Raw genomic sequence first — 54,361 nt, 5'->3', positions numbered from 1 at the left:
GGAGAGAGAGCTGACTCCCCAAGGCTGTCCTCCTGGCATTGCTGTGTTTCCGGGGACCCGATGTTTACCTAGCACTCCATTCCCGTCTCAGTCGCTCTCCTGCTGGATTGATGGACTGATTGAGTTTTGCCACTTCGGCTCCCTGATTAGCGTTTGCCGGGAGTCACCTGCCATTCTGTGTGTCTGCGTTCACTCATTACTCCTGCTGTGCACTACCGTTTAGCGCTGTTTCCATCACTAAAGAACAATCACTACGAGTGGAGATTCCAGGAAAGACTCATTCATGGTTTCAGTCAATATCGAGTAAGAATCTCCAGTGTTTTAGGCACCATGCAAAGAGCTAATGAATTGTAGCTAGTGGTTCCTGTATCACAGCAGCAAAGGGCGTACAGCTAGGCAGAATAAGGGAAACAAACCGGCAGTGATGGCGTGGGAGTGGGCCAGCGGAGGTCCCTGTCCTGGGAGTGGGCCAGCGGAGGTCCCTGTCCTGGGAGTGGGCCAGTGGAGGTCCCTGTCCTGGGAGTGGGCCAGTGGAGGTCCTATGTCCTGGGAGTGGGACAGTGGAGGTCCCTGTCCTGGGAGTGGGACAGTGGAGGTCCCTGTCCTGGGAGTGGGCCAGTGGAGGTGTCTGTCCTGGGAGTGGGCCAGTGGAGGTCCCTGTCCTGGGAGTGGACCAACGGAGGTGTCTGTCCTGGGAGTGGGCCATTGGAGGTCCCTGTCCTGGGAGTGGGACAGTGGAGGTCCCTGTCCTGGAAGATGCCTCTTATGAGGACTTAGTACTGAGTGCAGAGGTGGGGAGGGAGACGCTGTGTGGAGAACTGGAGGAAACGCTGGGGCAGATGTGCAGGTGTCATGGACATAACGGAGGCAGGAGCATAGCGAGAGGAACCGGTGGGGTGGTCAGTAAGAGTAGAGAGGCTCATCATCACAGGAAATCTTTCTTGACCAAAGGCATGGAACATAGATGACTCTCCTCCTCCCCCTCCTCCTTCTCCCCCTCCTCCTTCTCCCCCTCCCTCCCATTCCTCCTCCCCCTCCCCTCCCACTCCTCCTCCCCCTCCCTCCCACTCCTCCTTCCCCCTTCCTCCCCCTCCCCTCTCCTCCTCCTTCTCCTCCTCCCCATTTATTTTTATTCAAATGTGTGTATCACACACACACACACACACACACTACATACAGGTGCTTTTGGAAGCCAGAAAAAGGTGTCAGGTCCCTTGGAGCTGGAGTTACAGGCATTTGTGAACTGCCTGATGTGGGTGCTGGGAATTGAACTCAGGTCCTCTGGTAAACGATCCTAACCACTGAGCCATCTCTCCAGCTCCCTAGAACCTGGATGTTTTGTCTGCATGCTATGAATAGCCTTACCTTTGAGGACAGATCTATTAACCAAACTCATAAGACCAGTGTTCAGAACCAGAATTCCAGTGTAGTCACAGATGGTGAAAAATGTGACTGCCAGGGACCAAGGAGCTGGGAAAGCACATCCAACGCTATCCCCCAAGGCAGCGTGACAGCCAGAGAGCAGCCTAATGAGCACGAATCAGGTCCCAGGCTTCTCTGATATCAGTGCAACATTTAATGAAACCTGACCTGTCCGTTTCACAATAGGTATTGGATGCCACCGGGCCCAAGAAACTTAAGAAAGGTAATTGCTCAGATAGAATTAGGACAGGTAGGGGCTGGAGAGATGGCTCAGAGGTTAAGAGCACTGACTGCTCTTCCAGGGGTCCTGAGTTCAGTTCTCAGCAACCACATGGTGGCTCACAACCATCTGCAATTCAATCTGGTGCCCTCTTCTGGCATGTAGGCAGAACACTGAATATGTAATAAATAAATAAATATTAAAAAAAAAGAATTAGGACAGGTAATGTTTGCCTCAATCAAGTTCAGTGATTCTTTGTTTATAGTTAATAACCTTTGGGAGTCTTAAAATTGTTTTATTTTTTTTAATTCCAGACTTGAAAACAAAAGCAGGCATTATGATATAATGACCTCAGCTACTTCTCACACTGTATTATCTTAGAGAAAGTTCCAAACTTTGTATCGCTTAAAAGATATTTTATCCAATCCTATCCTTCTTGTTCTTTGATGACATCAGATATCGCTGCTTGGATCTTTATTCGGCCCCAGAGAGCAGTTTGAAGACAGTCACCACCATCATTTCTGCTTACTTTTAATCTTTTCTTAATTACTCGGGAACATTACCATGGGCATCAATTATTGGACTACATAGCTAGGCAGAGCTCTGGGTTTTTTGGGTTTTTTTTTTTTTTGGGTGGTCCTGCCCAGACAACTCCATGCAGCTATGGGCTCTCTGAGACTAGAGTTTGAGAGGCGTTACACTTGACAAACCCTTAGGTAAAGTTATTGACTCCACTGAAGCTGGAGGTGAACTCAGGAATGTTGTCAGTGATTGGTAAGGCACAGAGGTGGTGGCTGTGGTGCTCAGAACAATCATGGAAACTTCTAGAAGACCAGCTGCATTTCCCTGGTGCTCCCCCTTCCCCTCCCTTTTGCTGGGTTTCATTTCTCCTGATCAGAGGCTTCGAGTCTCATATCTGATGTCTCATGGTGGCTGTGTCAAGGGCAAATGCGTGATATTTGAGATAGTGATTGGTTGCTGTCTGTTTCCTGGATGTTTACCACACGCTGTGATGCTATAGGCAGTACCTATCTGAGAGTTCCTGTGCACACACATGTACACACACACACAAGCACATGTTCACACACGCACACAGGCTGAGTGTAATTTCAATATGTAATGTGGCGTTCATAATGCTATAAATATGTAAACAAGGCTCTTTAAGGAATCTTTAGTTGCTAAGGGGTAGATGCCACTCCCTCTAGTATATATTCCACTCAAATGACAGACTGGAATACTGTTTTTTTTTTGAGACAGGGTCTGTGTATCCCTGGCTGTACTAGAACTCACTTGTTTTTATTGTTTGTGATGTTTGCGTGCATGTGTGTGTGTGTGTGTGTGTGTGTATGTGCCTGTGTGCATGAGTGTGTATGTGTGCGTGCGTGTATGTGTGTGTACGTGCGTGCGTGCGTGCGTGCGTGTGTGTGTGTGTGTGTGTGTGTGTGTGTGTGTGTGTGTGGTGCTGAAATCCAGGGCCTCACACGTATTGAGCAGCTGTCCTGCCACTCAGCTACACCTAACCCCGGCAGACTTCTTTCTCCTCTTCCTCTACTTTTGGTTCTTTGGTCTTATGTGTTGAATACTAGCCTTGAACTCAGAGTGTAGCCCAGGATGATCTTGAATTGCTGATTTTCTAGCCTCTGCTTCCCAACTGGTACTTGCCTGGCCTTTGTGTTTCCTCTCAAGGTGCAGTAGAAGTAGGGCCTTGTTTTATGTCTTCTTGACAGAAACAATATGAGAATACATCCTCACCACAAGGGGGAGCTAAGCCTCAGAGAAATTCAAGGATTGTTTTGGAGTCAAAAGGGTCAAAAGGGTGAAGGCTGTTCTAGCAAGAGTAGTCTTCAGGCGGGAGAGACTTCCATTAACGTTAGTTGTTCAGACCCCAACTATAGGGCTTCACTCGCTTCCCAGTGACTTATTTTCCGTTCTGGAGATCAAACCCAGGACCTAAGGGTTGATGTCAGTGTGCTGTCCCTGAGCTGCGTTCCCAGCTCTGCTGCTCAGACTTGTCTTGAGGGACAGCCCTTGCTGACTCAGGAGGCACTGCCTGGCCAGGACACTCATTTCCTACAACTGCAAACCCTGTACTGGTCTTTCACGTGCAAACTAACACACCCAGGGCCTACAACTTCTGTCGTCTCCACACAGAGGATACCTCCCCTTACTCTCACCCTGCCCTGGCCAGCAGGGCACAACAGGATTCGAACCCACGGGAACCTGGAATGAATGAGACAAGAGACAAGAGGAGGTGACAGCAAGACAGACCTTCCAATCAAGCTGCCGTTTAATGGGAGTTCTGTACAGACTTAATAGGGGAAATGAGGAGGGGTGCAGGACAATAAGGGAGGGGCCGTTGCCTAGTAATCAGGCCGAGGGGTGTTCTTGGTCACGTACCCAGGAGCGTGTTTTTGGTCACATACTGAGGGGCGTTGGCAGACCACCACTGAGGCTGAGCAGCAGGAATGAAGAGGTGTTAGTGCTGAGTATCCTGATTGCAAGGAGGAGGGTTGAGTAACCTGACTGTAAATTGCTGTTAGCTATTCCTGTGTGCCCAGGTTCTATTCATTAGGAAGCTGTGGCGGGGACGGACTATTCTTAAAAAAGACAGACAATATTCACAAGAGGTTCTAAACAACGATGATCGCTCCCCACATCACCCCAGAGTCAGGCTCAGGAAGCTCCTGCACCCCAGAATCCATAAGAGAAGTTTATGCTGTCCAGTCTTGGTCTGCTTCCCCTGTCCCAACATCCTTCCTGAAGGAGACACAAACAAGGCTCTTGCCCTAACTTCCCTTGACTTCTCTGTCTCTTACTGATTTTGTACTTCTGTGGGTGACTCCTCAAGATGGGGACACTGCTGTTGACAAACTCTTCAATGACACTTGTATCCTGGTCTTCCCTCACTATGTACCCCACTATAATACCCCTACATTTGTGTGTGTGTGTGTGTGTGTGTGTGTGTGTTGTAAATTCTAAGCTTCCTGAGGCAGAGGAGGGCATTGGTTATGATCACTCTGACTTATTCTTGGGACAGGGTTTCTCACTAAACCCGGAGCTGGGCTTGTGACCAACAAGCCCATAATGATCCCCTTGTCTCCACCCTGTCCCTGCCCCTTGCCCAGAGCACTGAGCTCAGCATCCAGGTGGAGGCCACACCAGTTTTATGTGGGTGGTGGGGATCTGAACTCGGGGTGATCTTGTTTGTCACCTATTAAGCCATCTCCCTGGCCCCAAATCTGCATTTTAAAAGCCTAACCCTACAGTTCAAACTGTTGCTGTTAATCTTTAGGACACACCCCAAATTCTGCCCCTCCCCATCATTACTTCCTGTTTCCACCTGGCCTCCATTTCTACTCCAGTCTTGATGCCAGCGCTGGAAGCAAAAGTGTTACACCTGGGTCGAAGGTCTTGGGACAAGTGCAGCCATGGCTTCAAGAACATTTCGGAGCCACACGTAGCGGCGGCACACGTGTGTAATCCCAGAACCTGGGAGGCCTTGCCTACAGTTTGCGGTCACTCTGAGCAACATCGTCAGACCCTGACTCGAAACAACCAAAAAGGAGGCTAGCAGGACGGCTCAGTGAGCAAAGGTACTTGTTGCCAAGCCCAACAACCTGTTAGATCCCCGGAGAGGTTGGCTGAAGGCTCTGACCTCCACATACAAGCGCACGCCGTGGCCCGATGTGCTCACCTCATCTCTACCCCCAGTAAACAAATAGCCGTAATGTGAAATACTTTCCCAACAAGCAAACCAAACAAGACTGTTTCTGGAAACTGTAATAAACTCAGCTGAACAACACTGGTCTTCAAAGACAAACACAGCTTTGCTCCATTGGGTGGTTTTCTGGGTACTCTCTCATCTGTGGCATGGCCTCCGGGTCCTTTGGAACACAATCACCTGCTGCTCACTGGGCGTCTGTGGTGTTCTGAAAGAAAATGGCCCTCGTAGGGAGTGGTACTAATGGTAGGTGTGGCCTTGTGGCAGAAGTGTGTCACTGTGGAGGTGGGCTTTGAGATCTCCTATGCTCACGCTACACCCAGTGAGACAGATCACTTCCTGTTGCCTGTGAGTCAAGATGTAGGACTCTCAGCTCCTCTCCAGCACCATGTCTGCCTGCCATGTCCCACTATGATGATCATGGACTGAACCTCTGAGTTCAGTAAGCGAAAACCACTGCAATGAAATGTTTTCCTTTATAAGAGTTGCTACGGTTCTGGTGTGTCTTCAAAGCAATAGAAACTCTGAATCCCACCCCTGCTCATTCATATCTGCTGCCAGCTATGACACTCCTGAGGTTCCTGCAAAACACACACACACACACACACACACACACAAACACACACACACACACTTATTTCAGGTTCGGGGTCTGGCTGCTCTCCCCAGCCTTGGATGGTGATTCATGATTTGTCTTCACCCTCAGGAAGTAAGGGTTCCCTGACTCCCCCTTGCAAGGCTCACCCCTTCCCCAAACTCTTTATTCCTTCTCCTTTGCCCAAGTCTACCCACCTGTGTACATTTGGCTCACATGGCTTGTTAATGACCCGTTTCCCACTTACTACAGACTCTGGGCCTACTATGTATAAAGCTGAAGAGACGTCGGATGGACAAACAGAGAGCGTGGTTTTATATTCTGCTGTCGATTACTTAAGCGTGTACCCTACACATGCAGGAAGATACTGATCTCTGAGAACCTGTCATCAAGGCGGTCCTGGTTGGCTGTAGCTGTCAACTTGATGGAGACTCTTATAGAAAGAAAGGGGGAGTGATGATTTTTTAACTAAAATTGTATTATTACTGGCAGGGGGTGTCACATGTGGAGGTCAGGGGACAACTTGTAGGAGTCAGTTCTTTTCTTTCCACCATGCGGGTCCCAGGGATTGAATGCAGACCATCATGCTTGGTGACAAGCACCTTTACCTGCTGCGCCATCTAAATCAGCCCCTGTGATAAGATTAATTTTCCTTCTAATTATGTGTTTAAGCGTGTGTTTGTGAGTGCATGAGACTGCAGACGCCAGCAGAGGCCATCCTGACAATCCCCAGAGTTGGAGTTGCAGACAGTTGTAAGCCACCTGACATGGCTGCTGGCAACTCCAGTCCTCTGGAAGAGCAGTGTGTGGTATTTTCATTTGTATGGTTTTGGTTTTTCAAGACATGGTTTCTCTGTGTAGCCCTCGCTGGTCCCAAACTCACAGAGATTTGCCTGCCTCTGCCTCCTGAATGCTGGGACGGGGTCATCTCTGTGGAATCCTGGCTGTCCTAGAATTCTCTCTGTAGACCATGCTGGTCTCGAACTTAGAGATCTGCATGTTTCTGCCTCCCTAGTGCTGGGACTAAAGACCTGGGCTGCCATCAGGCTTCAGTGTGTGATCTTAATGGAGTGAGTACCACTGAGTCATGTCTCCAGCTAGGATTTCAAAACAACTTCCAATGTAAAGTTCACTTAGCAATTTAAATACATAGGTAGGCACGCCATATGGACATTTTTGCTGCTTTTCTTCCCCAGACAACCAAAAAAAGACAACAGAGGATTGTGTATTTTGTTTAATACTTGCATTGTTTCTATAGCGCAATTATAGCAATCTTTAAGTTTACTTTTCATTACAAATATTTGTCAAGTTTTGTTTCAGAAACATTTTTCCTACTTTCTTGCACATGCGCCCAGACACACTACAAAAAATTCATTCATAACACAGTAAGGGCAAACATTACTCATGTAAACATCTTCCATTAATTTCCCATAATTAAAAAAATCATAGAATTATAGATATTGAATAAGGCTCATAGATTTACTTTAAATTCCACAAAAGACCAAAGATGGTTTTTTTTTGAACTGTGATATGGTTGACTTTTGGTTACGACCCAAGGCCGAAAGCATAACCCGTGGCTTCCATTCTGTAAACATACCTCACAACTCAACAAATGCATTTCTGGATGGAAAGAGAACATAGAAAACCCAGGAGGAAAAACATTTGGAGAAGGGAGCTAGAAATCATGGATATAACTTCATAACTTTCTTATGCAACCACCAGGCATGACATACAAAGTCCCTGTAGTATCATGGCTAATTATGGAAACCAAGTTGAGGAGCAGGGCGCACTGGCTCAGTGTTCATATTGCTAGTGTACACAGTGAAACTCTGTCAGATTCTGCTTTCATTACATCCAGGACCAAAGGTGGGTTGGGGAACACACTCAGTGGCATGTCACTGTTAAAGGATTTTTTTGTTTTGTTTTGTTTTCCTTCCCAGTAGCGTCAGAAGAGTTGGGAGGCATGTCTTAGGTACATGAATGGTCTTCATATTAAAATGACATTTAACAACTGCATGTAAAGTCACAGACAGGAATCGAGGGTTTCCATTATCCGCGGAAGTCTCCCTCTCTGGTGAAGTTGGGTGCTTGGATGCATAGTCTTCCAGAGCTGAGACGGGATTCGGACTGTGCTGAGGATGGACCCCCACCAGCGGCTGCCCGCCTCCTCTGCGAGAGGGAGGGCAGAAGGCAAAAAGCATTGGTAAATCTGTGAAGTCCCACCCCGGGGTCTGGACCCCAACTCCACTGAGGGTAGCCTCCCTGACATTGTGACTAGGCAGTTAGGGGTGGCGAGTGAAGGTGGCCGGGAAACCTAGTTCTGAGGTTTACACGGCCAAGTCTGGTTTCTATTCCGTATGCCCTGCAAAGAAATTGTGCTCCGATAACTGCACCGTTGTCTCTAATGCCTCGATTCGCTTCCAGGCTCCTGGGAGGCCTGCAGGGAATCACTAAAAGGTAAACACACCTCCATTAGCACCGAACTTACCACCAGAAAGCGGCTGAGGCACTCGGGAAGCCTACCTCACATCAGACACCACCCCGCCAGGAGGTGGTCGCCAATCAGAGGGCTTTGTAGGCTTTTGATTTCTAAAAATGAAAATTGATCTGCATTATATCTCAATAGACTCAGATAATTCTCACCAAAAATTTTGTCATGTGTTTAAATAGCACTGGAATAATTCAACTTCATTTAAATATATTCATTCTACCATGAAAATATTTCATACAAACATCTATTTACATACAAACACATTAAAATTTGTGAAAAGGGCTTCTACCCCTGTGGCTGTATGGCTTGAAATAGTTTCATTGCTTTGAATATGTATGCACACATTTGGCAAATAAAACTTTTAAAATGTAGTATTTTTGAAAACAACCCCCCAAAACCCAAACAAACAACCCCCCCAAAACTTCACAAGAAACCCTCAAAAATCAAAAAATGAAACAAAGCAAAACAAAAAAACCCTGACACCAAGGCTTAAAATTTCTGAAGGGAAAAAAATCCAAGATGTGTGTTGGGGAATCAGTCAAGGTACTTCAGGTACCTAAAAATGGAATCTATTTTGTGAACCTTTGATCTGCAGCAAATGAACATCATAACTCGCCATCTTGCAACACAGTTTTGCTTGTTTGTCTAAAACAAAAGATGTCTGGACTCTAAATCACTACTCTGAAGACAGAACTTGAGGTGGCTGTTGGAGAACAAATAAAACCCAGAAGATTTTACTTTCTTGGAAGATTTTAAGTGCATTTTGCAGTGAGAAATTTAGATTTTTAAAAATCTCTTAAGTGAAGATTAATAAAGTGCCACATACTGTCTTACTAAGACAAACTTTTAATTCAGTATTCATAGTTGCCCCCCCCCGCATTAGGGATGTAATCCAGGACTGCTAGGCAAATGTTGGACCACTGAGCTATGTCTACCCAGCTCAATGCAATTTTAATTGTCACAATAAAATGTTGTATATGGCCTTGTCAGTTTGTGTGTGTGTGTGTGTGTGTGTGTGTGTGTGTGTGTGAGAGAGAGAGAGAGAGAGAGAGAGAGAGAGAGAGAGAGAGAGAGAGAGAGAGGAAATAGTTTTTCAAGTGTGATGAACCCCAAAGGGTAATGAATCTGAACTCTAGTCCCAGTCTGGTTCAAAGAGGTCTTGACAAATGTCCTTCTCAGTTGCTAGGGTAGACCTGGGGTCAAGCAGGTTAAAATAAGAATAGGTACTAAGAAACTCAAGTCCTCCCTGCCTGTTACCTTTTAGCCTCATCGTTCTTCTGTGTCTTAAATTCAGTTTTTACATCTGCTTGTTAGTTCAAACGAATGCCCCACTTTTTAGGGACAGGCTCTGTAGATTAGTTCCTATTCCTAAGTCTAACACAAGGTAATAGTTTATCATAGAAAAGATGCTAATGATGGATCAAATCATGCAAGGTTGAACTGAGACAGCTCGGAATGAATCCCCTGGAGACCATGGCCTCGGGAGAGTGCACAGGCCCCAGCTGTGTGGAAGACAGCAGGAGGGTAATTCTTTTTCCCTACTTCGTAGAATCTCAATCATGTCTGTGATTTTGATCATGATGGAAGACCAGATTTGCCTGCATCCTATTCCCTTTTACAACAGATGCGAAGCAGAAGGTGCATTCTGAGGCCTTTCCACTTTGGGCCAATTGAGGAACAAACCCCAAGTCCCCTCAGTAGTTAATTCTCTACGTAACCTCTACCCTGCTGATTTTTCTACCTCCACAAAGAGACGGGAGATGACCGGGTATCTTGACTGGAATGGGTCACACTCAGGGAGAGGCACAAAGACAGTGTAGCAAGAGAGGACAGGAACTCAAGACATAAGGAGGCGGAGCAATCAGTGGGGCTGTCATTCTGCAGACTCCAAGGCTTCTCACACAGCAGAAGAGAGCTGAGAGCCACAGGAAACACACAGGGAGAAGGAAGACGGAGGGCTCGGCTGTGTGAACTGTTTCCTGTGATTTGTCTAAGGGTCACGTACACAGCACCGGGCTTGAAGCCCAGACTGTCTTCCTCCAGTATGGAGTGTGAAGCATAAATTAGCCAGCTCACCAGCCACAGTTCCTCAATCCTGCTATATATTTTTACAAAAGATTTATTTGTGTGTGTGTGTGTGGGGGGGTTCACCCATGCCACACTCTGTGCGGCAGAGGACAGCTTCCAGGAGCTGGCTCTCTCCTCCTGCTATGGAGGTCCTAGAGATGAAACTCGATCACAGACTTGGCAACAAGCACCTTTACCTGCTGGCCCTCACGTCCCCAAAGTTTGTTTTTGAGTTCCATTTGAATGAGATTGCTAGAGTAGCCCTTTAGGATACAAGTTGAGCTCCCACCGCAACTGAGACTGGGTTCCATCTCCAGGTGGGAGCACACCAGCTAAGGTGAGACCTGACCTCTCTCCCTCTGCCTCATCTCTACCCAGTCCAACAACCCGAGTGACGGAGCTGGAGGAAGCCATTTTTCTCTCTAAGGCAACCGATTCTCTTTGGACATATTTACACAAAAGCACCTCTCAGAATTCCAATCCACAGGCCCCATCCTCCTGTCACAGTTTACTGAATGGTCTCTTTCTACAGACTAGAGGTGATCCTATCCTGGCGACTTGTAGTCTAAAAATGATTCTGTCACCTTGCAGGAAACTTCCTCAGAAGTCCTGAGGATGTTTCTCCTGAGGGGATTATAGTCTTAAGCTTTCAAGCAAGGATGTGACCACCTCTCCTGGAAAGTACACCACCTCAGTGCAGAGCCTGAAGCTGGGTGTGTCAGGAAGCTTGTAAAAGAGCCTAGGGTGTGGCCATCATATCCGAGGGCAGAGTCCTCCATTCTGGGGCTGTTCGACGGGTAAACTGTGTGTAGTCCCAGATGAAATATTTGCGAAAGCTGCTGTTAAGAGCAACGTGCAATTTACCAAAAAAAAAAAAAAGAGCAAACTACCCTCCCTATCTGTCCTCTCTCTCCATTTCCACCCCCTCCTGAAGTCTGAGCTCCCTCAAAAGCTTAAACCCAGGCAAGCCACAGGTAGCACTGTTGGCAGCAGCAACTGCTGTCCCCAGGCTTTCTGGTGATGGAGGTGTCCCCCAAACCCAGCATTCATTCAGAGCAATCCAGTTAGGTTACAGCTCTAATGTGCTAAACTAAAACTGTGGGCTTTTCTCTGTATTCCTGCAGTTGTGATTACATATGGCTTGTGAGGTGGCAATACGCTATTGATAGAAACCACACAGGTGTGAACTCGTGGCTGACAGAGCCTGGAAGCAGTTAAGTGCTTGGAGATAGATCGCTGTGGTGAGAAGCTTAGCTACAGATCTGATTTACACCTAGTGATCAGCGTGTCTGTCTTCCTGGCACTGATTTTAAAGAGAGTTCTGCATTCTGTGTTGGAATGCACACTGACTATCATCTTTTGAATTCCATGAGCTGTGTCACAAGCTAGACCGCACTAGGTCATGTACAATGAATGTGTACCCGAGGAGAAAAAAATGTCCAGCACTACCGAATATACTGCAAAATTGCCACAATGACTGCTTAGAAATACTAATTTTCCTCTCTTCTTCCTGAAAGTATATCTTACAACTCTTTTGTAACTTAATGCAAACAAAGTAAATTCATTTCTTCTCACATCTGAAAGCAAAGATATCTTTGTTTACATGCGAGAATAATAAGCCTATAATAACAGTCTGGCCCTATGAGCCAGTTCTTTATATCAGGACATAAGGATGAAATGATAGAGAAAGAACCAGAGAGACCTGTGCACCGCTATGAATGCAAAATCCATCTGGAAGCTTTCTCTTGTAAAGGACAGCTAAGATAGGGAGTGAGACTAAAGAAAAGACTCACAAGACTGGGCTTCCATTCACTAGAAGAATAACAACAAAAACAAAGCCATTCTATTGCAAGATACAGATCAAAGGTTAGAAGGCAAATGACCCTACATTTGTATAAAGATGTGACCGCTTCCAACCCTGCAGGTGGCACCGTGCAAGGGAGCTCGGACGCTATTTGCAATGGCCATAGAAAAAACATCGTGAAGAAAAAGCCACCGATGAAAAATGACTGAAGAACCCGTTTCCCTTTTTCAGCCTAATCATTTGGTATCTCTGAACGTGGTCCAGATTTAGACTTCCACCCCATCAAAGAACATCAGGCTGTCTACAGTTCGACAGTACCTCTCAGTAGGGCGTTGCTGCAAGGCTAGCTAATTTTAAATCTGGTATGAGTAATAGAGTCAAACCTAGTTAGTATGCGGGAAAGTCGTTGCTAACGCGGGGTGAGAGGATGTGACGTCACAGCACGAACAGTCCCTGGTTGTCCCGTTGTCAGATAAATGCAGTGCATAGATCCAAGTTTCTGTCCCAGGCCTCTGGACCCCAGGGTCAGGTCTCTCACTTCTGCTGGGTGGCCTGGAAGGCCTTCAGCTCTAGCTGGTACCACTCAGGGGCTTCGGGCCCGCTCTTCCCTGGGGGGCTGTGGTCATAGCCGTAGGCAACGGTCAGCTCTTCCTCAGCCTCCACAGCTTGCAGGGTGCGGATGCACTTGATAGGCCCAAAACGGGGGTGGACAAACCTAAACATCAAGACGGGAAGGGTCATTACTGTGCCAATGCAGGCCCTCGGCGGCAAAGGGAACGTCTCACCCACATTCACCCCTCTGTTCTCAGAGTATGGCTACAGCTCTACTGGCTTCAGCAGGGGCTTGTAAGAGGAGTGCCCCAGCCCCAGCCCCAGATCTGCTAGGCTAGGACACTCCAGGCTGGAGATGCAGCTCAGTCGGTAGAGTGTTGACCTAGCATGCATGGGGTCCGGGGCTCTCTCAATATTTCATAAACTAGTCCTGGCACTTAGGAGGTGGGCCAGGAGAATCAAAAATACCGGTTATCCTTGATTTCATAATGAGTTTGAAGCCAACCTGGTGTCTGTAATATCCTGTCCTAGAATACCCCAAACCATACATTGGCCTTGTCATATTTTATTTTATTTTGCTGTATTCATGTTGGGGTAGTCAGAAGACAACTTGCAGAAGTTGTCGTCTCCTTCCACTGTGTGGGTCCTGGGGATCAAACTCAGGTCTTCAGACTTGGTGACAAGTGCCTTCACCCGTCGAGCCATGTTGCTAGACACTGCCCGCATTTAGAGCCCCACGGCGAACGTAGGACAGAGGACACATCGCATGGGAAGGAGCCAGCTTTCAGTAAGATTGGTCCCTGTGGGCTGATGGGGGTGAGCATTTGGCTGTCTCCTCCGTCTGTGGAGGTAAGTGTCCTGACCATGCACTCAGGAATTCTTTGTTACTGTGGCTTTTGGCTGATGATATAGCTAGTGGTAGAGTACTTGCCTGCCATGCAGAAAGCCCTGGCTTTGATAGCCAGCACCACAAGATCACAAGTCTGTATGCATGCATGTATGTACTTATACATGCATGTAGGTGTCTGTCTGTCTGTCTGTGTATCTATCTATAAACAGGTACAGCAGTTTGAATGAAAATGACTCCCGTAGGCTCACAGGGACTGGCAGTACTAGGAGGCGTGGCCTTGCTGGGGAAAGTGCATCAGCGGGGTTTCAGAACCCAAGCCAGGCCCAGCGTCACTCTCCCTTTCTGCTACCTGTGATGCGAATGTAGGCCTCTCAGCTCCTCTCCAGCACCATGTCTGCCTGCATGCTGCCATGCTTTCTGCCATGACGGCAATGGACTGAACCTCTGATCGGTAAGCCAGCCCCAATTAAATGCTTTCCTCTGTAAGAGTTGCCGTGGTCATGGTGTCTCTTCACAGCAACAGAAACCCTAACTAAGACAGAAATGTATTAGCCGGGCGTTGGTGGTGCACACCTTTAATCCCAGCACTCGGGAGGCAGAGGCAGGCGGATCTCAGTGAGTTCGAGACCAGCCTGGTCTACAGAGTGAGTTCCAGGACAGCCTCCAAAGCCACAGAGAAACCCTGTCTTGAAACAAAAACAAACAAACAAACAAACCACAGAAATGTATTACTGTGTAGCTCTGGCTTGCCGGGAACTCACTAGGTAGACCAGGCTAGCTTTGAACATAGGCTCACCTGCCTCTGCCTCCTGAGTGCTAAGATTAAAGACCTGAGCCACCATGCCAGGGAATTTTGTCTTTAAGTCAACATGCTTCATTATAATTTGTATCATGTGATTTCAGTATGAAAATTAAATAATGCTCCTGAAATGGAGCTTTGATTACCTTTCTAGAAGATCCCCTGGGGTGGGGGAGGGGAATCTGATGTTGAAATTTGGGGCTTAAGACTTCTTTTCCAATGTTCTTGTAGCTTTATTCTCATGTTCATTGTCACTGTCATCTTTTCATTTTGATGTGTTTTTTTGTTGTTTATTTTTAAATTTAATTTAACTTTTTGTTTTTGCAAGGCAGGGTTTCTCTGTGTAGACCAGGTTGGCCTCAAACTCAAGATCCGCCTGCCTCTGCCTCCCAGCGCACTGCACTGGGCCAGTCTCCTTCCAGAGCTGAGGCCTGACTGACTGAGTTCCTGGGAGGACTGACTGAGACGAAACATGGAAGGCATCCAGAGTATGAGTTTAGCATGTGTGAGGTTCTGGGTTCGACCTCTAACCCTTGTGGAAGGAAGACGAGAAGGAAGGAATGGGGGGGGGTAGGCAGAGCAGGACCCAGAATGAATGCTCAGAGGCCATGGCTGTAGAAGTAGCAATGACCCCAAACCCGTGGGAGCTTAGTTGACATGCTACCGTATTTACAGTAGGGTACTTGTGTGATTGTCCACGGGGCATTTCCTGCCTGACTTCAGTGAAAGCAGCACAGGGAAGTGCTGTTTCACTTACATTAATGCACACATCAATGCCAGTGACTTGAGGAAACACACAAGTGAATTGGAACCGGAAGTACACATTTGGTTATTATTCAAGGAGTCATTACCCCATATAACTCAGTTTTGGCCATGCTGGGCTTGCAAAAGAAATACTAACAACAAAAGAAAGAAAGCAGCCAGGAAGGGGAGGCATTTGCCTTTAATCCCAGCACCCAAGAGGCAGGATCTATGAGTTCGAGGCTAGCATGGCCTATAAAGTGAGTTCGAGGACAGCCAGGGCTACACAGAGAAACCCTGTCTCGAACCCCCCCCCCCAAACAAACGAACAAGCAGGCAAACAAAAAACAAACAAACCGCCCCCCCCACCAAAGAAAACAAACCGAAAAGCCAAACATAAAGCCTGCCGAGCAGAAAGTGATTTTGTACAACAAAAACTTCTCTTGTTTCCAGTTCTCTATTGCATTTGGGAGATAGGCTTGATTCAAATGAAGGGTCCTGAGCTAGCCAGCGGCATTTAGGATGGTTAGTCACAGGCTTTAAGAGGCCATTGTTAGGCCAGCACAGCTGAGAATGAGCCAAATGCACCCTCGCTGTGAAAGCCCCCGCAGCCAATAACGGTGTTTCATCTCACACGACTCACGTCCTTTGCCACTGCAGTCAGCCCTTTAGAAGCAGCTGGAGCACCAATACTTATTATCGGCTGCCAAGGGGAGCTAGTCACTGCCAGGACCGTTCCCACGGCTTCTCAAGGACGAGTCTCAGGACATTTCCCAGCAAAGCTCCAGACCCTGGCAAGGTCTCAGAAGAAATGCCCAGAGTGTGATCTTGTACAGCAGAGGGCTGAAGCTACGGCACCAAGCAGGGAGAGATGCCCTACGGCCACGCTACATCATGTCTATTATGTGTGTGCACGTGTGTGTGCAGGCATGTCTGCACCCGTGTGCACGTGTGCGTGCGTGTGTGTGCGCGTGCAGGGTAAGGACAACTTCAGGTGTGGTCCTCAAACAGCATCCACCTTGTTTTGGGGACCGGGTCTCTCACTGGCCTGGACTTCCTGATTAGGCTGGCCGGCCAGGGGCACAGGGAATCCTTGGGCTTCTGTCTCCTTAGTGCTCAGATTCTAAGTGCCCTTCCCCACACTCAGCTCTTTATATAGGTGCTGGGTAGGGGCTGAACTCAGGTCTTCATGCTGGTGCAGCAAACACTTGGATGATAACCCCTCCTTCCCACCCCGGTCCTGCCATGCCATCTTTAAATGAGAAAAAAAAATCTAAGGGCAAATAAGGACAGCAAGAAAGCATATTTCTTTGATCGTTCTACTTTTGAAATCAACTTTTCATCTCACGACTAGAAAGCAGGCTGTTTAGATCTTGAACCTTAGATGACAAGGCCGAGGCTCACGGCAGACAGCCCACTTTTCCCATGCCCTCCTGGGTCCTGGGGCCCCTAGGCATAGATCCACGCAATCACTAGCATCCCACTTACATGTCATAGATGCAGTTTGGAGTGAAGGAGTGATTCGCCTTGTGTCCCAAGGAGGCACAGTACTTGGATACGTGGTTGTAGGGCTCAGGCACATCAATGACTGTCTCCTCATCAAGGGAGAGAGTGTTCCCATTCAGGGCCCAATCTCTGCTGTCCACCTGCAGGACATAGAGACGGAAGTGATGCTAGAGAGGGCTTTTCTCACAGAGGCTCAGAGCACAGCAGAGGCACTAACTCACTCATCTTAGCACTTCAGAGTTTGAGCACTGCAGACATGAGAGCCAGCCAAGACATCTTCCCACACAAGGAGGGCGCAACCAGACAGCTCAACTTACTGCTTATTGTGCTTCCCTCGCTTTATATAGAAGAAAGGGATTTCGATTCCTTACAAAGACATACAAAAATATCAGATAAACTTGAACTAAAAATAAGTGAGGACGAGGCTGTGGAGGTGGCTCAGTGCGTCCAGGCGTTAACGACCAAGACTGCCTGCCTGACTGTTCGGTCCACAGAACCCACATGGTCAGAGGAGAGAACAGACGCCTGGGAGTTGTCCTCAGACCTGCACTCTTGATTCTCCATATAAGTAAATGTTTTGTTGTTGTTTTATTCCCTGAGACAGGGTTTCTCTGTGTGGTCCTGGCTGTCCTGGAACTCACTCCATAGACCAGGCTAGCCTTAAACTTGGAGATCTACCTGCCTCTGCCTCCTGAGTGTTGGGACTAAAGGCATGCGCCACCACTGCCTAGCCGTCTATGTATTTAAAAGATTTTCTACAAAGAGGCCCACACCTCTGCTTCAGTGGAGGAATCAGGGTGAGCAGGAGGCAGCCTCCAAGTCCTGGCACAGCCTTGGCTTCTTCAGGCTGGACACTGGGAGGTCAGCAGAATAGCCCAATGGCTCTTATGAAAAGGATCATGTTTTTGTAGAACTTGTAAACCTAGCAGGCATGCTCAGTCTTCTGACACAATCGTAGATGACACAACTGTCATCTACGATTCATGTTTGTGAGCCAAACAATCGAGTTTAAAAGTAAAACAAAACCATCTCTCTTAAGTTTTCAGTAAGCTTACAACTTTGTGTTAGGCTATCTCTGCAGTTATCCTTGGCCCCAGGTAGCCTGCGGCTCACAGGACGGACACTTCTAGATAAACCCACCCTTCCTCCTCTCCATTGCATTCATGTGTGACAGTCAATAAACTGGGTAGCTGTCACAGGAAGCAGTATCAAGCACGAGGAAGGTCCCCTTAGGTCTCGTTATTCCCAAACCGTCATGGAACCACGTAACTCTGAGAGGCTGTCTGGGGTATCGTCTGCTTGAAGCTGTATTAGTTGTGTAGTGGAGTCTAAACGTCCCCGTGGGCCAGGGGCATGTAAATCACCACAGCAGCAGACGCTAGCCTTACTTCAGCTGTGCCTCTCACTGCATTTGTGATCCTGGGCAAATTGTTTAATCTCTCTAGGCTTCCATTTTTCTCATCTGCAAAATGCGTGAATGAAAAAGCATGGTTTAATATTTGCAAGTCCAGAGTGCTTCCAGATTCAAAACTTTTTGAGGCTGAGATGCAATTGGAAGAAGGCACACCTGGCCTCACATGACAGGTCACAGGCAAAGTGCAGGCACAATAAAAATATAGACTAACTGCCTCCCAGCTACGTGCACAGGAAACACTAAATTTCATTTTGTCTACGGTCCCATTCCTAAGATGATTGTAAAATTGCAAATATCTAAAAACACTAGATTCCTAACATTTTGGTCCCAAGCATTTCAGATAAGGGTGCTCCACTTGGAATACATCCCCATCCCAAAGCCACCCTTCTCTGCTGAGCGTCTTGGGCCTTCTGGAAGGCTGGTGAAGTACGGCCACCTGTGTGGATACCATCTGCTCCGCCTGAGCATTTTGTTGTCTCTCCTCTGCCCAGTTGCTTTGAATGTGTGACTAATTGGGACATTTCGCGGAACGTTCTCTTGTTATCCATAGGAATAAGTGACAACGTGGAGACCTGATGTGAGATGTCAGCCATGAGCCTGAGCCCTGTGCAAGTATTAGAAGTGTGACTACGATCGTGCTGGAGGCTGCAGACTTGCCCCTAGACAGACACCAAGCAGTCAGCCACAGATGTGCAAACTTAACCAGAGCCATCCGTGAAGCTCTCAAACATGCCAAAGACTGTGTCTTAAAGGCAAGAGGTGGTGGAGGGGTCACAAATACATTTGGGGAGGCCAGAGAGCAACCTCAGTGTCCTTCTGCAGGGATCCTCCATGCTTGTTTCTGTCTCTGGTCAAACCCTTTAATCAAGTAGGCTGCCGCTCGCCTCTCTCCACTTACCTCTTGGTGTGTAATTCGGACTCCATTATAAAAAGACATAACAGTATTGGGTCCCACTGCTACCTTGGAAAACAGTCCTTCTCCAGCACTGGAGATGAGAGAGTCGGCAACATAAACCCTAAAGGAAATAAATAAATAAAATGTGAGTTTTCCAGTGTCACTCTTGATGCCAATCACTAAAATTCCATCATGGTTACTAAATCCCAAATGACAGTTCCCAATTATTCAACAAAGAAGGGAGGGGGAGGGGGAGAAATTAAACCACAGTATGATGGCAACAGCAATGGAAGAAATAACTTTTATGTCTTTAAGAGCCGTATTCAAAACGATCTCTACCACCTCCTTTAGACCAGGTATCTGGCCCAGGGTATCTGTCTCAGACTTGCTCAATAAGGAACGTGGTCATCAGTTTTTGATTTTTTGTTTTTTGTTTTTTTTGAGACAGGGTTTCTCTGTGTAACCCTGATTGTTCTGGAACTCTCTCTACATAGAACAGGTGGGCCTCAAACTCACAGCATCTGCCTCTTGCCTCTGTCTCCCGAGGGCTGGGCTTCAAGGTGTGAGCCAATGGGCCTGGTGACAACTAGGGACTTTTCCACCAGTTTTACGTGGTGCTGGAGATCAAACTCAGGACTTTGTGAATGCTAAGCATGCATGTTATCAACTGAGCTCCATCCCCAGGCCTCAAATGCCTTCTCCAGGGCTGAAGAGATGGCTGCTCTTCCAGAGGATTCGGGTTCGATTCCCAGCACCTACATGGCATCTCACATCCACCTGCAACTTCAGTTCCAGGGATCTTACAGCTGTCTGTCCTGGGGGCATTTCCTCAACTGAGGCTCCTTCCTCTCTGAGGACTCCAGTCTGTGTCAGTGCTTGATGTTCCGTTTTGAAAAAGAAGCTAATGTTTATAGTTAATGACAAGAAAACATTTCCCAAAGTTCACTAACACTGTGCCCAAATTTCTCAGACGACAGAGGAAGACTATTGTTTAGTTAAGTGCCAAGATGTTTATACAAAAAGTGACAATGAGATATATCCAACAAGCATTTCTCAACAACAACAACAACAAAAAGTAGTCAGCTAACCACAGGTCAAATCTGACTGCTGCCCATTTTCGCTGATAAAGTTTTATTGAAGCACAGCTGCCTCCCCCAGTTTGTTTAAGACTGCGTCAAAGGCAGAGGCTGAGTCTGTGCAATAGATAACACAGGGTCTGTAAGCTTCCAAGTTGTTGCTTGGTGTTCTTCCACAGAAAAAGGTTCCTAAACATTGCTTTATAACAGAAGCATCCTGCCGGGTGGTGGTGGTGGCACAGGCCTTTAATCCTAGTACTCAGCAGGCAGAGGCAGGTGGATTGCTGTGAGTTTGAGCCCAGCCTGGTCAACAGAGTGAGTTCCAGTACAGGCCCCAAAGCTACATGGAGAAACCCTGTCTTGAGCTACCTCCCCCCCACAAAAAAAAGAAAAGAAAGAAAAGCATCCATGGTTATGGGGTGGAGGTAATACAAGCTTAGGTTCCACCAACAACTCTTTCGTCTCTCCGTGCGCTGTGGTGGCCCTGCTGGAGGTGGGCATCTGTAATCCTGGCTCATTTTATAGACTGGAAATCTAAATTCTTGCTTTTGACTCTGCTCCTCTCTAGTGACAGAATGATATGTGTTCCCCCTCTGCCAGGTGACCTCATGACACCTCCTTCTGCGCAGGTGGGGCACCCCCCCCCCTGACTTTGCATGGAAGAGGGCTCTGCTGCAGAGTCTTAGGTGTTAAGAAACATGGTGTGCCGGGCGTTGGTGGCACATGCCTTTAATCCCAGCACTCGGGAGGCAGAGGCAGGCGGATCTCTGTGAGTTCAAGGCCAGCCTGGTCTACAGAGCAAGTTCCAGGACAGCCTCCAAAGCAATACAGAGAAACCCTGTCTCGAAAAACCAAAAAAAAAAAAAATGGTGAATTTTTGCCAGTCTCCGCCAGTTTCTCTTGTCTCCAGGAGAAGAATCTGTCTTGGGGGCTGTTGTTCCTTTAGCCAGAGTCTTGGAATGAAGAGATGTGAAATAGACCCGAACCCAACCTGCATCCTGGGGCCCAGCCTAGTCTGGCTGAGCATGGTAAATGGCTGAACCTAAGCCTACCCACAGAACCGTGGTATAACACAAAACACCGATCTCTGTAAACACTACGAGCTTAGCGAGGACTGCCATGCAGGATTTCACAGCAGACTGGAATGAGAGATGCAGTTCGCCCTGTGGTGTTCTGGAGTGAATACAGAAGCCAGTCTACACCCACTGGCCCTGGGCCAGAGCCTCTCGGTAAAAATGAGGACATTCTCTCCCTGCCTGGGGCACTGTGGGATCATTCAGACCAGGAAGAGGCTTGTTTCTCAGATGGGAGCAGAAAGTAAACAAGAGGTAAGCCACGCCCCTTGGGGGGCTGTCCTTACTCAGCCGACCAGCAGAAGGAGAATAAGGAGAGTTCCAGGCACTTAGAATCCCTGCTAAAAGGCAGTCCGCCTCACAGGTCAGGTATGGAAAGGCCAGACCTGACACGGAGGGATGCTATTACGCTCACCATTACTGCCTTTGCTCATATCCTGTCTTCCCTTATGAATAAAGAAGTTGCTTTGTGTTCCAAGGGTCAGGCTACGGAGACAAGGAGTTGTGCTGGAGGGTTAGGCTAGACCTGAAAGAGCATGGATTGCTCCCCCAGAAGAAGCAACATCAAGAACCCTGAGAGGGCCTGGGAGATTGAACAGCGGGCAAAAGCTCCTGCTTGCAAGGTGGAGCCTTTCCCACACGGTAGGAGGAAAAAAACTGATTTACAAGTTGTTCTCTGATTTCTGCACGCATGCTTCCCCAACCTCCCAGAGTCCTGAGAAAGGGTGTGACTGTCTGACCCAAAGCTTTACCTAGAGAGGTCATTCTAGGACGAGGCGCAAACCTGCTCGATAATGTAGAAACCTTCTGTGGATGGCCTCTATATGAGAATATCATTCGTCTTCCTCAGAATATACAAGTACTTCCTTGGAAGCGTGCCAAGGAAAAGTATTCATTATGGAGGGGCTTGGCTTGAGCAGGAGCCCAGGCCGAGCAGAGAGCCGGAGAAGCTCAACGGTGTCACCTCCAGGGCATAAACAGTGCATTGAACGCCACAAGGAAAGAGTTACCTCTCGGACTCGTAAGGGTCTGGAAGGAGAGCATCGCTAGAGATGCAGGAGGAGGTCGACTTATCAAAGTGGTACACGGAACCTAGAAGGCAAACCAACATGTCAGTTAGGTGCAGGCGTGGCTCCCCAGCCGCAGGGTCAACCAATCACAGGGGCCATTCCGGCTATGCCAGGGCGTGGCTCCCCAGTCACAGGATCAACCAATCACAGGGGCCATTCTGGTTATGCCAGGGCGTGGCTCCCCAGTCACAGGATCAACCCAACAATCACAGGGACCATTCTGGTTATGCCAGCTAGAAGAGCTAAGGGGGCATTTGCCGGGTTTACTCTTTTATTATGCTTTCAAATCTTGCCCTTTTTTCTTTTTCCTTAGTGAGATAGGGTCTTCCCAAGTTGCCCAAGTGGCTTCTGGGTTGGGATTGCAGGCCCATATTTACCAGGATTCGTTTATTTAAGTCTTAACGTGCCACCACCAGATTTAACTTTGAAGATTCCTATTTGTTGATTTTCCTTTATTCAAATGTCTTTAATATTCTTGTGTACTTAAAACTTTAAGCAAAACACGTTGTCACAGAATTTTCAGATTTCTCTGGTCAGAGTAATCTGGAGGTTAGTTTTTAAATTTCTTTGAGGTTTTCTTCATACTGTACAGTGTAAAATGTGCAGCCGAGCCTAGCAAGTGACTCCTGTGGTGAGAGTAATCTCAGCCTCACAGAAGTATGGAGAACAATGTTGCTCCCCATGCTCCCCATGCTAGAAGTCATTGGTGGCTCAGAACCGGATCGAATCAGTCCCCAAGACAAGGTATGCAGCTGTCCTAGAATTACTCTGGGCTTTCTGTTGACCTTGGCAAATCCTCACAGGGCACCAGGGATGCAGGATTCTCTGAGTGTTCATAAACAAACAAGATTTGGAGCCAGAGAGTGAACTCCTGCAAAGCCAATCCTGTTTAGCACCGACATCACTAAGCATCCCATCAATCGGTTCTTCTGTAGTTACCATGGTGACCAGACCCCTTTCCTGTTACTCAAAATATAATGCGAACCTAAACGAATGCCTCAAACCTAAGTTAGAAAATGGTCCAGACCAGTCTGGGAAACAGACCACTTGAGTATTTCAGGAGGGAGTTCAGCTGAGGGACTTGGTTATACAGAAGAGCCTTGAAGCCAAACAGAGAGCCAGGAGGAATCTAGAAGTGGACAAGAGCAGGAAGCTTCCTACCCACTAAGCTGGGCATGGGAGAGGAGGGTGGGGTGTGTTCCTCCAAGGCCCCATAATGCACCTGCGGCCAGCAGCCTCTCTAGGGCTTAAACAAACTCAGAAGTCAGCTATGGGAGCCAGGGAAAAGGAGCAGCTGCCTGCAGTAGAAGCGGGCAGAGGAAGACAAGGGATCCTGTGATGGCTATTCTTGGGTGTCAACTTGACTACATTTGGAATTAACTAGGACCCAAGTGGCTGGGTGCACCTGTGACAGAGTTTTTTCTTCCTTTTCTTTTTGTTTTTGGAGACAGGATTTCTCTGTATGTATGTAGCCTTGGCTGTCCTAGAACACATTCTGTAGACCAGGCTGGCCTTGAATTCACAGAGATCCACCTGCCTCTGCCTCCTAAATGCTGGGATTGGAGGCGTGCGCCATCACCACCTGGTTGAGGGACTTTTTTCCCCGATTAAATCATTTGTAGTGGGAAGATCCCCCTTTAATCTGGACCACACCTTCTGAAAGATAACGTGACCCAGACCACAACAAGTAAATGCTGGAATGGAGAATCAAGTCAGGTGACTCAACATTCTGGTTCTTACCACCAAAAATACTGCCTCTTAGGAAGTTTTAAATTTGCATCATGGTTAGAACTATAGCTCCATTTAAGAACAGTTAACTGCCAAAGTCTGATCTCTAGAACTCCAAAAGTAAATGAATAAGGGAAAAATGGCATCACTTGATCCCATTTAAAACACTGTAATGGAACCTAGTGTGATGGGTCTGATCCCAGCACTTGGGGGGCAGAGGCAGGTGGATCTCGGAGTTTGAGGCCAGCTGGCTTACAGTGGAAGTTCCAGGATTATCAGGGCTACCCAAAGAAACCCTGTTTCAAAAAACAAAACAAAACAAAAAATAAAACTATTTGTAATGGGCTAGATAATGGCTAGGTGGTTAAGAGTTCTGCTAGAAGACCTGGCACCCATTTCTATTCCCAGCATCCAACTGGCAGCTCCTATCTATATGTAACTCCAGTTTTGGGGGTCCAACGCCCTGTTCTGGCCTCTGTGGGCACCAGGTATCTTAGACAGCCGTTCATCTCTGAATTTTCCACCATTTACTTGCTGGAGAGGCACAGTGAAGCAGAAGGGGTTTCTTTCCTCCCTCCCTCCCTTTTTGTTTTGTTTTTAAGACAGCGTTTCTCTATGTAGCTTTGGAGCCTCTTCTGGCACTCGCTCTGTAGACCAGGCTGGCCTCGAACTCCCAGATCCGCCTGCCTCTGCCTCCCCAGTGCTGGGATTAAAGGCATGCGCTAAAGGCTTTTTAAAAAAAGAACTTCATTTTAGGATAAAATGAATTAATTTATGCATGTAGTATGTGTGTCTGTGTGTTGGTATGAATGCCAGCGATATTGTGTGTGAAGATGACCTCTAGGGTTTTGTCCTCAGGTTCTGTTCACTTTGGTTATTTTATTTTTTTGAGACAGGGTTTCTCTCTGTGTAGCCCTGGCTGTAGATCAGGCTGGCCTCAAACTCAGAGATCTGCCTGCCTCTGCTTCCTGAGTGCTGGGATTAAAGGTGTGCATTACTACAGCTCAATCACCTTGTTTTTTGAGACAGCGTCTCTCAGCCCGGACCTGGCCACCAGGCTCTAGGGATCTCCAGTGCCAAGTACATAGGTTCTAGAGACTGAACCCTGGTCTTTAAGCTTAGATGGTGAGCATTTTGTCGACTGAACTTGTTATGCCACGTTCGTGAGACCCCAAAAGAGACCACCAAGGAGCCGACGCTGATGCGAAGCATAAGGTTTAATGTTACACGCCTCGGTGGGGACCCTGTCCAGCAAACTGGCACAGCATCTGCAGGAAAAGGGTGCATGAGCTCAATTGTAAGGGGTTTTTAAAGGAAAAAACGGCCAGCAGGGTGGTACGTGTCTTGGCTGTTCAGGATTGGGTAAGAGTGGGTGACCTTTGGATTCACTGACTGGGGTCTAGGGGAATTTCAAAATTGTTACTAACAGTTGCCCACAAGAACAGTTGTGGCGAGATGTTAGTTACCAAAATTAGTCATTGCCTGACCACCCGGATGGGGTCACTCTGTCCAGGGCCGGGCACAGTTTGGGTGTTCCTTGGAACTGTTTATGGTTCCTAGGCTGGAGCTGAATCAGCCTTGTGCCATGCAGGGAATTTCTCAGGGTGACTTTTTCTGAGGATGGAGTTAACTCCATCCTCCCCAGTTTACCTTGCTCTTACAAACTTATCTCCCTAGGCCCTGGAATAACAGTAAATACACAGAAAAATACGAAGAATGAAATAGTGTTCCTACTGTTTCTCCTAAAGCTAACCTTTAAAAGGGGTTTTACATTTACTGTGTGTGTGTTTATGCATATGCGCGTTCATGCACATGCATGCATGCTCTGTGTGTTTGTGTGTGTGTGATGCATGTGTGAGGTCAGAGGACAGCTTTCGGGAGTTGACACTCCTCATTCACTACGTAGGTCCCTGAGATTGGACTCAGGTTACCAGCCTTTGAAGCAAGCTCCCACAGCCGCAGAGCTATCTCCGGCTTAATCAGCCATATAGTTTACACAGATTTTGAAGTCTGTCTCGTTTGATTCTTTAGTCGCATAAAAATGACGGCCCCATGTTTTAGAGATACAGGCATTTGAAACTGGCTGCATTGCCTGTCATTTCTTAGTCCTGTACCTTCTTAGAGTCACCTATGGATGGATGCCTTCTCATGGGACGTCTTAGCATATGTCACTGATGTACATGCTACACTTGCTCTGCCTCACTCATGCTGGGCTTTGTCGTGTGACTTGCAACACAAATGGAGGAAAGTTCCAGGGTAAGGCTTTAGGAGGCACCATTGGTATCTGTTTATATGCTGACACATCTGTGGTTCACTTGTGAAAACATTGCCCAAAGTAACCTCTGTGCCTTCAGACTGGGCCCCAGCATAAGATATAGACCAGCCTAGACTGGCTGAACCTCAAGACACAGCAGACCTATGGTTGCCATAAACAGGGAAGGGCTAAGGGGGGTCTGTTTTTTTTTTTTTTGGCAAAAGCTGGTTGACACTCCATTAAAATGGGCTCCACAGAGGAAAAAAAAGAAACCTATTTGTAGGGCGATGGTGGCACATGCCTTTAACCCCAGCACTAAGGAAGTACAGGCAGGCAGTTCTTTGTGAGATCAAGGCTAGCCTGGTCTACATAGTGAGTTCCAGGATAACTGGGCTACACAGAGAAACACTATCTGAAAAACACCCTCTCTCCCCCCAAAAAGGAAGAAACCTCTTCAACCTGTCACCCACTGGACGACTTACTTCCAGACGTCAGTTCAAAGTGTGGCCTCCCTTCTTCAGCGGCCACAAGGGTGGCCAGCTTCCCTTCAATCATCTCTCCATCAATAAACTTTCCGTAGAGCGCAGTCCTCTGATCAGGGTAGACATAGGCTATCTTCTCTCCAGTCATCTCCCCATCTTCATTGACTTCCCCGACGAGGCTGCCTCCATCCTGGTGGGAGAAACCACAGCAGACATATTCTGTAAAGCGTTCACCTGTAAGGTGTGAGTTCAAGAAGTTTGTTCTCTGCAATGCCCACTGTGAAGATCAGACAACAACGGTGTAAGAATCCAGAGCTTTTGAGAAGAGTGAGAGCTTTTCATGCCTCTGCAGGTAGTTCCTTTGCCACATGTGAATACACTTCTGGAATGTTCTATGCACCGGGACAAGCATGCCTCATTTATATTAGGAGACTGAAGTGTACTTTGTAATTCTGGACTAGTTCCTGGCACTCTAGCTTGGTATGTGATCTAAGAAACAAACACATTACTGTTGGAACAGACTTGCAAACATTTAAGGGAAATGTAACTAAGCACACACCTGTACTATATTAAGGGAAATATATTACAGTCTAACTATACTACAAATATATTACAGCACACACCCTGCATTCTTAGCACTGTGGAGGCAGAGGTAGGCGGATCTCCAATTTCTGTGAGTCTGAGGCCAGCCTGATCTATCCAGGACATCCAGGACTACATAAAGAGACAAATAAACAAACATAAGACAAACCCAGAGCCCAGGACCTTGTAGGATTGTACATGCAAAACACTCTACCTCTGAGCTAAGTCTTTAGGCCTTTAAGCGTGCTTGAGAGTTACTTTGGTCTACCCGAGTAAAAACACAATTGCTTGTATTTTCCAAGCGATAAACAAAGGCCCTTGTGTCTCCCACATCGGTTCCTTCTTTCATTCTTCATCTCCGGCTCTCCAGCCTCTCTCCCAGAGAAGGGCCAGCCCTGCTTCATTCCACAGGACAAACGCTACAGTATTCTATGTCCTGCTAAGTGCCAGGGTAACCCACAGATGCCTGATACGTTCATTTTGTGTGTATGTCCCTGTAGATGCGCATGTGTCTGCATGGGTGAGCATGTGCCATGTGTGGAGGTCAGGGGACAACTTGCAGAAGTTGGTCCTCTCCTTCCACCACGTGATCTGCCAGGCTTAGTGGCAGACACCATCACTCATGCCACCTCACAGATACGTTTTAGTTGATCTGCCATACCCACAGCATTATGGCTAATGTAATTTAGGATGCAAGAAGTCCTAACTTCATAACTTACAAATCTAAGTCCTTTGTCAGCTTGCTGAACAATTTGATACCATGGCACCTGGGATAGCTTGGTTAATGTCCTCACTCAAGCATCTGGGAACAGGTACTCGATACGGTAGTTTGGGTGACCCTCAGTGCTGCTTACTGAGACAGGAGTAAGTGACATTACAGGAGTAAGTGACATTACAGGAGTAAGTGACATTACACACTGTACACAATTTGCATAGCTCACCACAATCTAGCCACTCTTTGGTGGGGAGAAATTTTAAACTAAAATTTGGAACTTTTGAAGAAAAATACACAGCATTATCTTTCATAGGCAGAAAGCTCAGTAGGGTGACATTTGTTGCTTGTTGTCCTTCTGAAGTTAGTTCTTACTGATGCGATGTCAATGGGGACGACCTTTCCGTGCGATCTTCTTACATGCCACAGCTAACAGAAGCCACCACACTCCTGCCCATTTGAAGCAGAGGTCTGTGTTTAGGGCCTCTCACCTTTTCCCTCAAAAGTTGAATTTATTTCTTTGGACTGACAAAATAGAAATCCTTTGGTTTTCTAAAGGAGTTATGAATCTTTTAAAATACAAAAAAGTGGGGGGGCATTGGAAATTAATGAGCAAAACAGAACAATAGGGCTTAGCGGTGCTGCAGATAACGTCTCTTGGTAGAGGACTCAGCTAGCATGTGCCAGCCCTGGGCTTGAATCTCAGCACTGCACAAGCCGGGTATGGTGGTGACACTTGTAACCCCAGCACTTAGGAGGCAGAGGCAGGGTGTTCAGAGGTTCAGGGTTATCCTCAGCTACACGGAGACTCTGAGGCCAGCCTGGGCTACACAAGATGGTCTCAAAAAGCAACACATCAGCAACATTTCTGTCACAGTTCTTAGAGTGATCCTGTAAGCACGATAGGGAGAATGGCTCGGTTTCTCCTACCCTTGTTCTTGCCACGTCACAAACACGGCCCATCTGCTCTATCAGGGAGTATCGGAAAGAGGCCATTGCCTTGTTTCTTCTGCTCACTGGCTCCCCCTGTCAGAAGGAGTCATTGTGGTTGGAGAGAGGGCGGGTCAAGTGCTTGCTGACAAACTCTGCTGGGTGGGGATTAACAAGACAAAGGCTTTTGGTGGTCAGTCTCACTTGTCACTTACCCTCTGCCTGGTTCCTAGGCACTGCCCTGTCAACCCCAAGAAGGCCCAAGTCCCTCAAGAGAAACCTTCTTCTTTTCTTTCTTTTAAATGTGTGAGTGCTCGGTCTGCTGGCACACGAGAAGAGGCCATCGGATCTTATTATTGTGACCCACCATGTGGTTGCTGGGAATTGAACTCAGGACCTCTGTAAGAGCAGCTACTGCTCTTAACGGCTGAGCCATCTCTCCAGCCTGCTCACGAAAAGAAAAGCGTTAGCAGCAGAAGGGATGGGTTGCGGCTTTGGCTTCACACCAGGCCTCCAATCTAGAGTTATTACAATGAAAACCAGCAATTGAGTTCTCGGCACTAATGCCTATTTCCTTATTGACTCAGACTCCAGACAGCAGAGGGGTGCAATCAGCCCCTTCCTCTGTCATCAGATACCACACTTAAAGCAGGTGCCATTGACTATTCTGAAAGCTAGTTATTTCTCAGTGCTTCCTTCCCAAGTGCTATTTGACAAGACCACAGGGTGAAATGTTGCTACAGTAGCTGAAAGGTCGCTCATACTCAGGTGGCTGGCCCCCACCTATGAACCGCAGCAGTACCGACTGGACTCAGGACTATAAAAAAAAAAAAAGAGAAAAGAGGCCAGCACTCAGGAGGTAGAGACAGGTGGATCTCTGTGAGTTGGAGGCCAAGTCTGGTCTACAGAGTGGAATTCCAGGACAGACTCCAAAGCTAAAGAGAAACACTGTCTCGAGAAACAAAACCAGAGAGAGAGAGAGAGAGAGAGAGAGAGAAGAACATGGAGGTGCGAGCTGACATGTTGGAGATACCTGGGGGATTAGGAAGCAGAGTTGGGGGTCCATATGATGAAGACATGTTGTATACATGTGTGTGAAACTGACAAAGGACACAAAATGTGCCCTAAAAATGTCACTGTATATTTAAGTCAGTGAGATGAGCGCAGGAAATGGTCTCAGTGCACCTTGGATCTCGTGACAGGACTTCGGTTGATCCTAGTCAGAAGTGAAATGACAGGGAGTAGGAGGCTCTGGGAATCCCTGTTTCGTCTCTCTCCCATCCTCTGCCTACACAGGGCTCCGCTCGTTCTTCTGACAACTCCCTCTCTCAAATGTCAGCAGCTCCCCAGTACAGGCAGCACGGAGCTCAGCTTGGCCTCTCAGGAAGCCCCCTTTCAGCCTTCCCGACCTGTAGGTCCCTTGGTACCTGTCTGTCTGCTTGTCTGCTTCTACCTAGACAGTCACCTAAATGGTGTCAGATGGGTCGGAGCTGACCAAGAGGAGCCCTGAATGCTTGGGCAAGTCTTAGACAAAGATTAACCACATTCTTTCCTCAGAGCACAGTTTCTTTTTAAAATTCTGTGTAGCTGGGTCTACAGATGAATAACTGTGCCAAACTTTACCAACTAAAACACAACTGTGTTTTCTGGGTACAGTGGTATATGTGCCTTTAATCCTAGCACTCGGGAGGCAGGGCAGGTGGATGTCTGGGCTGGTCTGCACAGTGAGCTCCAGGACAGCCAGGAATAAAAACAAACAAGCAAACAAACAAACAAACAAAAAACCCTATTTGCACACACTGGATGTCCTGCTCTGTGTCCCTGCCTTATTCCCTTGAGGCAGGGTCTCACTGACCTTGGAGGTGTGCCAGCCTCAGATCCCCAGTAAAAGTGTTGTGAGTGCCTAAGCGACCAAGCCAGGCTTTTCACTCGGTTTCCGAGGATTTGAACTCAGGTCCTCATATTTGTAGCAAGTGCTTTTATCTGATGAGCTGTCTAAATGGTTTCTAAAGAATAATCATGTGGGGCTGGAGAGATGGCTCAGTGGTTAAGAGCACTGGCTGCTCTTCCAGAGGTCCTGAGTTTGATTCCCAGCAACCACATGGTGGCTCACAACCATGTTCAGTGAGATCTGGTGCCCTCTTCTGGCATTAAGTCGTACATGCAGATAGAGCACTCATATACATAAAATAAATGATCTTTGAAAAAGGTAACAGTATAAATGCTGTATATGTTGTTAAAAATAATAATGTGAGCTTGTGGGCTGGCTCAGGGAGGGGGGTGGGGAGGGGGGAAGGAGGGAAGGGGGAAAAGGGGTGGAACAAAGGTGATTGCTGTACAAGACTGGAGACCTGAGCTCAAGCCCCATGCAAAGGTGGGGAAAGAGAATGGATCCTGTAAAGAATCCTCAGATCACCGTCATACATATGTATGTATGACACATGCATCCCTACACATCATGCACACTCATACACAAATAATACATAAAGAAATATAACAACAACATGTACATTTGCTGGGGATTACTTTTCTTGTTTTACATGCAACAATTTGCTTTTTTGGGGACAGAGTTTTACTATGTAGCCCAGGCTGACCTCTGTAGGTCGTTGAGGCTGACCTTGAACTCCTTGCCTCCATTCACAAAGGCTGGGATTTCAGGCAAGCACCACTGTGCCTAGCCTGTTCTTACTAATTCAGAGTAAGCAAAAAGATATTTTCAGTTACGCTCTGGACACGATAAAACAGTAAACAAAGTATATCTGAAGGTTTATTCCTTTCAACATAGTTTTAAATTCATCAACAACAGATGGAGTATTTGAAATGCAAACAAAAGTTATTAATTCCCAACCATGGGGTTTGCCATATCTATTTGCTGTAGTTAACTCAAAGCCAGCACTGTCACCAAACACTTAAAGGCAAGTTAGGTTAAATCATCTTAACGAAAGCAATACAATCCATGAAGCACCTTCACAGCGAGGGGACTGAAAAAGATCCAGCTGTGGTGGTGTAGGGACTCCAGTCTCACTATAAGAGACCAGATAAAAATAAGGATTCAGTCTCACTATAAGAGACCAGATAAAAATAAGGATTCAGTCTCACTATAAGAGATCAGATAAAAATAAGGATTCAGTCTCACTATAAGAGACCAGATAAAATTAAGCAACAGCTGGGTGAGGTGGCGCACACCTTTAATATCAACACTTGGAGGCAGAGGCAGGTGGATCTCTGAGTTTGAGGCCAGCCTGGTCTACAGACTACATTTGAGGTCAGCCAGATTACACAGCCTGTCTCTCCCCCTGTATGTATTTCTTTTTGCTCTCTCTTCCCCTTCCCCCTTCTTTTTTTTTTTTTTTTTTTGACACAAGGTCTCTCTACATATTCCTGGCTGTCCCAGATCACATTATGTTCTGGGATTAAAGGCATGTCATCACACCCAGCCATCCCTCATATGTATTTCAACAATGAAATATCCCACTACTTCTACATGTCAAAGGAGTTAAAAGCAATTTATCTTTTACTTTACATTTTTGGTTGTGAGCCTAGCCTTTAACAGCTGAGTTATCCCTGTAGCCCATCTTTTACTTTATAAACGGTACAATAAAACCAGTTTGTGCCAGGGATGAGTAAGTACTCAGGAATATGCTACGAGTCAGAAGAATAGTGAATAACCATCTAAAGCCTAGTCATCTAAGCCGTGGAGGGCAACAGCAGGTAGGTGGGCCCCCGACGCTCTCATCTGCAGCCACTGATCCGTGGCTTCACAGTGAATACACTTTACTGTTCATCACGAGGGGTCACAGTGAATACACTTTACTGTTCTTCACGAGGAGTCAAAACATTGTCTCTTCAGACACGTTCCCTTCCCTCAGAGCGACAGGTGCCAGCTTACCGGGTAATGGATCCAACACACTCCATGTCGAATGTTGTCTTTGTATTGCCCCTTGAAGATCAGCCTCCCGTCGGTGTCATACTCCTGGGCTGGTCCATTCAGCTCGCCATCCACATATGTGCCTTGGAGCACACCCCCATCCTCATAGGTGTAAACACCCTGGCCCTGCAGGGCATCATCCACATAGTAACCTTCCAGAGTGCTGCCAGGCAAGGGAGAACAGAAAGAACCAGATTACACAGCAGTATCCACAGCTCGCTCTCTCTCTCTCTCTCTCTCTCTCTCTCTCTCTCTCTCTCTCTCTCTCTCTCTCTCTCTCTCTCTCTCTCTCTCTCTCTCTCTCTCTCTCTCTCTCTCTCTCTCTCTCTCTCTCTCTCTCTCTCCTCTCGCTCTCTCTCTCTCCTCTCTCTCTCTATCTCTCCTCTCTCTCTCTCTCTCTCTCTCTCTCTCTCTCTCTCTCTCTCTCTCTCTCTCTCTCTCTCTCTCTCTCTCTCTCTCTCTCTCTCTCTCTCGCATACATGTGGTGGGTAGAGGATATCTTGTGGTTTTTGGTTCTCTCTCTACTGCGTGGGGCACAGGGATCAAACTCAGGTTGTCAGGCTTGGTGGCAAGCACCTTTCCTCGCCGAGCCGACTTAAGATAAAGGACCCACGTGCCCAGCTGTGTCCACCCTTTCATGTATGCAGGACAGCATCTGGAATTCCCACAGATGGATGGCTAGGAAAAATGCAGAGAGGTGAATAACGGTTGGTGACGTCGGCTCATTGGCAGAGCATTTGCCTGGCATGCCCAAGGCCCTGGGTTTGAGGAAGCCTTAACCCATAAATCTCCCAATTCCTCAGAATCGTCTCCCTTTTTTCTTTGCTAAAGGAAAGAGAGAAAAAAGCCCCAGGTCTGGCTGAGAATAAGTCTCAGCTACCCGTGTCCCCATGACCGGGCAGATGCCCAGCTTACACCAGGCACTGGCATTTCTGCTGTTACACTCTAACAGTGAGGAACACCGTGCTTCTCTCTGGAGTTTGTGAGGCCCTCTTAGACGGCTTGTATACAGGGCTCTTCAGTCACACAACTAAGGTTTAGCTTATGCAAATGGCCATCTTACTTTCAAGTCACTAATATTTTATTCCACAGTAGCAATGATAACTGGCATCCAATCAAAAGACTCTCCTTTGACCCCTTTGGAAGACTCATGAGGACTTATTTTTGTGTTTTACAGTCATGTGTCCCTTAGTGACAGGGACAGGCTCTGAAAAATGTGTTTGTTGGATGATTTTGTCATTGTATGAACAACACAGGTATGCACACACAAATCTAGCTGCTATCGCTGGCTCCATACCGAGGTTACATGGTAATCTTGCAGGACTTTTGTGGTCCGTGCTGTTGATGACGTCATGTGTGTGACCCTCAGCTGTACACATGTGCTCATGTGACAAAAGGATCAGTCGGGAGGGGAGGGAGACTGTAGCCTCAACCCTGCTTGCCCCGTTAGTAGACTGATAAAGCCTGAGCCCCGTGGCTGGACCAGAAGAAAACTCACAGCACACTCAAGGTGACTTCACCATCCTTCTCCTATTGCTGTTTTCAGAAAACACTTTTGGAAGTTCAGAAATATGTTTTCAATATTCTTATGCTATGGAAGTAAGTGTACCACAAACACCATTTGGAATAAAGGGAAGGGCAGCTCAAACCATTTTAAGAAATGTAAATGTACGTGTTAGCCACATGACTCAGTGGGTAAAGGACACTTGCCGCCAGCCCTGAGATCTGAGTTTGATTCCCTGGACACACATCACGGAAGGAGAGAACCAGCTGAGGCAGTTGTAGCCTGACTTCCACACGCAGGCCTACACCTCCCTACACACAACACACGGACACAAAATAAACAACAAATGTAACTTAACGATTAAAAACATAAATGTTAGATACCCAGAAACAAAGATGGTTTGGTTAACACCCAGCTTTTGGTCACAGATTCAGCTAGTAAGCATTTTAAGGCATGCGTTCTATATAGTGAGGACTGTGTGGGGCTCTAGCCAGCACGGTGGACAGGATAACTACAGCCTGACAGTAACGGCCTAGCAAGCACACACTGCTCAAGAGGCCACACGGGAGAGGACACAACACTCACTCGGTAGGCAGGGCAAACGCATGCCACATGCCGTATGCGGGACACGCATACACTGTGTACTGGGTTACGTGGGACAGGCACACATTGTGTCCTGGCGTGGTGAGACAGGCACACGCTGTGTTCCTGGGCAGGTGGAGTACAAAGCGAGGCACAGGTTTGAGCAGCCTGTCCCTGACTGCCGAGTGACATCTTGTCTTATGATTGAGAATGATCTGTAATTATTAAATGAAATGCACAGCCTGAACAGTGACAGCTTCTCATTTCATTGTAATTACACTATTTGTGGTCTCCCAAGGAGATAAATAGTTCTCTTTCCCATTTGTTTGTATTATCCATGACAAATAGGCTTATTAAATTCATGAATGGGATAAAGTATACTTTAACATAGCTTTTGCATAAATAATCAAAACTGCAAATTCAGTGAAACTGAATTAATGAGATTCAACCGCCATTAGATTCACACAATTAAAAAAGAGCCCGCCCGGAGAGGGATTGCTAATCAACAGACTGGGTGACGTGTGCAGCTCAAGGAAGCGATTCAGTCATCTCTCTTCATGTCTGGGAGGGACCGTCAGGTAAGAGACAAGATACAGCCGGGTGGTGGTGGTGCAAGCCTTTAATCCTAGAACAGAGGCAGAGGCAGGGGCAGGGGCAGGGGCAGAGATCAGGGGGCAGAGGGCAGGGGCAGAGATCAGGAGCAGGGGCAGAGGGCAGGGGGCAGAGGGCAGGGGCAGAGATCAGGGGCAGGGGTAGAGGGCAGGGGGCAGAGGGCAGAGGCAGAGTTTGTGAGTTTGAGACCAGCCTGGTCTACAAAGCGAGTTCCAGGACACTCAGGGCTACACAGAGAAACCCTATCTTGAACCCCTGACAAAGAAAGATACAATATGCTCAGTGAAGTCTGATTTTTAAATAGGTTATGAACTTCAGCAGGTGCATATCCCAAATATTGAATATACGATACAAATATAAAAATATTTTGTTGTTGTCTGGAGTTTTAATTTAATGAAGTGTTCTCAGTTTTTATTTGTAGTCCTGGTGCCCCGTTTGACTTTAGAGTCCCAGCAGCATTCAGAATGTACAAGTCTGCCAGTACCTCTCAACTCATGATCAAATCTAAAAGTCACAGGTCTCTCAGACAAGTTAAAAAGAGAAAACAAACCAGCACAGACTTGCACGTTTTTGTGAGTGGACGCTCACATACACCAGGGCTGGCTCACAGAGGTAAGAGGGCAGCTTTTGGGAAGCAGTTCTTCCTTCCCCTGTCGAGCTCAGACAAGGCAAGACACTGAGTCATCTTTTTGTTTGTTTGGCTTTGGTCTTTTTCCATACAGGGTTTCTCTATATAGGCCAGGCTGTCCTGAAACTCACTCTATAGTCCAAGCTGGCCTCCAACTCACAGAGACCTGCCTGCCTCTGAGTGCTGGGACTAAGGGAGGTGGCCTCTGCACCCAGTTCCACTGAGTCATTTAGTTTGATCTCAGTCCCAACCATGGCCAATGACGCGCCATCGCCTCTTTGCCTGCAAATCCACTCCCACCTCCCTCTCAGTTCTCTTTTTAAAATTTTTTTATTTTTTTGGTTTTTCAACACAGAAAGGTTTCTATGTATTGTTTTAGAGGTTGTCTTGAACTCGCTCTGTAGACCAGGCTGGTCTCGAACTCACAGAGGTCTGCCTGCCTCTGCCTCCCGAGTGCTGGGATTAAAGGCGTGCGCCATCACCACCCGGCTTGGTTTTCCTCTTTGCATGGCTGATTTTCCACACGCAGCGCAGTGTAAGGCAGGACGGCAAGAGTGCTCTCAGCTCAGCTCACTCCCAGAGTCCTCTAAGTCACCTTTTCAGCTTCTCCCTCTGCAGTAACTTATGAGTAATACAATTGAGTGGAAGGAGGAAGGAATGGGTACCTTCATGTTAGAAAGAAAAAGTAACGTGTTTGTTGTAATAAACAAAATAAACTGAGTATCATCAAGGTACAGAGAGTATAGATTTCCACTATTCTTGTCCTAAGTATTTGACTTTTTATGCAAACATTACGCATTTCCATTCTCCCTCCCCATCCTCTTTCTTTCCCTCCTCCATCCCTTTTTTGCCACATGGTCTCCCTGCGTAGCCCAGGTTAGCCCCAAACTCAGGATCCTTCTGTTTTTTTCCTTAGTGTTGGGGTTATAAGCTTGGAATACCATGCTCAACTCTGTAATTTGTTGTTGTTTGTTTTGAGACACGGTCACATGTACTCAGGTTGGCCTTGAACTCACTATGTAGCTGAGGAGGATTGTGAACTCTTGATCCTCCTGCCTCTACCTCCTAAGTTCTGGAATTGTAGGCATAGGCCACCACTAACAGCCCTTGCTCTTTTAATTTTCTCTCTCTCTCTCTCTCTCTCTCTCTCTCTCTCTCTCTCTCTCTCTCTCTCTCTCTCTGTGTGTGTGTGTGTGTGTGTGTGTGTGTGTGCGCGTAGGCCAGAAGAGGGTGTCAGATCTGTTGGATCTGGGGTTACAGGTAGTTGTGAACCATCTAATGTGGGAGCTGTGACCTGAACTTGGGTCCTCTGGAAAAGCAGCAAGTGCTCTTAACTATGGAGCCCTCTCTCTAGGCCCGGCTTTAGATCTTAAGCTGTGCTCCCTTTTAACATTAAGCAGATGCCTCAGGATGATAGTAAGAAATAACAAAAACGGCCATTGGGTTGTTTGATTTTTCTGGCAATGGCATCTAAGCAAACAACTGGAAAACCTACGGGATATGAAAACATCAGTTTAACTGCATTTCTTTCTCTTCACATAAACAGGCCCTTTTAATTTATGAGGTGCCAAGTTTCCAAAAACAATTAAACAGGAAATATAACTCCACATTGTGGCGAGATTTAGCAGCTGCTACCCCAATCAATGCACCTACCTGTACTTCATTTAACTACTACCATATTTCATGACAGTCACCTCTCTAGTGTCTGAATACACAAGAGTAGTTAGGAAGCTTGGCTTTTCTTCATGGTTTGGGGACTGAGAAGCTTCTGTCCTTCCCACCTCATGGGCCTAACCATTGTCCCTCTTCTCTAACAGCTGTAGTTTGTGGCCTGCATGTTGCCTGGGACAGCCATGCATGTGGCCAACACCAAATCTCAAGTTTGCTTACAAGTTAAATTTGAGGGGGGGGTGATCTTTTTTTTCTTTTGGTGACTATATTATACTGTGTTTTCTAAGTCTGAACTTTTTTTTTTAAACCAGACAGGGTTTCTCTGTGTAGCTTTGGAGTCTATCGTTGCACTCGCTCTGTAGACCAGGCTGGCTTACAAACTCACAGAGATCCTCCTGCCTCTGCCTCCAGAGTGCTGGGGTTAAAGCCGTGCACCACCAACATCCAGATTCAAGTCTGAACTTTTGTAGATGATAACATTGTGTCCAATATAAAAGATTGGACACACCTGCTGGTGTATCCTCATCAATATAAGCCTTGAGAAAGAAACTTAAGAATGAACCAGATTCTATTTTAAGGCCCCATCTCTAACATGTCAAACTGTGGCTTAGTGCATAAACACTGTTCAGGGATTATCTCATGTGGCGTATTATTATTTCACACTGCAAGCTGATGAAGGCAAAGGAACCCTATCTGTTAGAGCCATTTCCAGCCAACACCTTCAACCTTCGGAGGCATGCCGGGCAAGGAGAAAGAAGCACTTTCTGCAATCCCTCTGGCCATGTGCCGGACACCTTCAGAGTCTTCAGAGGCGGGACGGGCAAGCACTTCCTGTAATCTCTCTGGCCATGTACTGGACACCTTCAGAGTTGCTCCTGCCTTTGTTTTATCCTTTCATGGAGGATGTGTGAGAGAATCTGATGATCACAGCTCAAAATAACAGCAATTAGCAAACGTTGGTTCTCTTCTTTAAAAGAATGCCCTAGAATGTACTGCTTAGGACGGAATGTTTAGGCCCCTGTAAAATCTGAAGCCTATTTCCCAGTGCAGTGGTCCTGGGAGGTGGGATGCTGGGGAAGGCATTAGGTTATGAAGTCAGAGGCCTTCTGAGCGCACTTACTGCCCTTATAAAAAGACACAAGGGAGCTTGCTTGCTCTCGCTCCCTTCTCTGCCCTGTGACAAGACAAGCAGCCATCTGTGAGCCAGGCAGCCACCAATCTAAATAGCCTCTGACCTCAAAGCTCTCAGCCCTCCAGAACTATGAGAGACAGACACTACCCTAGGCAGACATTGTCAGAACCCAATTGCAATGTGTGACACTGGTTGGTATCTGGTTCTGAATTGCTTGCTTGATGATGGGGGCTGCTGTGTGTGTGTGTGTGTGGGAACCACACCTTTTGGAGTAGTTGATTGTTGTGTGAGCGTGAGTGTAGCAACATTAAAGGCATTTGACACTTCCAAGTTTTCCCTAACAAGCTGTCTTCTAGGCCACTGTAGTCAACTAAGGTTAGAGTAACAGCAGGACTGGACACCGTCACCATCCTCCCCCTTCCCGGCACTTGCAAGGTGTGCTATGCCATCCTCCCCCTTGCCCGGCACTTGCAAGGTGTGCTATGCCATCCTCCCCCTTCCCGGCACTTGCAAGGTGTGCTATGCCATCCTCCCCCTTCCCGGCACTTGCAAGGTGTGCTATGCCTTCCAAGATCTTTGTAGCTTTTCTCATTCAAGTATGTATCCCCATTCTACAAATGAGAGAACAGGAGTTTGGGGAGGCCACTACTAAAGATGACCCTTTAGGAACACCTTCCATCAATCTATGGGCTTCTAGGCAAGCGCTAAAGCACCTTTAGCAACAGCTGGCCAGGTGGTGGTGATGGGCAGAGATAGGCAGGTCTCTGTGAGTTCAAAGCCAGCCTGGTCTACGGAGCAAGTTCCAGGACAGCAGAGTGGTTACACAGTGAAACCCTGTGTCAGAAAACAAAAGAAAACACCAAAAATATCAACCAACCAACTAAACAAACTAACTAACTAACAAAAAAGTTAAGAAGTGAACTTAAAGAAAATAAAGAAAGCAAGGAAAAAAAAGATTCATTCCTGTAATCTCAAAACCTGGGAGGTAGAGGCAGGAGGGTTGGGAGTTCAAGATCATGCTCAGCCAGACAGTCAGTGCAAGACTATCCTGGGCTACATGACACACCGTCGGGGGCCGGGGGGCAGCGGTGAGAAAGTAAAAGAAAAAAAAAGAAAGATAATATAGAAAAAAAGGAGAAAAAGTAAGGTAATATAGGAAAAAAAGAAAGGTAATATAGGAAAAAAGAAAGATAATATACATATGAATTCATGTCAACTCTAATTCTTACTAACTAGGGGACTCTGGGAAAGTTACTTAGCCTCTCCAAGCCTTAGTTTCTTCATAAATGAATCTGGGTTGTAAATCCAAATGTATTTATGTTCTGAGCTTGATAGTCAGGAACACAGAAAGAATTTTGCCTCATAGAGAGGCTGGAATAGTGACATCAAAAGTTCGTTTCCACCCCAGCTTCTCTGAAATGCAACCTTGTAACAACCTGGGAAATGTTGTCATCATCGCCCCTCAGCCCATCAGGACACAGCAGAACAGGAAGCCAGCATCAGAAAATGACTTTGGGAGGCCCGGTGATAGCTCAGTTGGTAAAGCACTCTCCTTCAAACGAGGTGTGCATCAATCCCTTAGAGCCCACTTAAAAGAACAAAGCCAAGTGTGATGGCATGAATTCGGAATCTCCGTCTAGCCAGAGAGAGACCCTATCTCAAAACGAACACAAAACGCACCAGGATGTGGCCTTCCAGATGGCTATCAGGTGAAGCACGTGCCATCAAGCCTGATAACAGCTTTATCTCTGGCACCCGCATGGTAGAAAGGGAACCAACTCCTGCAAGTTGTCCTGTGGCATGGTTAGACCCTCGCAATAAATAAATTAATGTAATAAAAACCCCATAAAATCAAGATTCATGGCAATGAGGAATAATAATGGAGTTTTTCATTCTCCACACATATGCACCACACACATCATACACACATACACACATGTGCATCATACATACACATATCACACACACCACACACACACACAGAAGAAAATGACTTGGGTACAGAAAACTAAAGGTATGCAGTAGTAAATACTTTGAAAGGCGTGGACAATAAATATTCACACTCTGGGTTCCCCGGCACACAACGATGCTCCCAGCCCTTTACAGAGTGAGGGAGGAGGACAGCAGGTGTGAGGACAGCCGGGTAACTAGAAACAGCATTGAGATAGCAGGAGAGGAAGCTCGGTGTAGATCATGTGCCTGGCATCGTGAGGCCCTGGGTTCAGTCCCCAATACCGAAGATTAATCATTCCTATAATAAATTACTTCACTTTTATCTTGAGCTACAGACAACACTATTCCCTAATATGAGCATCCCACAGCCTCAAAGTAGATGCCTCTGGGTTTGTTTGTTTTTTTTTCTTTCTCTTTTCCCAGTTCTAGGCTAGTGACAAGTTCTAGCTCTAGGTTTACAAATTTTGGTGACACTGAGAACAGCTAAACTGTTCTAAACATCTAGATTAGAGGTTACAATCAATCAGAGGTGCAGATGTCAAAGCATTTTCAGTACCAGAGAAACATTCCCACAGCATCCTCAGGACCATCCACACCCAGTGTCAGGCTCCAGACCACGTGGCACCTGATGGGGAGTCTCGGTCCCTACCTGCCCACTAGGGGTTCAGTTTCTTGTGGTTAACAGGGAGTGCATTTTGGCATGCTGGCTCAAATGCTCAGGGTAGCTCATTAACGCTCTTGTACACCAGGTCTGTAAAGCTGATAGGTAAATGCCACCAAATACAACCAACTTGAAGAACTCTTTTCCTAGTCAATTGTTGGCTATCTTCATCTAATTATCAAACTTAAAATATGAATACACTCATGTGTGTGTTTGTGCATGTGTGTGAGTGCACACATGTGTACATGAGCATGTGTGCATGAGTGTGTGAGAGTGTGTATGTGCGTGCGCATGTGTAGCCATCTGGATAAATTCTAGCTCGCTTTCAGCTCCCACATCCATGTGGCAAGGACTTTACCATCCTTGTTTTAAAGTTTCAAGTTAAGGGAATGTGTTGGAGAGCACAGGAGACAGAGATTCTGCAGTCAGGAAACTCTCCTTAGGTGGGGAGGGGAAACAGACATTTACAAAAACACACACTGTTGAATGAATACAAAAATAATCCCTGAATAAAGTAAAAACTGTCACTTTCCAGTAAAAGAGCTTTGGCTAAACTGTCATGGAAATGGAGCAGGAGGATTACTTTTCAGACAGAGGGTTCTGAAGCAACACCTGGAAAGAGAGCCTGGGGACCAGGTACCCAGTGTGTGTGCGTGTGTGAGTGTGTGTGTGTGTGTGTGTATACAAATGTGTGAGTACGTGTGTATATATGGTGTGTATGCCTGTGCACATGTGAGTATGGACCATGGTACACGTTGTCAGAGGACAACCTTGGGGGTCAGTTCTTGCTTTCCAGCTTTTGTGAAGTCACAGTTTTTGAACTGTATTGAAACGAGTTTGTGCAAGATGGGGCCCCCTGAGTCTGGCTTGGCAGAGCATCACTGGACAGACATAGGCCAGGCTCAGCACACCTCAGGCTGGCTCCTGCACAGCCACCACTGTCATTTCTGGTCACCAAAGCCTTGCTTACATGTTGGGTGGGGTTCCTCTCACTCACCTGCATGAGGGGTATACAGACTTTCAGTTGAATTCTTTCATTTGTATCATTCTTTCTTTTGAAATAATTGGAGACAACTCCCCCCCCCGCCAGCCCCAAACTAAGCAGAGCAGAGAGGGCTACCTGCCGTCAAAGAAGAAGAACTTCCCACGGCCATTCTTTTCTCCATGCACAAAGTTGCCCTCAAATCTGTCTGTGGAGGAGTAGGTGACAGTGCAGAATCCGTGTGGTAGTCCATCATCATCCAGGTGTCCTGGGGAGAGAGAAGCACATGCCACGCCTTAACAGCAGACTCAGGTGCCCCTTCTTTGTGTGGCACCAGATCCCCTGCATCTGGTGGTTGTGAGCTGCTCAGCACGGGTACTGGGAACTGAACTCAAGTCATTCGCATGAGTAAGTAGCAAGTGCTCTTAAGTGCTGAGCCCTCGCTCCAGCCCCTGCTTCTTCTGTGTCTTGAAAAGACTAAGCATGCAGAACTTGATGTTTTGTATACTTTCATGAATGGACTGGTCCACACAGAAACTCCTGGGCACGTTTGCGGACATGGAGTCTGTACCGGCTTGCCCTTTCCCTGGGGCTGGGATTTATTACCAATAGGGCCATCTGCAGCACTGGTTACCACTTCCCAAGCTTCCCCATAGAACTTACGTTTGGAGTGAACATCCCAGCTTCTCATCTTAACTGAAATGTGGCTCAGATGGCACTGAGTTATAGTCTCATTGCCACATCCCCTGCTCTGCAGTTCTTACATGTTGCAAACATGCAATATGACTTTATATGTTATCCTACAGTATTGTATTGAGCACTAGTAGAGTCTGGATGCACCGTTTTATTTCACATTCAGACAACAAAGGAGAGTCACGTGCCTAAAACTGCCCTAGTGTTTAATTGTTCATCACTGAGAGCCCTTCCTAACCCTAACCCTTGCTAACCCTAAATTCTCGAGTTTACAAACTCATTTCATCTTTGAAAGTTTAACTGTAGTTTTTCATACCCCCTATGTGTCAGAGGGCTTATGTTTTAAATGGAGATGAACATCTCCATACTGCCACTGAAATAGGGATCTTGGACCCCAGAAACAAGTCCTTACGCTCACCTTTGACCTACTGGTACTTCCTGGTTACCAACTACCCAGCACACATCTGGAGTCAGCATCTAAATGTCTAGGTTCTTTATTACAACCTCATGTTTCACAAACCCAGGAACCCCGCATTAGCACCCCCATCATCGGGGGGAGTAGGCTTTTCAGAGGTGAGTGGAAATAAAGGCAGCAATCATTCTACTGTCTTTTCCCTGGAGTCAACAACCCAGATCATGGGTGGAAATATTAAATACTATGCATTGCAAATTTATGCATTGCACAAAAATGTGACTTCCAGATGGCTCACTGGCATAAAAACACAAACCTTGCCACCACAATGAACTGCTTTTAATCTCCTAAAACTTTTAAGATGATAGAGTACTAGGTTAAGTATAAAACTTTTAAGATGATAGAGTACTAGGTTAAGTATAGAACTTTTAAGATGATAGAGTACTAGGTTAAGTATAGAACTTTTAAGATGATAGAGTACTAGGTTAAGTATAGAACTTTTAAGATGATAGAGTGGTAGGTTAAGTATAGAACTTTTAAGATGATAGAGTACTAGGTTAAGTATAGAACTTAGTGGCGAGTGTTTAGATAGCCTGAGAATACAAATAATCTCCAGCACTCAAAAAAAAAAAATAGAAAAAGATAGACGTCATAAAGAAAGTAGTCATAAGGAAATACAGTGTTCTTTTTATTATTGACTACTGAAATGTTTTACCACTCTACCTGACTCCATATGGAATGAGTTACCTAGAACATCGTACAACAATACATGCTATTACTTATTTATGTATGTGTACATGTGTGCCTGGTTGAGTTTATGTACTCCAGACGCATGTAGGAGTACATGCGTCTTGCCAGAATGGGTCACTGGATCCCCTGGAACTGGGGTTACAGGTAGTGAGTCATATGTCAGGGCTGGGGATCTAACTAAGGTCCTCTACAGAAGCAGGCAGTGTTCTTAGCATGCGCTGTCTCTCCAGCCCCTCTGTGGCTGTGCAAACACACCACACACCGTCCTATATGGAAACACACCACAGATGGGTTAGTTCCCTTCTTTAAACACAACCTTTTCCTACAATTGTCAGGGAATCAATGGGCAGCAGGGAACTAGGCCCAAATTGCTTTCTTTTGGTAGAAAAACTGAATTATATGATGTAATTCTGACACTTGAGTCATGAGAAATAATTTGGATAAGTCTTTCTAAGTATCTGCTGATGACAATCTTTCATTGAAACAGATCAAATTTACTTTTTTCTCTTTTAATAAAAAATACTCAATATAGAGCTAAAAGCTTTCTCTTATGAAACATTGAAATCAATTAAATGTAGCCATTAACATTCCTATGAATGTAGTGTCCTACTTTTGATTTAGGTAGAGATATCAGAATAATTAGGTTAGCCTCTCAGGAGAGTAATTGCTGGTGTGTTGAAAATACTCCCGCAACAGAAAAGGTTCGCACGCTTCAGATTTTAAACAGCGGTTGTTAATAAAACCGATTTCCTTCTTGAAATCAAGAGAGGCACGATAAACATGAACACGGAGGGGAAGGAATCCAGTGTAACCCTCCCTACTTTTCTCCCTCCCTTGTCCTAGTTCTGAACCAAACTCTGAAGGTGTGCCGCCCTCTGCGATGAACTCATATATGAAAGAAAAACCGGAAGGTGTTGTGTAACTGAAGGCGGGCACAGGGCAGTTCTGACTCCAGGTGGGAGGGCACCCAAACCTCACCCTGCTCCATATGGACCCCCTCTGCAAGACCCCAATGGGAAAGGAACCCTTTCACTGTTTCCTAGAGGGCTGCTGAATGACAGACACTTCTCAGGTGACCTTGCGCATTTAGAAGAAGATACACGGGCGGGGCGTTCTCTGCTAGTCTGGCTGCATATGCAAGTTCTGAAATCTGTGGGACCCCAGCAGGGCTTCCAGCTTGACTTGTTTTCTCTTGCATCCTTAGGTGCAGGCCATGATAAGCACTAGGGACTAGAGAGTGTGTGCGTAATTGCCACACATATTGTGGGTTTCTGGGCAGTGTAAAACTGCAGAGTAGCTACCCCATACATCAGCCAGTAAGCTGGGTAAGGTAGCATAGCGAAAGCTTGCATTCATCCTGCTGGGGATTAGGAGTTTAAGGAGGACCACAGCACATAGCAAGTTTGAGGCCAGCCTCGGCTGCACAGCATTCTGTCTTTAACCCAAAACACAACAGAACAGAACGAAGTTTGAAACCAGCCTGGGCTGCACAGCATTCTGTCTTTAACACAAAACATAACATAACAGAACGGAACAGAACAAACAGCCCCAGTCAAAACAATAACAAAAAGACTTGCAAGGCAGAAAAAGCTGGGGAACAGATTAGATTGCTACAATCCTGTTGCCTTGGTACATTAGTGCTGTGAGAGACCTCGGCACAATTCTTCAAATGCTGCTGAGACAACAAGGTTATGTGGTATTACAACCTTAGTAGCCAGCCTTTGGGGAGGAGGCTACTTTTCAGAGAAAGAAACTGTGAAGCTCCTCTTTGGGGCGGTGGGGGGTTAGGCTAAGTGCTTTCTTTAAAACTTCACGACATTACCACATGACCTGCAAGAGAATGCCCATCTCTCTAAATGAAAGGCCCCTGCCTCAAACCCACCAATGCACTTTCTTTCCAGAGAAAGGCAGACAAGATGGGCGCTCTTTCTCCTTGCTGATGGCAAGAATGGGATAGCTCTAGGAGCAGGAGGTACCAGACTGCACCTAAAGGCTTCCTGTTCTATCAAGCATCAGATGGGGCTGCTCACAGGGATCCCAACCCCTCTCCGGCCCTCCCAGGGCACCAGCGGACACGCGAATAAGAGGAGTAATTTAAAAAGAAAGTGAAAGAAAAACTGTTTAGGGAAACAAAGGAGACCAAGGGGCGAGCAGGAGACTGTGGGGCCTACATACGCCTATGAAAATACTCTTACATAACCCAGTACCAAGTATGACGAAAAGAAAATATACGTTTAAAAAAATCAATGTTTCAAGTTTTATGACCATGTAAATGACTATGCACTATTGAGCTAGATAGTGTACTGTGATTTGCTGTCTTCTCATATAACTTTTCAACTTAAAAATTCATCTTCAAAAACAAGCAAATGAAAAAAAAAACATTAGCAATGACCAGACTCCTTATAGAGAAGTGCAAAGAGTCTTTGTGGGCAGGCTGCAGAGAAATGCCAAGATTCTCAACATCAGGCCCTGGTTGCAAATTCCGAGCCCGTGCCCGTGTTGCCTAACTCAGTGTGGAAACTCTAGTCTTTGCTGAAGACCACAGAATGCGCCGAGTCAGCCAACCGCCTTCCAGGCCGGTTCCCACTACACAGAAAGTGGGCATCAGGCCCAAGCAACAGGCCGAGTTCACTGGAATGACCACTTCGTGCTAATAACACAGCCTCAGCAAGTGAGCCACCCAGAATCCATCCCGGACAGCCTGAATGGTAGCCAGAGAGAAGGAGAAGCAACGTAACTCACCCCCCATCCCGGGCCATTTTGTTCTAAATATTTTTCTCTACCAAAAGAATAGAAAGGTAAAAATTTCCCTCAGGGTTACCTCTGAGCAGAGGTTTTTTTTTTTTTTAACTTGATACGATTAGTCTGTTATGGTGCTGGCCTTGGAGCAGAGATGGCCCCTGACCGTCTCCGGCTTACCCACAGAGACGCAACAGTGCCGTGCCTGTTTCCCTCAGAACAAGAAACCCTGACCTATGCACACTGCTGGTTTTGCTGACAAAACACTGCCGTCTCCTCCCCACCCCCTACAAAAGCCATTTAAGAAAATGCAAGCTTATTAATGCAAGGAGTGTGTGTCCCTTCTCCATGATGCAGTAACAGTGGCTGTGAAAGGCTCAGGAGCTCAAATGTCACCTGGCGAGGGCGGTGGCTTTCACGTGACCCTCACGGACCAGCTGCAGTCAGAACACAGCACACCGTCCCAGACACACAACCTAGGTGCACGTAAGAGACAGGCAGGACGGACAGTTGCTAACAAAAAGAATCCGCGCTGATCTGCGGCGATTGGCGCTGCTCGCTTCCATCTCGCTGCTCGTTTCCATCTCGGCTCCCAGTTCTGAGGACTCTTGATACGTTCTCGTCTTGAGCGCTTCTCCCTAGTGTGTCTTATGCATTTCCAGCCTTTCCTTCTCTTCTCTTTTTCTATGCTCGTAACTGCATATCTGGTACCACAAAATCCTCCAGGAGATGGCCTCAGCTGTGTTTTCAGCCCTCCAGCTGCCTGCTGGACAGTTAAACTTTCCCGGCAGCGCTCCACAGCCTTCGTTCCAACGCACAGCCTAGCACAGCCTACCCTTTCGGCCTGCGACCCAGCTTCCTTTTCTCATCTGCCCCTTGGGGGTCATTTCTCCTTTTCAGCCCCATGTTTCAGCTACAGTGGAAGTATTTTCTGGATGGGCCGAACAATTCCACGCCTCTCTCCTCCACTCACCGAACTCCCCTTAGCTCGACGCTGCCACTTCTCCAGGGAAGCCTTATCCCATCTACTTCTCTGGGCTGCAAGGAATTGTGAGCCTCAAGGTGCTCTCATGCACATGTGAGCCTGCGCGTGCGTGCATGCATGCGTGTGTGTGTGTGTGTGCGCGCGCGCGTGTGTGTGTATGCGCGCATGCGCACGATGTCCACAATGCCAGTCCCAGGATACACAGGATACACAGATGTACATACAAGGAAAACATTCATGTATATAAAATAAAATAATAAATCTAAGCAAAGAAGGCTTTTTTTTTTTCTAAAGGGAAATGCTTTAAAAAGGTAAAAAGAGCCGGCGTTGGTGGCGCACGCCTTTAATCCTAGCACTCGGGAGGCAGAGGCAGGCGGATCTCTGTGAGTTCAAGGCCAGCCTGGTCTACAGAGCGAGTTCCAGGCCAGCCTCCAAAACAATACAGAGAAACCCTGTCTCGAAAAACCAAAACCAAAACAAAACAAAACAAAAAACTTAAAAAGGTAAAAAGATGTAGTGGGTATGGTCATTCATGTCATCATTCTGCATTCAGGAAGTTGAGGCTGGAGGACTGGTCCAGGCCAGCCTGGGCTACACAATGAATTCCAGGCTATAAAATACAGAATGAGACACTGTTGGGAAAGAAAGGAAGGAAGGAAAGAAGGAAAACGTGGGTAGGCAAGGAAAAAAGAACAGAACAGTAGGGCAATTGACAAAGGAATTTCTCCAGTCTAGCCTGCCCTCCCTTCTTTGACAGGAGTTCTTAACTTCTCTAAGTTTCTCTATAAAATGAGGATAATATAGTACCCACCTCCTAAGACTGGATGGATAATGTCTGAGAAGCACTTAGCACAGACTCTGCACATAATAAGAGCTAAGCAATTACAGAGATGATGGTAATAATAGCCGTGACAAGGAAACCAGCGAGAAGACAATGTGTATGCAGAGAGTTGAGCAGCTGGTATGAAGCATCAGGACACCCAGATGAGATTCTATTTGGAAAAGTATCACAGCCATTTATACCAGTTCAGAGATGTGTGTTAGATTTTATGTGAAGAGCAGTGCAAAGTGCCAAGGCCAACAACATCTGGAGAAAGGCCCAAGGATGCAGTTTCCTTCGAGCACACACTTGCTTCAGGCACCCTGAAAATCTCAGCCTGAGTTGACTCTAAAGGCTTTTCTTTTCTGACTTATTTTATTTTATATGTATGAGTGTTGGTGCCCACAAAACTGGAACAACTGGTGGTTGTGGGTTGCCATGTTGCCATGTGGATTCTGGGAACCAAATCCAGGTCCTTGGCAAAAGGAAATGAAACGCTCTTAAGCACCAAGCCCTCTCCTCTATTTTTTTAAAGAGAGAATGTAGCCATTGGTCCAGGTTCTGCTGGTCTAACTCTGTTAGCTGGCTCCCAGCCTTAAGTGATCTGTTCTCCCTCAGCCTTCCAAGTAACTGGAACTACATGAATGTCCCACTATTCCTGACTTTTCTATGGACTTTAAAATCTTAAAAGTAACTTTCAGGCTGGGGTATGTATCTCAGTGGCATATTGCTTGCCTAATACACACAGCAAAATAAATAAATGAAATTTTGTTGTTGTTCTTTTAGGTATAGCTGCTCACACCTGTAATCCCAGCACTTGGGTAGAGGAATGTTCAAAAGTTGAAGTCATCGTGGACTACAGAGATCTTGTTTCAAATAAAATAAAATAAAACCACAAAAAGCAAAACAAGAAAGTTATTCTACTTGTTTACTTTTAGGTAAAATTGAGTGACTGCTTAAGCCATGCCTGGGTTTAAGCTTGCTGTTGTAGCATAATTATTAACTGTGCCTTTCTTGCTCAAATAAGCTCCTGATTAATAATAGCACTGTCTGCTCATCCTATATAACAGGCCTCCCTGTTTATGGAAAGAAACTTCAGTGCTTTGAATCCAGTGGAATAACTCATAATCAACATGGAAGCATACTTTCGAAATTACTATCTTGAGACTGGGTCTCATGTAGTTGAGGCTGGCTTTGGATTTGCTCTGCAGCTGTGGGTGACCTTGAACTCGGGATCCCCCTCCCTCCTCCCCCTCCATATGCAGGTGTGTACCAGGTTTTTATTCACAAACCAATGCTAGGAGCATAAATAGCAGAGCGCATTTTCAACACAGTAAGTAGTACTGGCGAAGGTGACTCAGTCTGAGGCACTATCTGTGATCAATGGTTTGTTTTCAAATTTTAAGTAGAAATGAAACAAGCAAAGTTGTAAGTAAAAACAAAACAAAACAGAAGGAGGAGGGCCGGGAGAGATGGTTCAGCTGTTAAGAGCCTTGGCTGCTCTTCCAGAGCATCTAGGTTCAATTCCCAGCACCCGCATGGCAATTCACAATCATCTGCAACTCCAGTTCTAGGGGATCCAACACTCTGCAGGAAAAACACCATAGCACATGAAATAAAAATAAACAAGTTAAAAAACTAAAAACATATTGTTAAAAAAGGGAGGAATGGGAGCAACACTAGCAATTTGCTAAGAACTTTTTCCCCCTATCATAACAGAAAGGTACAATAAGTCAATAACTTGAAAGTTAAAGGTTTCTCTGTGGTTGGTTCCTCTGGACCTCACTAAATCTCAGCATTGAGTTTACTTAGAGAAGTATAAGCTCTGTGAATCCACAACATTTCTAGTCTCTTCTAAAGTTACAAGCAAAACCATGCAGTTTAAAATTGTTTTTCAAAACTAAATGAAGAAATAAGTTTTACAACTTAAATTAGAATGGATGCCTTTCCAAGAATTAAAAAAAAATATTCTACTTCATCTCGCCCTAACCCTCCAGCAGCCTGTAAAGCAGTTAGGTTTCTGAGCGCATCAAAATGGATCTTTCCACTGTAACACTAACAAATGCATATCCGTATGCATTGTGAAACGCCGCCACTTTAGTTTTCTTTATCGTTTGTCAGAACCTGTTTATACAAATTAGATCAAAACCAGATTCAGCCAGCAACTTAAAATTATTTACTGCGATGCGCCGTTTAACAAATCCCGGAACAGCACTACTCAATCTTGCAAAACATCATGGGAACATTATCTGGGATAGGGTAAAATAAATAATAAATACGCTAAAGAATGTTTTACAGTGTTCTTTGTACAAAATGATAACCTCTCCTGACACAAACAACGAGATTGTATAACCTCCCCACCGTGTCTTTAGAAGTTGGGGGCTAAAAAAAAGAAAAAGAAAAAGAAAAGAGGCGGAGAAACTCAGCAAAAACATTGTGGCGACAAAAGTCGGGGGAGGGGCGCTGGAGAAGGGGCGGAGAAACCCGACACCCAGGCGGTGATATCACCCTCAGCAGCCAACAGCTCGGGATTCAGAAAGTTAAGTGTCACCCAGCAATTTCGTTCCCGGCTCGAGCGCCGGCACCCCGCTCGGAAGCAGGGAGGGGGAGGGAGCGGGTGGCTGAGTTCGCCCGGGGGCAGCGCAGACCCGGACTAGCTGCCTCCGGGGCGCCGAGCGTTCGAGCCGGGTGGGGAGCGCGGTGTGCACTACCTAGCAATGATTTCATCTTTTTTTTTTTTTTTCCGGAGGATTGGCCGGGGCTGCCATGTGCCTGGTGTGCAGCCGGGTACTTAGCAATGGGAGACGCACCTAGACACGGCCCTGGTGGCCGCGGGACGCAGCGACTCAGCCAGGAAAGGGCAGAGGGTCGGAGAGAGGAAGTCGAGGTGGCTGAAACGCAGCTGCTCCTCGGAGATCACCGGCCTCAAGGGACTGCCCCCTGCGCCCTCCCCTCCTCCATCCCCGCAAGAACCGAGGCCAAGGTGCCGGGGGCAGCTTCGCAACTCCCAGGGAGGATGCTGCTGTGGCCCGTCGGGATGCTGGGGCCGAGCCTTCCTAGGGCCGCGGACCCCGCGGGGCCCCATTCCCCGCCGCGCCCCACGCGCTCCCGGCGGCGTGGCGGTGGCAGTGCAGCCCCCTTCCGACCGGCCACCCGCTTAGGGACCGGGGTGACCATCGGCCCAGCCCGGCGCGCGTCGCAGACCGCCACTCTTTTCGCGCTCGCGGCCCCAGGCGCCTCCCCCAACCCCCAGGTCCTGGAGAAATGCCGGTCGTACCTTCCACGGCTTCCTCCACCATCTCCTCGTCGCTATCCATGGCGGCTGCGACCCTGCCCAGCACCGGGGCGTGCTGGCCGGCTCCCGTCCCTCCGGGTGCTCGCGGCAGCTGAGCGAGCGCTGGGGCTAAGCCCTGCGAGTTTGGAGGAGGAGGAGGAGGAGGAGGGGGAGGAGGGGGAGGAAGAGGAGGAGCAGCCGGGGCGGATCGCGATGCCTCCCCCTACAGTCCTTTCAATTCCTCGGCCTGCCGCGGCTGCCGCAGCCTCCGTCCCTCCTCCCCTCGTCCCCGGTCCCCGAGGCTCCGGGGTGCAGCCGCCGCTGCAACTTTCTCCTGTGATTCCCCCCCCCCCTTTGTTAGGGAGCAGCTGATCCGCTGACATCACCCGGCGCCGGTGCGCTCCCTCCCTCGCTGATTGACAGTTCCCTGTCCTTTCCCAGAAGTGAGGATCCTCAGAACCGAAGGCGCTTCGGGGCCGCGCCGCCTCGGCTGGGCTGTGGGCAGGCCCGGCGGCGGTTACCTTTTGGCTTGGCGCGCTGCGCGACAGCCACGCGGACCTGGTCGCCGCCGGCTGCTCGATAACCCTGGGGATCGCGGGGGAATCCGTCCTGGGGTTGGAGGGGGCTCGGAGCGCAGCTACCGGTGACTTGGAAATGCGCCGCACAGGCTTTTCCCACCACTATCCCCCTCCAGGATAGCTAAAGCTCTCGCGGAGCAGGGGCAGCCTTTCAGATGCTGCTGAGCCTCTACTTTTCCTCTCGCCCAGGCGCTGCCATCCCCCCGGAGCTACAAAGTGCCTGGCGCACGCAGGAGCGCAGGTGCCCCCCACGGCCCAGCGTGGCCTCCACAAGTCAGTTTCCCAGACTCCAGGGGGCGACCTGCGCTCCGGATTCCTCCCGACCAAGAAGTCCCCAGTCTCCACCCTCTTTCCCATCTCCAGGCCCCTGGGAAGATCCAGGAATGCACCGAACACAAATGGCAGCAGGCTGGTAATCAGGCCTCACCCGAGGCTTGGCAGGTTCCCTCTCGCTCTTGTCTTGGAGACGGAGCCACCAAGTGGAGAACTGGAGCCAAGACCCCGTGTCTAGCCCGTCTCCTCTCGCCTTCTGTCCTGTACGTGTGATGTCCCTAGATGTCTTTCTGGTTTTTCCAACCACTTGGCAGATTCACACGTCTTTGAGGGAAGAAAACCCGGGTTCCCACCCCAGCCACTTAAGAGTGTCATTATAGCTCTACCTCTTACAGGTGGCAGTAAAGGACCGCTTTAAACAGCGGGTTAAACGGATGCAGATGTACACACTGTACCGTGGAATTACCGGGTGCCGGTCTGGCCTTCTGCCAAGAACAGCTACCGCGGCGGGTGGGAGGGATGCTGCGGGAAGCGAGGAAAGTTGTTCCGTTTGATTTTCTGAACAATGAGCCAGGATTTCAGAGCACTTCCAACGCCTGGGAGAGTCAGTGCCCTCGACTCTCTTACTCTCTTCTTCTTCTTCTTCTTCTTCTTCTTCTTCTTCTTCTTCTTCTTCTTCTTCTTCTTCTTCTTCTTCTTCTTCTTCTTCTTCTTCTTCTTCTTCTCCTCCTCCTCCTCCTCCTCCTCCTCCTCCTCCTCCTCCTCCTCCTCCTCCTCCTCCTCCTCCTCCTCCTCCTCCTCCTCCTCCTCCTCCTCCTCCTCCTCCTCCTCCTCCTCCTCCTCCTCCTCCTCCTCTTCTTCTTGGCTTTTCGAGGTTGTCCTGGAACTTGCTCTGTAGACCAGACTGGCCTTGAACTCACAGAGATCCGCCTGCCTCTGCCTCCCTTGTGCTGGGATTAAAGGCATGGCCACCAATGCCCGGCTTCCCCTCACTTCTTAAATGCCCCCTCCCTTTTCTTTTTTAAAGACCTGATCTCCTGGAGCCAATGGCCTCTAACTCACTGTGAACGGAGGATAATCTTGAATTAATGGTCCTGCCTGCATCTCCCCAATAGCAAGCATTGGCCAGCATGCTGAGTTCATTTGACACTGAAGAATCAGCCCAGGTTCTGCCTTGCTAGCAAGTACTCTACCAACTGG

At 47.3% G+C, this 54,361-nt stretch overlaps 1 protein-coding gene across 1 annotated transcript; it reads right to left on the bottom strand.

Annotated features, from left to right (window-relative positions):
- Positions 1-9,439: 9,439 nt before the first annotated feature.
- Setd7 (SET domain containing 7, histone lysine methyltransferase) lies at positions 9,440-52,648 on the bottom strand. Its single transcript, XM_040754440.1, has 8 exons — positions 52,314-52,648; positions 42,776-42,905; positions 32,874-33,075; positions 26,761-26,950; positions 22,237-22,318; positions 19,081-19,198; positions 16,751-16,908; positions 9,440-13,035 (listed from the first exon to the last, which is right to left on the bottom strand). Exons 1-8 carry the CDS (start codon positions 52,351-52,353, stop codon positions 12,855-12,857), a joined length of 1,101 nt encoding a protein of 366 aa, XP_040610374.1. The 5' UTR covers positions 52,354-52,648; the 3' UTR covers positions 9,440-12,854.
- Between the last annotated feature and the right edge of the window lie 1,713 nt (positions 52,649-54,361).

Source organism: Mesocricetus auratus, unplaced genomic scaffold (genome assembly GCF_017639785.1).
Source record: "Mesocricetus auratus isolate SY011 unplaced genomic scaffold, BCM_Maur_2.0 Super-Scaffold_100011, whole genome shotgun sequence".
In the NCBI taxonomy this organism is placed as follows: Eukaryota; Metazoa; Chordata; class Mammalia; order Rodentia; family Cricetidae; genus Mesocricetus; species Mesocricetus auratus.
This window is presented reverse-complemented; position numbering and strand designations above follow the sequence as displayed.

Coding starts and splice junctions, on each gene's coding strand:
- Setd7 (XM_040754440.1), bottom strand. CDS start 52,353: ATGGATAGCGACGAGGAGATGGTGGAGGAAGCCGTGGAAG. Junction 16,909..19,080: donor TCCGAATTACACACCAAGAG/GTAAGTGGAGAG, acceptor TATGTCCTGCAG/GTGGACAGCAGAGATTGGGC. Junction 13,036..16,750: donor CCAAACTGCATCTATGACAT/GTAAGTGGGATG, acceptor CTTGATGTTTAG/GTTTGTCCACCCCCGTTTTG.